This window comes from Vicia villosa, linkage group LG1 (assembly GCF_029867415.1).
Source record: "Vicia villosa cultivar HV-30 ecotype Madison, WI linkage group LG1, Vvil1.0, whole genome shotgun sequence".
NCBI lineage: Eukaryota > Viridiplantae > Streptophyta > Magnoliopsida > Fabales > Fabaceae > Vicia > Vicia villosa.
The window spans coordinates 185,276,374-185,348,462 of NC_081180.1; the positions used below are offsets into that span (position 1 = coordinate 185,276,374).

The 72,089-nt window shown below is 37.7% G+C and overlaps 3 protein-coding genes across 6 annotated transcripts; all 3 read right to left on the reverse strand.

Annotated features, from left to right (window-relative positions):
• Positions 1–20,145: 20,145 nt before the first annotated feature.
• On the reverse strand, positions 20,146–24,214 carry LOC131644730 (APO protein 3, mitochondrial-like). Of its 4 annotated transcripts, none has more exons than XR_009296620.1 (4): positions 23,713–24,213; positions 21,981–22,411; positions 20,976–21,871; positions 20,147–20,802 (listed from the first exon to the last, which is right to left on the reverse strand). XR_009296620.1 is itself a non-coding variant. In XM_058915304.1 (3 exons), the coding sequence occupies exons 1-3, from the start codon at positions 24,051–24,053 to the stop codon at positions 21,462–21,464; spliced, it is 1,182 nt and encodes a 393-aa protein (XP_058771287.1). In that variant the 5' UTR covers positions 24,054–24,213; the 3' UTR covers positions 20,146–21,461. The 4 variants fall into 4 exon arrangements, 1 of the variants encoding a protein (XP_058771287.1); XR_009296622.1 differs by having other exon boundaries at positions 20,148–20,768; positions 21,387–21,871; positions 23,713–24,214; XR_009296621.1 differs by having other exon boundaries at positions 20,148–20,802; positions 21,387–21,871; positions 23,713–24,214.
• A 3,074-nt stretch (positions 24,215–27,288) lies between these two features.
• LOC131644731 (calcium-dependent protein kinase 20-like) lies at positions 27,289–33,165 on the reverse strand. Its single transcript, XM_058915305.1, has 8 exons — positions 32,357–33,165; positions 31,721–32,305; positions 30,279–30,422; positions 30,013–30,165; positions 29,072–29,187; positions 28,657–28,824; positions 28,125–28,349; positions 27,289–27,955 (listed from the first exon to the last, which is right to left on the reverse strand). Exons 1-8 carry the CDS (start codon positions 32,706–32,708, stop codon positions 27,875–27,877), a joined length of 1,824 nt encoding a protein of 607 aa, XP_058771288.1. The 5' UTR covers positions 32,709–33,165; the 3' UTR covers positions 27,289–27,874.
• Positions 33,166–52,455: 19,290 nt separating this feature from the next.
• On the reverse strand, positions 52,456–56,429 carry LOC131644732 (myosin-binding protein 7-like). Its single transcript, XM_058915306.1, has 4 exons — positions 56,074–56,429; positions 54,389–55,883; positions 53,862–53,908; positions 52,456–52,904 (listed from the first exon to the last, which is right to left on the reverse strand). Exons 2-4 carry the CDS (start codon positions 55,682–55,684, stop codon positions 52,796–52,798), a joined length of 1,452 nt encoding a protein of 483 aa, XP_058771289.1. The 5' UTR covers positions 55,685–55,883; positions 56,074–56,429; the 3' UTR covers positions 52,456–52,795.
• Between the last annotated feature and the right edge of the window lie 15,660 nt (positions 56,430–72,089).

Sequence of the window (72,089 nt, forward strand, 5' to 3'; positions counted from 1 at the left end):
AAATATATTATGTAAACAAATGCGCGTAACAGACCAGAACTCGTGCATATGCACGAGTTTGTTACTAGTTTATTAAGAGTGTGAATGCTCTCATCTAACTCTTTTCGAAGTGCCCAGATTAACGACATAGATTAAAAAAAAACCAAAACCCAAGAATAATTGTCAATATGCAGACCCGGCCTTTTACCGGTGCAGGAAGCACTGTGGCACTGGACCTCATCCTTCTTTCTGAAACGTTCTTCTCCTTCTTTCTTTGTCCGCTGCTACAGTACATCTACGTTAAAAACAAAACCAAAATCCCCAAATGCTACTTCGATTGCTATTTAATCTCCATACAAAAAAGAAGCTTTTTGCCTCTATCAACATTATTTTTATCGCACTGCCAGAACCATAGGTTTAGAATGACGTCGACGTCCACACGATAAAACAAAGACGACGATGTTGTGTAGTAGTGACTCAATGGTAAGTTTATTAGTATATTTTCCTTTTATTTAGTAGAAAATTTCAGTAATCTATTGATGTTCTTGTTTGTTGATATTGAAATTAGCATATGTGTTTCTTAAATCTTATAAGTTGTAATTTGTAAGATGTAAAGTTGCAAGATTTATGTGTTCTTCTCTTCTCATTAGTTAGACTTGTATTGTTGATTTGTTCTTGTTAATTGTTTGTTTGTGGTTTTTATTTCTAATTAATTTTTATGTATCATTTGATATTTGAATTGGTGGTGGTGGATGAAAGTGACTGAAAAAGAAAATATGTTTGCAGACTACAGTTTAATGTGTGACTGGGTTACTAGTTTCTTCAAGTCTTCAATGTGTCAAAATTAGGATAATTAATACTTATTTCATTTCCATACGAAGGATCGTCCTATTGTCATAGTTATATAGACTTGTGTAAATATTGGTAGATGTTACATAAACTTATTTTGTTTAGTTTAATAGTTTTGCTAGTTAATTTCTAATTTCAATTGACACATAAATTTAAAATTTGTTTTGTTTTTCTAATTAGTGTTTAATTCTTAATTTTGATTACGAACTGTTATTTTGATTACTAATTCTTAATTTCCTCTACTTAAAGAAATTGATTTTTCTTGCTTCTAATATAATAATTTATTATAGGAACACAATTTTGCTTCTTGGTAAATATTACGGAATTAATCATCAGTAACTTAGTAGACATAGTGAGATATTCTAAGTTTGTTTTACTATGCCTCCTAAGATACCTCCTAAGACATAGTAGACATATTGTTGATATATATATATGATCGTACCTGATCAGAAGAATCGTCGTAGGCTGCTCGGACTGGATCTTCTAGGAAGGAGGAGGGGGGGTGTACCTGCAAGGTACTCCAATGCCAAAGTAAGTTGACGAGCAAAGGAGCGCAAGTACTAGCTAAGAGTGAGTAAGAATTGAATACCTGACCCTCTAGTCAAAGAGGGTATTTATAGCCCCCAGCGCTGGGCCATGATCTCGCTACTGGGTTGGATTCCCAAGCCCAACTAGGAGACTGCCAGGTTTCCTGAGCGGAAATATCGGAGGTGCGTGTATGCCCTCTGTCCTGGTTAACCGCTCCGAAGTTCAAGGGAGACGCGGTCTTTTAGGAGCCACGTGGGATCCGTGCTGTTCGGAGGGTTGGATATGAAGGAGCCCTGCGCGGAGCAGGGTCCTCGGCAGTGAGCGACGCTCGGGACCAACGCCGTATCCGAGCGTCTACTTGTACGGGGAACGTGTGATCTTGCTGGATGCCATGTGACCTAACCGAGGATGACATCTTGCCGAGCGTGCCTTAGACGGGCATCTCGGGCATGAGATTGGGCCATGGATGGTTATTGGACTCTTGGGGTTTCGCTGGGCCGAAACCATGTTGGGCCCAACCTTTGGGCCAGTCCAGAACAGGAGCCCCCCAAGTCGGAGCTTTCTGGTCAAGAAGCTGTGACTTTGATGGTGTTCGGATTTCGCGACCTAGGTGGTGCTCGGCTGCTCAATGTTCCCCGAGGATCCTTCCCTAGCTTGAGGCGTCGCGCGTGGGATACACGCGCTGACGTGGCATAGGCAATGATGGCCTAGGGTATAGGAAACGGCGCTTGTCAGAAGGTGCGACGTTTCGCCTTCCGAGCTTCTTCCCTATAAAAGGGGGTGAAAACGTTCATTTGGGAATTTTCCTCTGTCTGTTTATTTGCTCGGCTTTAGGTGGACGATCAAGGGAACAATTTCTCGGTTGCCTAGCATTCTTGTTCGTCGCTCCGACCGTCACTCCGCCGAAGGGATCTTCCCAGTTGCTGTCACCATGTCTGCAAGTAAGTTCACGTTTCCCTCCTAGCTTATTGTCTTCTTGTAGTGTTCGATGGGATTACTCTTGCGGTTCCCGTTACTGATAGCTATCCGTGTCGGTTGGGCCGGGCGCGCGGTCGGCGCTTCCCTCGGGTTATCTAGGCGATGCCCGGGGGACGCGACGGCCGGCGGGTTAGCTATCGTCTGTGTCGGATCATTGCGTTCGTCTGAAATTTATACATCGTGCTTTTTACTGCTGTCGAGAGTCCTCGGCTGACGAACGTATTTCCTCGATGGGGGTTTAGCCGGGGGCTCTGCTGCTCCTGCTCTACCCTTTCGCTTGCCTTGCGGTGGAAGGGTGGATTTGATGGACTATCGAATTCACTTCTCCCTTCTGCGTGCAGGTGAATCAGATTCGAGTGCTACCTCGAGATCCGGCTCGGACACCGACTCGACGACCAGTGACTCCGACAGCTCGACGGCAACTAGTTCCGACGTCGAAATTATTGAGGGAGATGGCACTCCCTCGGCCGAAGGTGCTCATACGGGATCCCCTGGTTCGGATGCCGAGGGAGGGGTTCCCCCTATGCCGTTATTCAGTTATGAACATATCGTTGCGCCTGATTGGATAGCCGAGGAGGCTCTATCCGTTGTTTCCCGGTACACTGCGTCTCTGGATGGGGCGTTTACCGAAATTGAGGTTCTGGGGGAAGGAGATCCGCCCAATTATCAAATAGGTTGCCCGTCTCCGGACGAACGCATATGCTCTCGGTTTGCCGGGGACGGATTTGCGATGTACGATTACGTGTTTAGGGAGCTCGGCTTCCGGTTGCCTTTCTCTGATTTTCAGGTTTCAGTTATGGCGTTTCTATCTCTGGCGCCGTCCCAAATTCATCCGAATGCTTTTGCTTTTATGCGGGCGTTCGAGATTGTTTGTGATTATTTGGGTATAGGCGCAACGTCTGCGTTGTTCGGAAGATGTTTTCGTGTTCAACGGCAGGCGTCAAACGGGCGGTACAGCTGGGTTTCGTTCAGGAACGCCGAGCGTAAACTCTTCGGAATGTATACTGATTCCGTGAAGGGTTTTAAGGATCGATACTTCGTTGTCCGCCCCCTAAGTCCAACGGCTTACTCTTCGGTGTCGGATATGGTGGTCGAGCGGGATGCCGAGGGGGAGATAGTGAGGGATGAATATGGGCAGGAAGTAAGGGAGTTCTGCACGACGTTTCCGTTTTTCTGGTGGAAGGGTCATTTTGCGTCTCCTCCGAAATACTACGCTTGGGAGGACGATGATTTGGATGATCAAGACCGGGAGTCATACTCGGTCCTCTGCAAATACGTAGATAGCTTTACCCTGTCTCGTTGGGTGACGAGGAATGGAGATCCCATATTGAACGAGGACGGGGTGCCGATCACGGAGCAGCGGCCTATTAATACCAAGGCTTTGCTAGCTTGTCGGACTCCCGAGGAGACCTGGACGTTGTTAGGTTGTGTCCATTTCCCTTGCTTTGTGATCTCTGTCCGGTATTTTGCTAACTTGTTTATTTTTTCTTTGCAGAGGCTATGCCGGAGAAGGAGGATAATATCCTGAAACAGGCATTGGATGCGAGGAAGAATCAGAAGAAGAAGAACCAGGGAGCCGGAGCTGGAGAGAACTCAGGCTCGGCAGGCTCTCCTCACAAGATTCACGTCGACGAGAGGTTACCCAAGAGACCTCGTCCTTCCGAGGGGGGACGCCCAGATCAGTCGAACCTAGGTCCCGGGCGTGCCTTCGTGTTGCCCTCTTGCTACAAGGATGGAGGCTATTTCGAGAAGTTCCCCTTGGCTACCTCACCGGATGAAGCTCGTCGGATCAGTGATATGGACCCCCCGTCCCTTCAGAAACAGTTGGCGTGCGACAGTGCCGCCGTGGTGAGGGTCTTGGAGATGGCCCAAGTGTTGGCCAGTGGAGGTTCGGGCTCGACCGAGGCCCTGAAGGAGGCCGAGGCGGCTAAGAAGGTGGCCGAGGACAAGGTGAAGACCATGGAGACCGAGCGCAAGGAGTTGAGGAAGAAGGTCGACGCGGCCCTGAAGCAGAAAGACGCGGAGGTTGCGGCTGAGAAGAAGAAGCTGGCTGACCTTCGACTCGAATGGGCTCCCTCGGCTGACGAGTCGCCGGATGTGGCAGCTCTAAAGTCTAGGGCTGAGTTTGTGGAGAAGATAGAAAGCCTGAAGATAAGCCTGGCCGACATGGCCGACGTCGGTTTCGAGCGTGCTCTTAACCAGCTGAGGCTTCTGAACCCTGGTTTGAAGGAGGATAATGTCGGGCTCTCTTCGAGGATCGTGGATGGCGTGTTGGTGCCTGAGTCCCCGGGGAGCGAAGAGTAGAAAGTGTAGTTCCGGGCCTGCGCGTCCGTCTTTCTCGGCCTGCGTGCCATTCTTTTTGTTGGGCTATGCCCGGATAATTTTTGGGGCCTGCGTGCCCGGCAATGATTGTAACTTTTGACATCGCCGGCCAAGTTGGTCGGCAATTTTAATGTTTTACAATTCTGCTTGCTTATATCTGTTTGTTTTCACTTTCGGCGTTATCATTGTATGCTTGTTCTTTTTGATAACTTTCCTGCTGTGCTTGTATGACGAGGTATTTCCTCTATACTTAGAGTATTTTTCGATTGTTCTAGGTAACTGATGACTTATGCTCGGACATGCCGGAGAGTCACCGGTATACTTGTGATATTATTGGTTTTGTGGACTATGCTCGGCCTAGATTGATTGCCCGGGCGTGTTGAGTACGGGCCGGGTGCGCAGAGCAGGTATGCGCTTTAAGCGAGCGCGAGACCGCGGTTGTGGCCAAGCGTTCGCGGCGTGAACGATCCCATCGCGAGCTGGGGTTCTGCCATGCAGGTACTTCCTCGGAGGGTCTAGGTGTAGAGTCCGCCGAGGGATCGGTCCATCTATCTGACGAGAGGAATCGATCGTTGCTGTCGTGGAATACTCACGTCCGTACCGACGACGTGGATCCGTGCCCGTCTGTCACCTGAGTTTGGTTTGGAGGCCGGGCGTTTTAGCTTATGTTTAACTGTAATAACGTCTGAGTTTTTCAGCGTTCCAGGGTCGAGCAAGTTTTTCACCGAGAAGATTCTCGAGGTAGTAGGCGCCGTTCTCGGTTTTGTCGTAAACTCGGTACGGGCCTTCCCAGTTTGGGGCTAGTTTGCCCTCGCGCGAGTCTTTCATGTTTCTGCGGAGCACTAGGGCGCCGATTTCAAATTCGCGCTTTATGACTTTGGCGTTATGGCGAAGAGCTATTTGCTGTTTTAGTTTAGCTTCTCGGAGGGCTGATCCTGCTCGGATCTCTTCTACCATGTCGAGTTCTTCCCTCATGGCCTCGTCGTTAAGTTCTTCCTCGAGGGGGGATTCGGTGCGCCGAGAAGGTTCTCGGATTTCTACGGGAATTACGGCCTCGGTGCCGTAGGTTAATCTGAAAGGAGTCTCGCCTGTGCTCGAATGGGGTGTCGTCCGATACGCCCAAAGTACACTATGTAGTTCTTCGACCCAAGCTTTTTTGGCTTCGCCGAGCCTTCTCTTTAGTCCTCGGAGGATGACTCGGTTGGCTGCCTCGGCCTGCCCGTTCGTCTGAGGGTGCTCGACTGAGGTGAAGTGTTGTTTCGTACCGAGCTTGGCCACAAACTCTTGGAATTTCTTGTCAGTGAACTGGGTGCCATTGTCGGTGATTATAGCCTGAGGAACCCCGAACCGGGCGAGTATGTTTCGTTTGTAGAAACGGAGCACGTTTTGAGATGTGATCTTGGCAAGGGCCTCGGCCTCTATCCACTTCGTGAAGTAATCGACGGCGACCACGAGATATTTATTTTGGTACGAGCCGACCGGGAACGGTCCGAGGAGGTCCATTCCCCAGGTTGAAAAAGGCCAAGGAGAGGAGAGGGATTTGAGCTCGTTGGGGGGAGCTAGGTGCATGTCGGCATGTCGCTGACATTTGTCGCATTTCTGAACATGCTCTTTGGCGTCCTGCTGCATAGTCGGCCAATAGTAGCCGGCTCTGAGGGCTTTCCTTGCCAGCGACCGGCCGCCGAGATGCTGGCCATTAATCCCCTCGTGAAGCTCCTGCAATACTTCCATTGCCTGTGAGTCGTCGATGCATTTAAGAAGGGGAATGGAGAAGCCGCGCCGATAGAGTTTATTTTCGATGACTGTGTACGTGCAGGCTCTCCTTTTAATGGCTGAAGCTTCCTTTGGATCATCGGGGAGCTCGTCGTTCATGAGGTAATTGTATACCGGAGTCATCCAGCAATGGTCGTCTCCGATGGCAAACACTTGTATGGCCTGCGCGTTTTTGCCTACGCTCGGGTCGGACAAGATTTCTTGAATCACCGATTTGTTCCCTCCCTTCTTTCTCGTGCTTGCGAGCTTGGATAAGAGGTCGGCCCTCGAGTTGTGTTCCCGAGGGATGTGCGCGACGTCTGCCTTTGCGAATCCTTTCATCTTTTCTTTGACGAGCGATAGATACTCGGCTAGTGTGTCGTTTTTGGCCTGGTAATCGCCGCTAACTTGTGACGCGACCAGTTGTGAATCGGTATAAATCATGACTTCCCGAGCGCCTACGTCCTCGGCAAGGCGTAGGCCCGCTAGGAGGGCTTCGTACTCGGCCTGGTTGTTCGATGTGGTGAAGGAGAGGACTAAAGATACTTCGATGACGAGTCCCTCGTCGTTCTCCAAGATGATACCGGCTCCGCTGCCCGCGTGGCTTGAGGCGCCATCAACGTAGATGGTCCACTTATTCTCGGTGGGTGTTGGGGAGTTGGAGATCGTCGTCATCTCGGCCACGAAGTCGGCGAGTGCTTGGGCTTTTAGCGCTTTCCTGCCCTCGTATTGTATGTCGAACTCGGACAGTTCGAGGGACCATCTCAGCATTCTTCCGGCCATGTCTGGTCGGCTGAGAAGCTGTTTGATCGGTTGGTCTGTCCGGACGATAATAGTGTGGGCGAGGAAGTAGTACCTCAGTCTTCTGGCGGCCGTTATTAGGGCCAGCGCGATTTTTTCTATCTGTTGATAGCGGACCTCGGGCCCTTGTAGGGCTATGCTAGTGAAGTACACTGGCTTCTGCCCGTCTTCCGTTTCTCGGATCAGGGCCGCGCTGGCCGCCTCGCCAGATACGGCCAAGTAGAGATAGAGAACCTCGTTGCTGTCTGGTCGGGATAGCACCGGGGGTTTGGAGAGCACTTGTTTGAGGTGGGATAATGCTTGTTCGCATTCCTCGGACCACTCGAAAGCTGCTTCCTTCCGAAGAAGCTTAAAGAATGGGAGTGCATGCTGGGCGGATTTCGCGACGAAGCGGGATAATGCCGTGAGCATTCCGTTTAGTACCTGGATGGATTTTTTGTTGGTGGGAGTAGGGAGGTCTGAGAATGCTCGGCATTTATCAGGGTTGGCTTCTATTCCTCGTTCTGTTAAGTAGAAACCGAGGAATTTGCCCGCCCGCACTCCGAAGGTGCATTTCTCTGGATTGAAGCGCATCTTGCAGGACCTGGCCTGCTCGAAGACCCGCTCGAGATGTAGCGTGTGGTCGGAGTCTTCTCGAGATTTGACGATCATGTCGTCCATATACACCTCGAGTGTGTCGCCGATTTCTCCTCGGAAGACCTTGTTCATCATCCGCTGGTAAGTGGCTCCGGCGTTTTTGAGTCCGAAGGGCATTACGTTGTAGTAATAATTGCCCGATTCGGTCATGAAAGCCGTGCATTGCTTGTCGCATTTCGCCATGGGAATCTGGTTGTACCCAGAATAAGCGTCCATGAAGGACAACAGTTTATAGCCGGCCGAGTTGTCGACCAGTCTATCAATATTAGGTAAAGGGTAGGCGTCCTTTGGACATGCCTGGTTAACATCAGTATAATCAACGCACATTCTCCATTTTCCATTAGATTTTTTAACAAGTACAACATTTGAGAGCCAAGTTGAATACTTGGCCTCGGAAATAAAATTTGCCTCTAGGAGGTCTTTTACAGCTTTCTCGGCAGCCTCCGCTTTCTCGGGAGACTGCCGACGCCTACGTTGTACTACGGCCTTGGCGGTTGGATTGATGGAGAGGTGGTGACAGGCGACCTCAGGGTCGAGTCCGGGCATCTCTGCGGCGCTCCAGGCGAACAGGTCGGCATTGGCTCGAAGGCAGGCTACGAGTTGCTTCCTCGGCAGGTCAGGGATGCCTTTGCCGATCTTCACTGCTCTGTCGGGGTTGTTCCCCAGGGGGATCAGCTCGAAGTCTCCGTCGGGGACAGGCCGGACGGGATGAGGGGTCTTTGATTGTGTCTCGTCCCCGGTCTTCAGTTCTTCCTGCGTAAACCTCGCATCGAGGTCGACTGAGCTGACGTTGGCCGTTGGAACCTGATCTTCCCGAGGATGCTTGTCTTCGGCTCTTGGTTTTTTGTTGGAGCTGGTCGGAGGAGCGATCAGCTCTAGTCCTTTGACGGACGCATCGAAGATCCTTCTCGCAGCTTCAATGTCGGCGTTGATGGTGGCCACTTTCCCTGTCCTCGTGTAGAACTTCATCTTCAGATGGACCGTGGAGGGTACGGCGGTTAGCTCGGCCAGTGTGGGGCGCCCGATGATGCAGTTGTACAATGTCTTGCAGTCGATTACCAAAAACCTGGTTTTGACTTGCCTTGACGCTTCCCCTTCCCCGAAGGTGACAATCAGCTCGACGTAGCCCCATGGTTTGGTGGTGGCTCCGTTAAAACCTTGGAGGTCGGAACCCACATAGGGAGTGAGGTGTGAGTCGTCCAGCTGAAGTGTTTGGAAGAGGTGGGAGTACATAATGTCGACTGAACTGCCTTCATCTACCAGGACCCGTCGGACATCGAAGTTTGCCATTCTGGCTCGGACGAGAAGGGGAATGGTGGCGTTTGGAGCTCCGCCGGGCAGTTCTTCGAGGTAGAAAGTGATTGGTTCTGACTTTCCTCGGAATTTCCGAAGAGTAGGGCCGAGATCGGCATTGGCGCTGAGTAGCTCGTCGAACTTTCTCTTGACTGAACTGACAGTGAGAGAGCCGGGGTCCCCGCCGTTGGAGATGACCATAGCGGTGGGGAAATGTTCCCAGGTGCTGAGGGCGGTCGTCACGCTGAGCGAAGGGATGAAGTCTTCCGGTCGGGTTACGGACAGTGCGACTTGAAGTGGTCTGCTGTCTGGTGAGTTCCCCTCGTCGGAGTTTCGAGGGATGCCTCTTCTGGGGGGTTCTCCCTTCTTGGTGTATCTCGCCAGGTGACCCTCTTTGATCAGGGTCTCTATGGCATCTTTGAGATTTATGCATTCGTCAGTCATATGCCCGTGGCTTTTGTGGTACTTGCAGTACTTGGACTTGTCTGTCCCCGGTCTTGTAGGATTTGACTTCGGGGGCCTGATGTTGGATTTCTTGAACTCGGCGTTCTGGCAGTCGGCCAGGATTTTCTCCCGGGAGGTGTTCAAAGGAGTGTAGTCGTTGAAACGCCCTGCTGGTCCTCGCCGTTCTTTGACATCTCGGGATCGGTCGTCCCTTCTTTTGTCTTGTCCTCGGCGCGACCCCGGGTCTTCGAGGTTTGAGTTGCGAGAGGCACCACTGCCCCTCGGGGCTCTGATTGCGGCTGCCTCGCCTTCCTCAAAATCGATGAATGCCTTTGCTTTGTTGAGGAGGTCGTTCATCGAGTGCACCTTCTCAATCTTAATAGCTTTTTTGAAGTCACTGCCGGGGAGAAGTCCTCGCTCCAAGATGTACCTCTTCATGTAGTCTTCTGTCTGTACTTGGACGGCCTCCTTGTTGAATCTTTCAAGGTAATCTCGAAGAGGTTCGTTGGGTCCTTGTACTACGGCCTCGAGATTGGCTTCCGATTTCGGTTGCCGTCGGGAGGCTGTGAAGTGGCTCAAGAAGAGTTCTTTGAGCTCGGTCCAAGAATGGATGGAGTTCGAAGGGAGGTTCCTGTACCAATTCATCGCTCCCTTCCTGAGGGTGGTCGGGAAAATGCGGCACTTGATCGAGCCTATGACGACGTGATAGTCCATGACCGCTTCGATGCTCCGGATATGGTCGTCGGGGTCAGTGGTTCCGTCGTATTGGTCCAACACTGGCGGTTTTTCCATCCCCCGAGGGAGGCGGGCTCTCCGGATACTGGCGGACAAGGGGCTGCGGAAGTCCTCCTCGTCGCTCGGTCCTGGTGAATTGTAGTGCCTGTTTCGTCGGGGATCCTCTTGGTTGTTACCCGTCGCAGCTTTGGAGGGGCCCCGACGGCCCTGTTCGGGGGAGGGGCTTCTTTGTTCAGCGGTTTCAGGTTTCTGGTTCTTCCTGTTCTTTCTGTGTGGAGAACGGGAACGAGTCCTCCGGCGGCGATGTCTTCTCGGGGGAGACCTTGAAGAGGACGGGGAACGCCGACGGTATCTTCTCGGCGGTGAGCGCGAGGAGGAATAGGAGCGTGACCTGTAGCGCCTCCGTGGAGAATGGCGACGTCGCCGCTGTCTTTCCAGTTCGTGAATTCGGTCATCCTGAATTCTGAGGAGGCTGTTCGTCAATTGTATTTCTTTGAGCAAGCGGACGGTGATGGGGTCAGCATCCTCGGGAATGTTGAGCGGTTCCTCTTCTTCCCCATGACGGGCTCTCCGCCTCTCGGAGGTGTGGGTGAATGACGAAGCATGTTGTCCGTCTCGGGGGTCGGTCTCATTCACATTCTGGGCATGTTCCGGCACGTTGGTCGTTCTGATCTGCTCGCCGTTCTGAACGTGCCCTTCTGGAGGAATATGGTCAACATTCTGGACCTGTTGTAGGACCTGCAACAGCTGGGTGTCCCGGGTTTCATGCCCGGACCTTTGTCGCCGGCGATCCCCCCGACGATGATTGGCTAGCTCGCGGGAGGATTCCTCGATCAGCTCGTGAAGGAGGAAAGGGTCAGCGCTTGGGATCGTCGTAGGCTGCTCGGACTGGATCTTCTAGGAAGGAGGAGGGGGGGTGTACCTGCAAGGTACTCCAATGCCAAAGTAAGTTGACGAGCAAAGGAGCGCAAGTACTAGCTAAGAGTGAGTAAGAATTGAATACCTGACCCTCTAGTCAAAGAGGGTATTTATAGCCCCCAGCGCTGGGCCATGATCTCGCTACTGGGTTGGATTCCCAAGCCCAACTAGGAGACTGCCAGGTTTCCTGAGCGGAAATATCGGAGGTGCGTGTATGCCCTCTGTCCTGGTTAACCGCTCCGAAGTTCAAGGGAGACGCGGTCTTTTAGGAGCCACGTGGGATCCGTGCTGTTCGGAGGGTTGGATATGAAGGAGCCCTGCGCGGAGCAGGGTCCTCGGCAGTGAGCGACGCTCGGGACCAACGCCGTATCCGAGCGTCTACTTGTACGGGGAACGTGTGATCTTGCTGGATGCCATGTGACCTAACCGAGGATGACATCTTGCCGAGCGTGCCTTAGACGGGCATCTCGGGCATGAGATTGGGCCATGGATGGTTATTGGACTCTTGGGGTTTCGCTGGGCCGAAACCATGTTGGGCCCAACCTTTGGGCCAGTCCAGAACAATATATATATATATATATATATATATATATATATATATATATATATATATATATATATATATATATATTTTGTTATTAAAATTGCAATTTTTTTAAATTTAGGCCCATTATTTAAATTATAACAGGGCCCCAAACTTTATTGGGCCGACCCTGTTAATATGAAACCTAGATCTCATAATGAAACTTTAGTGCATCATTCTTCTACCTATGCACGCGAAGGCACATAGTAGTAGCCTTCCCAAATCAACATTTCTATGACGCGATGAACATTAGATACGCATATTCTCAACGCCACTAACTCACACTCAGCTTCTCAACATATCTTTACCTCTCCCAGAAGCAACTTCCTAGCAAAGGCACTTACTCAATGGAGCACCCAAATAGACTGATCTCAGTGATCCATGCCAATGTTTCTCACTTCAGGATTGACGACAAAGACTCATGGATAACTGTTCCGAGTTGGCTAAATACCCAATAAGACTAGCACAATCTAAAGGCCTAATCCAACCAAATACGCTAATTTAGTTGGTGATCAGGTAAACCTCCATATCAAAATGCCACACAAAAATTAGGCATCATCTTCATCTTAACTGTTGATACTTCTCCAGCGATCTTCCACATCTCATGTCTGACCAATCGCTGACAATTTGTAATTTTTTATCACACTTTGGTATTCATTCACACTTACAAGTTTCACCTCTCTCATTTATTAACTAGAGCGGTAGACTGATAACATTAGAGGTACCTCTCTTTGATTACCAATCTACCACCGTATTAGAAGCTTTTCTATGCTAGTCACTATCAATTTATCATTCAACTTTTGTTCCATACGGAATAATAACATTTGAGAGAAAAAATCTTAGCATATATACAGAGCCGTCTTTGAGAGCGTGCAACGAGGGCTACCGCACAAGGCCTCAAATTTCTCGAGTTAAACTATAGGTAAATAAGGCCTACAAAATTATTTGTCAAGTTAAATCGTGATTAAATATGGCCTCTACTTGTTTTCCCATAGATAAACTATAGCTAACCTATACAGGATCTCCAAAAACTTGAAACGACTCTGCATATATATATATATATATATATATATATATATATATATATATATATATATATATATATATATATATATATATATATATATATATATATATATATATATATATATATATATATATATAAATATATATAACCAAAATAATCAACAATGTAGTAGTGTCGACCTAAGTAAGAGTTTAAGATCTAAAAGATTTAATATTATAAATATATAGAATGATATAAATTAAATAGATTTTTATAAAGGACATGGTAAAAAGTTTTTTTTTTCTTTGATTTGATTTTTTCACAAATCACTAAACTTAATTTTTTTAAATATATTTTAAATTTCTCATTTTAAAAGTAATTTTAAACCTTTAAAGAGGTCAAAACACATGATAAGAGATTTATATTTGCTTCAACTAATCCAACAAATGTGGTAAGGTGCTTTGGGGAAAAAAATGAAAAAATATTTACTCTTAGAAAGAAAAAGTTAAAATATACACCTTTTGATGTTCTTAGAATTTTGCCATTAATTAGACTTCTATTTATTAAAAGTGTGAATATTGTCATCTAACTTTTAACGAATTTGAGTAAATGTGCATATAAAATTAGAGCCGTCAATTGTTAGTTGATTTAATAATGATGCCGCTAAATTTAGTTAGGAGAATGTTTTAATTCTCTGCAATTGTAATTGAAAGGTGACTGAAATCACTTATAAAGTGAATTTCTTCTACATTACCTTGTTATTCTTTCAAGATTTTTTGTTGTTGTTGTTGTAATGACTAGGTAAAGGTACAATCAAATGCTTAATTTCGGCACCACCATTTGACTTCAAGAGAGTGATTACATGTTGGTATGTCTCAAATCTAAATTGGTTTTGTAAGTTTCCAATAATAGAGCCAACAACTTTTGTCAATACCCAAATAAGGTGCGACAAGAATAGAGATATCCTTACCTAAAAGAAGAACTGCATTGAAAACGGCAAATACCAAAATGTTGAAAAAAATCTGACGACAATGTATGGACCATTTCTGCCTATGGTAAGAAAGTAGCGATGATTGTTCTGTCATGAGATAATCCGGGATAATCCCATTTAAATAAGAGGATAATATAGCAAATGAATTTAAATAATCCCATTTAAATAAGAGCATAACATTAGATATACAATCAAATTTTTAAACACTCACTTGTGAGTGAGATTTCATACTCATATTTCACCCAACAATCTCACAGTGACTTTTAAACACTCCATTATTTAAACCAAAAGCTTTGATAGTGTTGAAATTTCCGAGAGAGCCTTACATGGGTCTCAAATATTATTTTTTTCATTACTAAACATAAGAAAAATATACTAAAAAATTTAATAAAAAAAAAACATGTTCACGTTCACAATGAGTATAGTGAAAATTGGAGATCAGAAAAGTGAACCTTAAATCTTACGTGTGTTGATTTTATAAGTTGGATAATCTTGATTGAACTTATGTGTGATTGAATTTTGGTATTAGACTTTCGATCGACCTAGAACATAATCCACAGGTTTTGGTCGTTCTGCATTTGATTAGCATGCAACACTAATCTACTAGACTTGGCAAATACGAAAACATATTAGCCCTATTCATAGCCTAGTCAATTAAAAAGATTTCTTATCAATTAAGTGGAAAGTTCGCTTCTTAATCAATTCGATACGAGTTCTAATCTATTAGAGCGAATTTTGTCATTCCTAATTGGTTAGGACATTTCCAAATTGATTAGTTAGTGGCCAACAACAACTTTTAGAAAGGTTTTAAAATATTTGAAATTTTGTAAAATCATTTAGAGTGTGTGCACTATCTTAGTATCTTGAGTTACTATTATTGAATTTACACATTATTTGATCCAAAACGCATAAATATAAACTAAAGTAAAGGATCGGGCGAACTTTCACAAATTTAATTTCTTTTGATATTGATCTTTGTATTTGACTATCTTTGCTCAAACATCAAAACATTCTTTAACTTTTCTTTTTAATAACTTAAATTATTTTCTACGCTGATGGTATGTGTGATTAATTTAGAAAATTTCTTTACCCACCTCTCTATGGGGGTCACCCCCAGCGAAATCCCAAAACTACCCCTGCTTCGAAGATACATCTCCGAAGTTATTTTTTTTTGAGTTTTTTTTTACTTCGGAAATGCATCTCCGAAAACACCAAAAAAGTGGTGTTTTCGGAGATGCATTTCCGAAGTAAAAAAAATTCAAAACCGTGAATATTTCGGAAGTTCATTTCCGAAAATATTTCTGCATATACAATTTTCCCTCCTTCACTATTTCATCATTTTTCTCCAAAACTTCTCTAACCCCTCTCCAAAACCCAATCAATCTCCATCCATTTTTCGTCCTAAAATCAAGTTTCGAACCGTTGATCACGTTAAAGGGAGCATAGAAAGCTACAATTTCAGGTAAACATCTCTCATTTCATCCCCTATTACACTACATTGATTGATGAATTTTATGCTGAAACCTGCGATGGTTTGGAAGTTCATTTCCGAAATATATTACCTAACAAATTTCGGAAATGAACTTCCGAAATATGCCCTGGCAGTTAAAAAAAACAATTTCGGGCAATTTTGATAATTTTTGCATATTTTAGCTATGGTGCATCCGGACAACAATGTGCAAGACAATGACGCAGTAGTTCCGGCAGTTGTCAACGTTAATAACGATCTGGTTATCGACGTTAATCCTATGATCAATGCGGTCGATGTTCGGCAACAATTTACAAATGATCGGAGCTTCGGTAGTCACGAACAATTGATTGATTGGGTTCGGAACGAAGCTAGTAAACTTGGATTTGGTATTGTTATTTTAAGGTCCAACAATGGAAATAGTAGGCGGAAAGCTTTCGTTGTTTTGAATTGTGAACGGGGTGGGAGTTATGCACAATCAAACCAGGTTCTAAAACATGAAGACACGGGATCGAGAAAGCGTGGGTGTCCGTTTAAGTTGCGCGCGACTCGGAGGTTCGATGATTTGTGGCGTTTAACTGTAATTTGTGGAATTCATAATCATGCCTTGGAGGCCAAGTTACACGGACATCCAATGGCGTGTCGTTTGTCCCGCGAAGAGAAGAATGTGATTTCGGATTTAACGATAGTCAAAGTGGCGCCTCGCAACATACTTGCCGATTTGAAGCGTAAAAAACTGGATAGCGTTTCAAATATCAAGCAAGTTTACAATGAACAGCACAATCTCAAAGTTTTGAAAATGGGCCCTCGGTCGGAAATGCAACAACTTTTGAAACTATTGGGTGATAACAAATATGTGTCAAGCTTCCGAACGTCCGAGGACAAAGTTACGGTGCGTGATATTTTTTGGACTCATCCCGAAAGTATCAAATTATTCAACACATTTCCAACCGTTCTTATCATGGATTCGACGTACAAGACAAACAAATATAGGCTTCCTCTTCTAGAGATACTGGGTGTGACCTCGACAGACAAGACTTATTCGGTCGGGTTTGCTTTTTTGGAGTGTGAAAAAGAAGAAAACTTTACATGGGCTTTAGGCATATGCAAGTCTTTGTTAGTTGATCAAAAGTGTATGCCAAACGTCATTGTCACCGACCGGGACAATGCTTTGATGAATGCGGTCGATACTGTCATCCCGACATCGACCGCGTTACTTTGCCGGTATCACATAACTTGCAACGTGAGAAGTAAGTTGAAACCCGCGGTTGGGACAAAAGATAGGCCAGATGAAAATGGTAAAGTAATCAAAGCCGGTGTTGTGGTTGATAGGATAATGGCGGCATGGAGGGAAATTTTGGATGCATACTCCGAAGAGGTGTATACCGAGAAATTGGTACACTTTAGACCTTTGTGTGGTTCCATTAAGACTTTTTGTCATTACGTCGAATCCACCATTCTTGACAAAGTTAGAGAAAAAGTCGTGTGCGCTTGGACAAATCGAGTTAGACATCTTGGTTGCACCACGACTAACCGATTTGAATCCGCACATGCGGTCTTCAAGAGGTGGTTGTGTGATAGCAAGGGAGATTTGTGTCGGGGATGGGACACCGTGAACCAAATGCTTGAAAATCAATACAATGAAATTCAAACATCGTTCGGTCGGAGCAAGACGGTTATGGAACACCGGTATAAGGGCCAAATTTTTTTCTCCCAATTGATTTACAACATATCCCGATCGGGTTTGAATTTTTTGTTTCATGAAGCGAAGCGGTCGGAGACCACGGGGCCGGATAGTTCTTTATGTGGGTGTACCATTAGAAATACATACGGCCTTCCATGTGCTTGTATACTTGCAAAAAAGAAGAAGTTGAATTCACCAATACGCATGGATGAGGTAGCCGACCATTGGAAGAAGCTTCGTTTTGATGATTTGACCCGCCGAAAGAAAATGACTCCAAAATCACCATCTCCAACGATTTGGAAGTGATAATGGAGAAGTTTGCTAATGTGGATGAAACAACGAAAATGCACATTAAAGAACAATTACGAAAAATTGCATTTCCGGAGACCACCGACTTGAAACCGCCATCTCAACCGGTTAAAACAAAAGGTGCACCGAAAAAGTCCAAAATTACACAAGATGACACGTCAACAAAACGATCTCCTTCCTACTTTGAACATGTTGATGCATCGTTCCCGGATTCACCGACGCCGAAGTCCAAGTGTAGTGGTAACAAAGGAGCCCGTATTTCGAAGCCACCTCGCACACCACCGATCAAAAAATCACCCATTGTCTACATTGATGAAATGCCACTTTTTATGCACAAATATATCGATAAAATCGTTGATGTTGTAGGCGACGATAATTGTGGATATCGGGCCGTTGCGGGTTTGCTCGGTAAAGGGGAAAATAATCACACTTTAGTCCGACGGGAACTTATTGCGGAGTTGACTTCGTATCGGGACATCTACGGCCGACTATATGAAAATCAAGAAAAGTTTGCGAAAATTCATGATTCACTTGTTCCATCACTTACCGGTATCGCTCCGGTTTCGAAGTGGATGTCATTCCCTGATATGGGTCATCTAATAGCAAGTGCATATGATATGGTGTGTGTCGATTTGACGAGGTTTGGACTAAGTGAGACTTTCTTTCCACTTCATAGTCGACCGCCGTTGGACGCGTTGAGTCGGATCATATGCATCGGGTATCTACGATCGCGGCACTTCGTCCAAGTGTTTTTGAAATCGGGGTGTCCTATACCGACTACTTCTTGTCAATGGACGGCGCATCGTTCAAATGAGGCGGAGACTTGGCCGGATCCTTTCGTTTCAAGAATGGCGGAGTTTGAAGAAATGATGCGCCAAGAGCGCGAGCAAAATAGAGAGCGGTCGAAGAACGTACCTATTTTGGACTTAGGATCCACCGATTGGTTCGGTGAATTTTAGTTTGTTCCGGATTGTTTTTTGTTTGTAATGACCATTTTTGTATGTATTGTTGATTATCATGTAAAATCGGACCGATTCAATACATATATAATATAAGTATGTTTTATGTCATCATTGGCTAATTTATGTGTATTTTGAATTCCTTTTGTATTTTTTACACAAAACACTAAGCAATCAACAAAATGCAAAATTTAGTTCTGTTTTCTGCATAATTCGGAAATGAACTTCCGAAATATGCTAGTCTGCCTCCAATTTTCGGAAGTTCATTTCCGAAAAGTCCACTGAGGCAGGATAAGGTTTGTTGGGACATCATTGCTCCAATAAGTCTATAAATACAACACACTCTTCTTCATCCTCTTCACACCACAAAACACAAATGACACAAACCTACCCCCATCTAGCATTCGTCTACTTTGAAACCGGCTACCCGATGCCGTTCCAATTTCGCTTCTCGCGCGACACGCCGTTTGCGGGGTTGATAACGTCGCTCAACACGCTTTTGCACTATCCCGAGAATCAAAAGGTTGTCAAGCTCGAGTACCGCTCGCCATCGCTTAACGACGAGGGAGACATTAAGTTCACACCTTTTGAGATCAAGAACGACGAAGATTTAGCGGTTTTGTGGACAACGTTCGACCGATTTTCTTCGAAGGGCCCGATCGAGTTGGACGCGAAACTTCAAAGATCGGCGGACGACATTATCAAAATGTTGACTCATCCCCACCTACCCGTGTTTAATAATATGTAACTTTAATCTTATGTAATGTGATCGATGTAATCTTCATCCGATTAAATAAAGCGAATCGTTATTGTTTGTTATTTTTCTTCTGTCCAGACCTTATTTCGGAAGTACATTTCCGAATTTCTCCAAGGGGGTGAATTCAGAGATGAACTTCCGAATACACCAGTTTTCTGAAAAACATCTTTATTTCGGAGATGCATCTCCGAAATCAATATTTTATAATAAAAAAAACACCTTTTCGGAGATACATTTCCGAAAACACATTTTTTTTCAAAAAAAAAGTACGTTTTCGGAAATAAACTTCCAAAACTAGGAGTATTTTGGTAAATTCACCAGAGGTGGCCAAGAAGATTAGGAGGTGGGTGAAGAAATTTCCTTAATTTAACTTTATTTTTTTGTCATCATTAAAATCACATTCAATAATATCATAACTTGCATAACACCTAGAACTGCATACTCGACAAGTCATTCTTATCTATGATAACAAAATATGTATAATATCTTTTGAAAGATACAGGCAAACTTGGATTCAAACCTACAAGTAACTTCATTGAACAAAATCAAGATCTATAGGAAGAAAATTGTCAAAGTTGACAAATGATAATATCAAAGATCGTAGGAAAGTTGATTTGACACACTTGATACACTATCAATTCATACATGACCAAAGGGCGTGACATTTACAAACTCTAGAACAAATTCTACAATATCTTAAAATCACTTGATGAATAAGACTCGTCTTTAAATGAGATGGATGTCTGACTATTGAGAGATATATTGACACATTAATTATGCAAGCTCTATAAGTAATCAAAGATCTACTTCAAGCCATTGTAATTTCTTGTGTATGAACCTTAAGAATCAAAAAGCAAGGTGAAGAATTTATAGTTATGGCACAGGAAATTTGTGAACTACTGTGGATGAAGCAAGTGTTAAATGATTTGAATATACAATATCGAAGCTCAACAAAACACATTGAAATTAATAGACATTTTATTAAAGAGAAACTGGATAGTAGATTAATCATTTTTCTGGGCATTAGTTAACTTGGGTTAACAAAATGATATTTCAACCAACTAACTTGCAACTTTAGAATGATTGATATTCACTCACAAACTTAAAAAAAGAATGTTATAAATAATAAATTGTAAATAGTAAAATTGATAATTACTTTTATATCGTAGAATGTAGCCCTTCAAACCAAATTAATCCATATAATTAACATATAAATTCATAATACAGAAATCAATGCGAGCAAAAGAGATAAAAAGAGATAGACGCTCTTGCCCAAGCATGAACACTATCTTTCGCTTAGTATGTGGCTCGTTAAGCAAAACTCTTAGGTTTAAAATTTGTTCTATTTAGACAGATTAACTATTATATTGCAACATAACTTCTAAACACATTAGAATCACTTTTCGACAATAAAACATGATGCCAAAGTAATGCATTCCATCAGTGTTGTCAAGCAAAAACAAATTGATCGCATTTACTTAGGCATTCATTAACATTTTCATCAATTAATCTTGGGAATTATACATTTGATATCCTAAAAGAAAATGAAGAGTTTATGAAGTACCAAGAGTGAAAGGACCTTGCTGGTTCAGTTTCCTACATTGGTAATGAACCCACAAGATTCTGAAAATCCTCTATTATTTCCTTGCCCAAACAACAATGTCAAAAACATATCCTGTAACCGAGCTATAGATCTTTTGATCAAACAACTTAATTGAATCATTACTCTTCTTGGTGATAGCTTCTTCCATCTCCTCTCAAATGACAGTTTGATGCCTTGCGGAATCCACCATCAACAGAACAAATCAAGCTCCATTGGGCCAATGAATAAGGATAGAGAAGATATCGATGAACAAAAAAAAAGTAGAAAATAAGCAATTCAGAGTTTCAGATAGAGAATGTATAACAATCACTCACTCAACATAACCAAGGTGCATTTGAGAAAATAAGCAAAAAATCTTTACGAAAAAATAGAGAACATACCATTCTAAGAAACTGGTGGAGCTGGAACTAGAAACTAATTACTGTTGATGCTAATCTCCGTGTATTTTGTACACCAGAAAAATACTAAACTAATCCAGTAGTCTAAGGTTTTCTTTGGTTTTAGTAGACAAGAAACTAAATAAAGTAACCACTAACCAATGAGATTTGTAGAGGGATAAAGACCTATTCTCAAAAGAATCCAAACAAGAAATCCAAGTTTATAACCTTCAATTGGTGTCAAAAGCAAACGTGTTCCATATTATCAAGACTGCAGAATTTAGTTGCCAGCAGAATCCAAGATAACTTAGTCCAATGTACTTATTATCAAACTATCCGTTCCTGATCACCCACTATATACATCATCTATCTTTGCCCACATTCAAAATCTTTGCAATTTGAAATAAATTATACCTTAATTTTTAAATTAGACTCTTCCAATGCCCAAACGGTTCCTCCATGCACAGGAAGTCATTCGACAGATTTGCTCTAAACAACCCACTTTTCCTCATCCATATCAGGTACTACAACATCTACCCTCATTGAATGTGCATAATTCTTTTCAACTGGCGCTCCAGCCTGTGAAAATAGCTCGACAGCTGCGGGTAACATACCATAGTATCTTTTCAACTCATTTACCAAAGGCTTATTAGGTTGCTGATCTTGAATGTGATAGACATATACAGGAGGCACAAAATCGTTTATTGTAGCCTCCTGCCATGCATGCTGCCCATCCCTCATTTGGTGTTTGTAAGCTTGACAATTCCGCACTCTATGACCTTTAGGTCCCACTTGTACCTCTGGACAGTATCCACAAGTTTGTACTGCATATTTCTCCATAAGTTTTGAAGCTCCGGAGCACATTTTCTTCCAGGCTTTCATGCCTCGGATAGCAACAGCTGCAAAGAAGCACACACACAGTGAGCCGAGTTGACAGAGAACAAAATGCATGTTGTGCATAAAAGAGAGTGGCGAGCCAGAGAAGAAAAATGATGTGTGTTCGTTAACCTTGGATGTCATCACAATGCATTTCCCTAGAACTTGAGTCTTCATCCAATCTCTTTTTCTTATATGGAAATCCATATTCGTCTATATCTTTGTCAAGAGAAATTTCTTTAGGAAATCTTTTCTCAAAGTCGATTATCCGACCAGCAACACAGTAAACAGGAAAGGTCCTTCTCCTGGTAAGGTACTCAGGTATGTCAACACCTGCCTGGATACACAATTCAACAATTGCTGGAATTCGGTCCACTTGAAGCATTTCATTATGTGAAACAGCCCTCCCAATTCTATCATACAGATGAAATGACTCAACAAGAGGCAGAATATGTTCAATACCACCTTTGACCCAACTGTGTTCTTTGCTTGACAAGCTTCCTCTAACATTACATGTTCTAATTTGATGTGGTGGATCACCAACATGAACTTCTCCACATATGCTGCAAGGAATCCAAAATATCAACTAGGTATGTATATAAAAAAAAATCCCCAATAAGTTCAAACATCTAAAGGCTGAAAGTGACTAAAAGTAAAGTTCAACATTTTTATATCCCTATATTAGAAGGAAATACCTGAAATATCCCTAATGTAACATTAAAATCCTATCTATGTTAGCTTTGCTATGCATAGCCGGTCCTAGGCCCGGATAATAGGTGAGGGTTGTGTTATGAAGTCGACAGCCAACGTAAAACTTTGTTGAATCTCTTTTACATGTATCAACTACGAAATAAAATGTAGTCGCTCCACTTTGAGAGATAAGGCTTTGTTGATGTAACATTAACAACATATTTTCTAGAGAGTGAATAAACAACGTGACCTTCGAAACTGTAAACGTCTATCAAAACAATCCTTCATTTTTGCAAATTAGAAAATACATCCCTGAAATTGTAAAGCATCATTCGAAATAGTCAATCTCCTAACTTCCATCCTTAAAGGCAATGATGTGGCACGTTAACTGAACATAACACATTGTATGTTGATCACATATCAGGGCTAGTTTACTAGAGACTACTCAGCCTAAGAAATTTCGGACATCTCCTAGACAATTTTGCCAGTAATTGCAATTGTGCAGAGACTAGTCATTGACAAATGACTCATTCAAAAACTTCACCTTCATAGGAAATTAGTCTTTGGTGTGGTGGCATTGATGTGGGATCAACAAGGACGAGCGGCATATTCAGTTAATGTGTCAAATCAGAGTCTCTAACTTTTATTTCTCTACCTTTCTCTAACCTTCTCTCTATCTCTCTCTTAATTCACTTTCTCTCACATCGTTTTCCCTCCAAAATCAACATCATTATCTCATTTATTTCACCACATGTTGCCTAAATTCACTCTAACTTTCCCTCCCAGAAGTTAGAGAATCCTTACCCAAAAGTTAACATAGGGTCTATTTCAACAGGCACTATATAATTTCAATCAAAGGGTTCGTCAATTTGCAAAAATCTGAGACACCTTATAATTCCGAAGATCAGTTTGCCTATTCACTCATTTCCAGAAGCATTAATCAAACAATTTTGTTACAAAGTAATCATACTCGATTAGAAACTCCACTTGCGACAACCAAGACTGTCTTTGAGGGCATGCAAAATACAGGGTTCAAAATTTGTCATGGTTAAACTATAGTTAATTAGGACGTCTATTTGTATTGTCATGGTTTTAAACTGCAATGGCAACAACATACTAAAGGCACACACAACTGACACAAGAACAATGAAGAAAACAAAAATTCTGAAATTACCTGCATGAATAAATAGCAATAAACTTCACAAGTATAGAAACACAGGACAACAATTCAGATCTAGCAGTATAAACTTCCTTAGCGATAGGAACTAATCTCTGAACCAACAAGCCATTTTCCGGAGACTGTAAAACTATCTCATCAACCTTTTGTCTCTCCTTTCTCTTCTCCCTACCTCGTCGTTTGAGTTCGTTAATACTCGTTACCAATGGTTTCCTCTCAAACTTCTTGAGCTTCTTTGGAAGATCGTCGCAGATAGAGAAAGTCGAGCATAGAACACGGAAAGTTGTGGTTCTTTGGAGGAGATGATGACTGATTGGTTGAACTAGTCTTGAAAGCATTTGGCGGGATTCGGAGGATGGTGTGCGGTGGCGGAAGCGAGCTCTATGGAGCTATCGCGGCGGTTGATGGATTGGAGGGAGGTTGGGGGAGAGTAAGGGCGCCGTATCGAGTTTCAGTATTTTATTGAGACCCGTTTCGGTACTTCAAAAATGAGAGACACATTTAAGAGTTCGATTAAAAAAATTGTATTTTTTGAAATAATTTTTTGAGAAAAGGGGGTAATGCACGGTAAGTTAAATAGTTTTACAGTTTAACAAATCACACCTATACCATGTGTCGCATTAAGTTACACTTGTAATTTTTAAATTTTTAATACTATGATATGGCTTAATCATATATTGCTATTGATTAACAGTTACATTAATCATATAAGTTTATAAGTTTAATGGTTATGCATTGACAATATAAAATAGTTTTATACTCTCAACCAATAGCAATAGATTATAATAGATTATTCAGTCATGTTATAACAGGAATTTAAAATTTACAGGATAATGTGGTGGTGATTTGTAATTTTACACTATTAGTGTATATACCATTTTCTTTTTTAATATTTATTATTAAAAAATTAAATAGCTAATTACATGATTTTTAAAAAAATTATCTCACAAATGAGTTTATAAAAAATTGTTTAAAATAGTTTTAAATTTAATTGATTTTTTTTAAATTTTGATATTCATTAAATCATAATAAAATGATAAAGTTTTTAAAATAATATTTTATAAAAATTTATTTAAACTAATTCTTTATTTATAAATTTTCAAAAAAATTCTTGTTTTTTTTACAAAAATAATTAATTTAAAAAAAAAACAATGTTGTTAAAAGACTTGAAACAATCGCTTTTTTTTATGATAAAGAGAGTATAGCCTAAAAGAAAGAAAAACTTCATAATAACATTACTATGGATAATAATCTCATCAGAATTAACGTCAGAGTGGACTTCAAGAAACTCGGAGCTTCTTCATAAAAGTGTAAATTCTTCTCAATGCAACCAAGATTAGCTAGCATGTCTAAATTAATGAAAAAATATCTAACTATTTCTTTAAAAAATTAATTATGCGGCATAAGCTCAACATTTGTTTTATAATGTTCCTTCACACACTATTTTTGTTGTAATTAAACTCAAATATTTGAGTAATTCTTTATCGCGACACAATGACAATGAAAGAAATTTGTTCTATAATGTCCCTTCACACACTATTTTTGTATTAATTAAACTCAAATATTTGAGTAATTCCTTATCACTGCACAATGACAATGAAAGAAATAAGAAAGAAAAATTGGGAAGAAAGATGATTCAGGGTTTGAAAAAAAAAATAAGAGGAGGAAGAAGAATATTTTCTGCAAAGTTTCTCTCTGCCCACAAACTGTAGAAAATCTTATTTACTTTGCAACTGCAAAATTCTGTGAATGTAAGTTCATACAAAATAGGAGTTACTCCCTCTATTTATAGTTTCAGGTTGCTTTCTCCCTGAGATAGAACTCAAAACATAAAAGCTCAAAATACCTATTTTGACCTAAGTCGAAATTTTGTGTGAAGCAATTGCTTCGACACTCCGACATCTAATACAAAGCTAGACTTCTTGTGGAGTGGTGATGTTGAAAAGAGAAAGTTAATCATTGTGGCTTGGCACAAGTGTTGCGGACATTTAAATGAGGAAGGTATTGACTTGAGATCATTAATCATCCTTAACAAGGCTACTAATTTGAAGAATTGTTGGGATTTCCTAAATGCTAATAGTTGTTGGTCTACTCTCTTAAAGGCTAGAGTGTTAAGGAATGAGAGGCCAATCAAGAACAACATTCTCTCTTCAATTTGGATTGGTATGAAAGGTCAATTCACAACCATCCATGATAATAATCCATCATGGCTCATTGATTGGCAACTTGTATGGAAGCTAATTTCTGACTAGATAATTGGTGTGACTCATAGCTTGTAACAAGGTACAACATTCCATTCACTTATCTTAATCATCTCAAAGCTAAGGTTGGTAGCTTCATTATTGATAATTGTTGGTCCTTACCTCAAAATATGTTGATGGTTTACCCTGACATGATGGATAACATAAAGCACTGCATTACTCCATTGGAGGGTAGAGATGATGTTAGGACTTGGAATCACACTACTAATGGTGTTCTCACTCTGAAGTTGGCCTATGAGTTTTCAATGGGAATTCCAATTCTGTCTTGTGGAGCAAGTTACTCTGGCATTCATGCATCCCCCCTTCCAAGTCTCTGCTACTTTGGAGACATATTAATAAAGTCATTCCCATTGAGGAGAACTTGTACATCAGAGGGTTTCAATTTCCTTCTAAATACAGTCTTTGACTTCTGCATGCAGAAACAAGTAACAACTGAGCACAAGTTTGCTTACTGTATCTGGAGCTGGTTCTCTAACATCATCAATTTGCCTTTCAAAATAACTAGCCTCCTTAGAATGAAAAACTTAGATTTAATGATCACACACATTTATAGAGAAGACAACATGTGTGCGGATATCCCTGCTTAGAAGTTCAACTTGGTATCATCACTTGATTGTTGATATTAGAAATGTTTTCTTGTGTAACAAGATTGGTTTTCCCAAACTTAAATGCTTTCTTGGCTGTAGTTAAATATCAATGTTTGTTTAGCAAAGCCATTTGGAAATGTGAAAACAAGAACTAACCAGTTATTTCCATTCTGTAAAATCCCTTGTGTTACAAATATTTCTCTCAGGCTTAATATTAAAAAGTATCTAATTATCCACTGAATTCCATTGGTCATTTATACCACCCTTTTGCTTGTCTCGGCCCTCTTTTTCACCTTTAGTTTATGGTTTTTATTCATTACTAGCAACACTTTAGAATAATCCCATATTGATAATGATAAACTGAAATGATAGAAATACTGATCGAGAATCAAGCCATAATACAAGAATATTTTGAACATGTGTAAGAACAAAATGAAACGGGCAAATGCAGAGGCTATTTTACTCAAGAGGCTCAAGTTTCTTACTAGTTGAGATTTAGAAGGAGATAATATGTAAAGACATCCAAGAAAACCTGCTTCAGTCAAGTCTAATTAGCTAGATGATCCTGCTTCTTGAGAATAAAACAGTTTATAGCTAAACAAAGCAGGACAAAGCGAAGGAAGGGAATGGGGCAAAAAAACTTGATTTCACAAAGATATTCATATGATTGCATCTATCAAACACATCACATTGTTTCATTGGCAAAAATAATACATTATCACGTTACAAAAAATATTGATTGGAGTGCATACACTTAAAATGAAAGAATACTAATCAAAAAGTACAAAGGGCTTAGCTCTATACATGAATGCAAACAGGGTACATGAGTTGATACAATATGATATTCGCCATGAACACGTGGTTTGAGTCTGACTGTCAAATGACATGGGAAGGCATCAAAGAATGACATGACGCCTGCGCGGCTGAAAGAGCATTTGTACTGCATAACTGCCTGTCCTTCAACATATCTCTTAGAAATTTGTTCTCAATTTGATGCTCAACACTCGATAAAACAGTGCTAGATCACATGCTGAGAAATCATTCTACCATCCATTTACCCCAAAAGAGGGTAAAAGAATCAAAAGGAAAAACTCTACTTATATTTTTAAAAGTTGTAAATACTAAATACATAAACACTATAATTAGCAGGCCATTCATGCTTCCTCTCCCTGAAGCTCAAACAGTTTCTAATCGCGCTCACTTCTACAACTTATCCTCTAGAAGAGAAGAAACTCGCTCAAGGTTATCTGTAAAATCCTCATTTGGCAAGATCAATAGTTTACTAATGCCTGAAGGCATCCAAAATTGTTCTCATGATGTATGTATCCCCTTTTTGCCAAAATCAGTGTCTTGCATCATTGCAACAAATTCACTATAGTCAATGCGCCCATCCTGAAAACAGTGCAAAAAGCAAGTCAAATAAAGAAGGGAAAAAAATGGAAAATGTGATTCTCTCACACTCAATGGAAGTATGACAGATAAAAAGGAAGGGAGAAAAATATGAGAGATGTAATGGATGATGTGACGGGGGAGGAGGTGTTGAAATATTAAGATCCATTACATTATCCTTATCAGCTTCACGTATTATATCATCTAGATGGTCTTCTTGTAGGCCAAACTGTTGACAGGCTTGTTGAAGTTCATCCTTCGTAATGTATCCACTACCATCTTTGTCAAAGTAGTTAAAGGCTGCAAATAGATGATCCTCCTTCTGGACCTTGTTTAGATGAAGCATAGCTGCTATGAATTCACCATAGTCTATGGTACCACTATTATCAATGTCTGCCTGAATTTTAAACAAGAAAGGAAAAAGATTGATCAGATGAAATACAAAATAAAATCATTCGTTTCGTTAAACACAAATTAAATAGCCCAATGCCAATTTTCCTATCTAAATGCGGAAAATGAAGGACATTCTTGTTTTTCAAGAATGAGATATGTCCATTCATTCTTTTATAATTTTGAACTGTAATGAGCTATATTCAGTAATTCTTTTCGAATTTTGAATTTTGAATCATAATGAGTTATATCTAGTCATTCTTTTTGAATTTTGAACATCGAACTGTCAATTTGGATAGCAGGCAAGCACTCACCGCTTGCATTAACCAGGTAATTTCAGAATCCTTCAGAACGGATCCCACTCTCTCTAAACCATTTTTCAGTTCCTCGAGAGTGATCTGTCCACTATTATCTGTGTCTATCATCTTGAACATTTCTTTCAGTCCTGCAATTTCCTCCTCAGACAGATTTTCAGCAATTACCTGCCAAAGGATGCAATACAGACAGTATAACATGTTTTATCATGAAAAAATAATTGCTTCCCATTGGAAAAAATTTCAATTTTATTTAAAAAATAGCATCTTTGTTTCTGATTTATTCTTCCATTGATTGCACTTCCAATAAATTAGACAAGTTTTCTCAATTCAAGGATAAAACCGGATTGAAAAATCATATTTTATCATTAAAGTACGATGATTCTTGAGCATGATGAAGATGTGCTATACTCACTCGAATGGCTATTTTCTTGAGCTTGTTCATAGCAGAGAACTGCTTCAAGCGAGATAAAACAGCGGAATCAAGTGGTTTATCAGGAGCAACACCTCCAACCTGAACCCAAGGATGGCCTGCACTTCATCAAACATAACTCAATGTAATTCTATATTTAAAATGAAGAAGATTACATTTTAATTTTGAAATAGAACACAAATTATGCTTATCATTGATGAGACCAAAGTCATGATTATGCAGACTGAAAATCATTATGCCACTTCTGAGAATCCTATATCAATCTCTTCAGCATTAAAGTATACTAAACGAATAACAAACAACTAACTCTTAAGAAAAATAGTAGTAAGAAATGACAGAGAACCAGGAGGAAAATTAGCTGTTCAACCATTATTAAACTTCTGGTTTCAAATTTATAGTTCATATGGATATGCAGAGTTTACATGTCTGTTACGTGAAAATGATGAGAGCTCAGTATCACCAAATGTGAAATGGGACACCATTTCATCTGAGCCATCAAATGAGAATGTCCATAGATATGACAAAGATTCAAGTTTTGGTTTGTCCAGCATAGAGCACCTGTATTAGTCGCCAGTACATTTCATATTCCTTTTAGCTGTAAACTCAAGTTGTCAATTTTTTATTGAGAATCATGCTTGACTCACCTTTCACGGGGTAATAAAAGCAAACAGGTCATAAATTTATTGTATTTAAATGAAAAGGATCTCAGTTTGTAATATGAAAGAAGAGCAGCTATTAGTTTTGAGTATTAAGCTGCAACTGACCAAAGTAATCTGTCCTCATGAATTTAACATTGTTAAAATGAAAATGAAAATCCTGCTAAATTTGACTTATTAAATCTATGGTAACAATAAAAAGTGCAAACTAATACAAGATGCATTTGAGATCAAGCTATATAGCATCAAAGAGGCACGCATACTCACAAAGAACTTCATGTGCCGTCAACCGCTTCTTAGGGTCCCTTGCAAGCATTCTTCGAACAAGATCCTTTGCACTGGCAGATATGCTGGGCCATGGTTCAGATTGAAAATCAAGCTCGCCTTTCAATACTTGCTCAAATATTCCTTGTTCCGTTTCTGATGCAAACACCAAACACATCAGGCACATAATACACATCACAATTCACAGACACAATTATACTGCTAAGGAGTAAGGACAAACAACAAAACAAGTGGCACAACATTCTCACCATCCCAAAATGGGGGAACGCCACTGAGTAAAATATAAATGATCACCCCCGCGCTCCAAACATCACATTCTTGACCATAGTTCTTCCGCAAAACTTCAGGGGCCACATAGTATGGGCTTCCAACCACATCAGTAAATAATTCACCTGTGGTAATCGATATTTTTCTCAATCTGAACTAGAAAAAGATAAATCCAAAATAAAGGAAAAGCAAAAGTTTTGAACACAGTTAAACAAAATAGCTAAGTTCACAGTAGTTAATCAACAGAATGTGTCTTTGATATAAAATAGCATGATGTTTTATGTATATGACTAAAAGTTTTAAACAACTAAAATGCACTCACCCTGCAGGCCCTGCAATACAATAGCATGCATATTCAATACTTAGGAGTAGCGAACTCGGTCTGCCAGTCCGTTTTTCTCTCTTCACCATTCAATTTTATTAACAAAAGCCCTATACACTACTATATGTTATAATATTCAGCTTCTTTCACATGATTCTTAGTAGACAACCCACTGATTTGATTAAATGCTTAGCTATACATCTGTAGAGTAGTCATTCAAGTTCTTATCTTTACAAAATTTGATATTAGCTTTCATTCTGAACATTTTAAGGGATGAAACTTTGATCAATATAAGTATTCAGAATATTGCCTTGAATTTTAGCTAACTGAAAATTATAAATGTAATTCTTACTTCACCTGAAGCATTAATTTTGGAAACATGAATAAAAATAATTACAGGGGATCCATATAGTGAAGAAAAAACGTGGCAGCCTCTTTTTCTGAAACATTAAAATACTTGCTATGATAAACATTTAAGCCTCAAATACAACAAGTTTGTAACTTTGCCATATCATAATACACAAGCATGTTGACTAAGACAACTTATTCCAAATTCCAAATCAATACATAAGTTATGATTTTTCATGTCTCATTTCTTTAACAACAACTTTATATATTATCTTATTTCTATCTCACATTCTACTTCCTAGCACAATCAAATCTCTCGCTCTATTGCCATTCCATTTTTATGTCTCTCTTCCATACACCATCCTAACACTTGTTTAATATAATTAGCACTATAAACAGGAAATAGTCCATTTTCAACTGACAGAAATAACCACGGATCATACAAAGTAAAACTACAAAAAGATGAGCAAAGGGTATGTGTAACTGAATATTTTGATAATTTCAAAACTAGACAATATGTTGTTTCTCCCAATCACATAGTTAAAATTCCAAATCAAAGCCTTGTGTTTGCTATTATGTTAATAGTGAGGGTAGAATAGGAGCACACTTATTAACAATAAATAGATCATAATGATTCATAATGTCTCTCCTAGCATTTAATGATCATATTCAACTTAAATACAAATCCCTCATGTCAACTATATCAACATTGCCATTCAATTAATTAACCAGAACAAAATAAAATGAATATACCTGGTCTAAAAAACACAGAAAGTCCAAAATCTATTGTCTTAAGCGGCGATTCCTCTTCATGGTTAACAAATAGAAAATTCTCCGGCTTCAAATCCCTATGCATGACACCTAAAGCATGACAAGCCTGAACAACAGCTAAAATCAACCTGGCAAGTTCAGCTGCTTTTCTCTCAGTATAATGTCCTCTCTGTATAATCCTATCAAAAAGTTCACCACCAGCACATAACTCCATAACAACATGAACAGCAACAGCATCTTCATAAGCACCAACTATTTGTATCACATTCGGGTGACCTGCTAAGTGATGCATTATCTGAATCTCCCTCCTAACATCCTCAACATCCTCTTGTGTTGTTAATTTCCTCTTCGCAATCGATTTGCATGCAAACTCCTTGTTAGTCCCTTTCTCCATACATAGAAACGTCGTCCCGAATTGTCCTTGCCCTAGTTTTCTCCCCAAACTATAAAAATCCTTTATGTTTTCTGTTTTCCTACCCAATACAGACTCTACCTGAAGTCCAACACTTGATACCCTTTTCACATGTGTAGGTTTCTTAGCTTTCCCTGCATCACCCTCACCACCACCTCCTCCATCACCACCACCACCACCTCCTCCTCCATCACCACCACCACCACCCCCAGCAGTACTAGCTGCCGGGGTCGCATTATTTACATCTAGTCTAACCGGCTTCTCATGTTCAACTGGAAGCGGTTTTGGTTCTTGTGCAGCAATTTTCACCGGTTCAGGCGGTGTGTTCTGAACCGGCATTGGAGGATTATCAACATGTTCCAAACCTTTTCCGGAGGAACTCGACTCTGTTTTAGAGGAATCCTTCGCAGCATTTGCCGGCGGTGGAGCTTTTTCCTTCTCCTCGGTGTTAGGTGGAGGAAGCCTCGGCTCCGGAGGACGCGTTTTCCAAACGGCCGCCGAAACGGATTGAAGGAAGCCATTGCCACCAAGGTTTGGTCCGACACAGTTGTTGCCCATGAAAATATAAAAACGACGTCGTTTCAGAACCACCACTCTCTCCACGACACCATTGACGGTGAGTATTGAGAGCTATGAGAAACCCTAATTTGTTAGAAAAACAACAAGATCTTGGAAATTGAAACGCGTTCGGATTTAGAAACTTGAGGCTGAACGGAAAACAAACAATTGGAAATTCGAAATTCGAAATTGATTGGATTTTGATTTTTCGAGTTGATTTGAATTGTTGAAGAGAAATCAATGAAATGAAGAGGTTAACAAAGAAAAGAAGAGGACGAAATTGAGGATATGGTATTGTGAAGAGAAAAGAGGTTAATCGGAAAACGTTGTTAGGGTGGAGAAAAATTAATGATTATTTGGGAAAAGTTGATGAAAAAGAGAAAGGATTGTTATTATGATTATTATACAGAAGTGAGGAAATGGAGAAGACGATGGCCATGATCGTCTACATACAGCTCGTAAGGCATGACGAGAAAAGCCATGTTGCATGCATGCAATGAAAATATGAAAATATGAAATAATAATAATAATAATAATAATAATAATAATAATAATAATAATAATAATAATAATAATAATAATAATAATAATAATAATAATAATAATAATAATAATAATAATAATAATAATAATAATAATGATAATAAAGGATAATAATAATAATAATAATAATAATAATAATAATGATAATAATAATAATAATAATAATAATAAGGATAATAAGGATAATAATAATAATAATAATAATAATAATAATAATAATAATAATAATAATAATAATAATAAGGATAATAAGGATAATAATAATTAAAATAATAATATTAATAATAATAATAATTAAAATAATAATAATAATAAGGATAATAAGGATAATAATAATACTAATAATAATAATAATTAAAGAAAAAAAGATGAAGGCAACTCATCAACAAAATTTAAATAAAAATTAAGAAAAACAAAATATTAGTTAAGCAAAGTCTATCTTTTATGAAGTCGTCCTTTGCATAAATTAGGATGAAGTTCCACTAAATCTCATCATTAATGTAAAAACATGTATTTGTTATAATATTAGCATAAATATTGCATACGTTGTAAATGTAAAACACCTTGAAGTTGAAGGACCTTATGGTATGAAGACAATTTTTTTTGTTTGGATATAAGTTTTTAAGGAATAATGGTAGTAGTAATGAATGCTCGTATGAATCACTTTCAAGTCAAAGTTGATATCATCCTCTTCTAGAAGCATGTTCTATAGCTAGAATGTTACTTGTAAATTTTGCTTGAAATGATGTCCCAATATCCAAATTTGCTGAAAATGCACCTATAGGCGCCTAAAGAATTTCGAAAACTCAATAGGTTGCAAGTTCTTATTCCCTCGAGACGCCCCATTTATGTTGCATTTAATCTAACGAAGTTATGGAAATTTCCAATTGATTTTCTTATTGCATAAAACAATGGGATGGACATGCCCCTCCGGGCGATTTTACCGCGCAGAAAGTGACCCCCGCTTCCCCCACCTTCGAACGGGCGGGAAATGAACGAATGAAGGTTGATCGCTTTAGGAACGCGTTTACATCTGAACTTTTAATCTATCCTAGAGAGGAATGGCAAAAATCAAAATAAACCCTAATGATGTGTAGGTGCAGAGCACCTGAGAGATCCAAGGATCGGAAGGTTGGTTATACATAGGGAAAGTATTAGCACCCTAAGTATCCATAGTATTCTACGGGAGCCATTTGTTTATGCTTGTGCTATGAGTTGTATTGCCTGTTTGTTACTGGGAAAATTTCTTCTTTGTGTAAGGCAAAGAGTGAGGATTGTTAAAAAAAAGTGAGGGACCTGAATAGGTTTTTGTTTAGTGTGCTCGCAAAGATTCTCTAAAATATCATGCCTACATATCCCTAGAGGAAGTCAGAGCATCTGTAGTTCGGGGAACTATAGGTAATTATGGTTGTGTGCTCGTTGAGGATAAACCTCGTACCTACATATTCTCAAAAGGAATTTGAGAAATCAGAGCAGTCGTAGTTCTGTGGTGATGTTTTGTTTGTGTCTTGTTCAAAGCTCAAGATTGAAGCTAAAAATTATTTCTGGTAAGAGAAAGAGACAAGTTGCCATCTTAACGGGGAGATATCTCGCCTATTTTACCACAAACATTTGAAAGTAAAAAATAAGTGTTCTTTGCATAATAAGAGAGGGACCTTAACTTGAGTGTACAAGTGTGCCACTTACATCGCTTAAATGAAAGAAGTATTTTTTTTTCAACCATAAGGGAGGGACTCCAGCTTGGATTTTGAATCAACAAGTGTGCCACTTACATCACCTAAATGGGAAATGTTTGATAATGTATTTTTAAATGTGATGTAATAAAAGAGATATTTCTTCCATAAAGATGGATCATGTCTTATCTCTAGGGAAAGAGTTTGAATTTAAGTGTCTTATACAAAGCCCAAGATTGAGGCTAAAAGGAGAATAGAAAACTGACTCTGTTGAGAATTACTCCACTGAGGTTTATTTGAGTGGGGTTTTTATCTGTTTTGTATTAAGCCTAAAATTGAGGTTGACTCTAGAGGGAATTATATTTTCGTCTCATGCAAATCCTGAGATTGGGGCTGACTCTAGCTGAGGATGGATTTGGTATGGGTAATTGAGACTTTCCATATCGCTTATTCCTGGGGAAATTGACTCAATGTTGGGGATTGGGAGAATAGGGATTGTGTATTCTAAATATTTGGATTCTCCCAGGGACTGGATAAAGGTGACTAAGACATGTCATATGCTTTTAAGAAGTTTAAGGGTCCTTGTACTAAGCCCTAGAGGAGGCTAGGGAACTTCTAAGAAGCATGTGGGTCCTTGCATTCTGAGCCCAAGAGGAGGGTCATCGAGGGTCCTTGTTTTAGTACAAGAGAAAGCCATGTGGGGTTCCCTAATTTGGCTCTAAGTAAAAGGGTAAGAGGTTTCATCAGGAATAATCCTCTTTAGGTGGGTGTGTCCTATTGATTGATCTATGGGTTTAAGAGATTTCACCGATAATAATTCCTCTTTTTAGGGATGTAGTACTATGATTGACTAAAGTATAGGAGAGGCTTCACCATGAAGTAATCCTCATCCCGGTCATAGTCCTATATATATATATATATATATATATATATATATATATATATATATATATATATATATATATATATATATATATATATATATATATATATATATATATATATATATATATATATATATATATATATATATATGGGGTTTATCTTAGGATTTCCTCAGAGGAAAGATCTAAGCAGTATATAAAAGAATACAGTTTATATATATATTAGTCAAGTGTATAACAAGTATAACAAATATAATAGGCATAACAAGTATAACAAGTATAATAGGTATAACAAGTATAATAAATATAACAAATATGACAGGTATAAAGTAAACTCATGTGAACAAATATTTAATCAGGGATGAGTAAAAATAGGGTTGGGGCTTATACCAAGTGGAGGCCCAAGATTGATCGAATCGCGGGTTTGAAAGTTGAATGTGTTCGTAAGTGAAGAAGGAGAAGGGTATGAGGCTTACAACTCAAGAGAGGCCCAAGGATGTATTTACAAAAAGAAAAAAAAGGTTGGAACAAATGCTTAGGGTAAACATGTTATGTACATTTAATCAAGACCTAAGACATGATATTTTATTTACATGAATGTTTGAAATTGGTTATGTTAAGAAAAGAATCAAGAAGAAAAATCATTTTAAAAGTATTAAAAAATTGGTTATGTTCCAAAGTAATAAAAATATATCAAATAAATATTATTTTTGTGATTTTTTTGTATATTCATAAAATATGTATGATACATGAGAAGTGTGTAAAAAATTAGCTTAAAATGATTATTTATTGGGGGAAGTTTGTAAAAAAATGAAAGAAATTAGTGTTTAAAAAATTGTTTTGGCCTCCAAAAGGGTTGAATCCATGCCCTTCATGTTACTACACAAAACACTCACCATCTGGACCACGTGTTTGGTTTGTCAAAGTAATGCGCTCAATTAACTAAATATAAATACTCGTCCCCAGAATTCAAACTTCACGCCACCATGTTCATTGTCATCTTCAACATTAAAAAATTTGAATTCCTAACTTCCTTGTTTCTTAATGAAATGCGATGATGTAAACATGAAATTTTTCTTGTTTTTTAACAAGGAATCAAATGGTGGCATTGAATTTTATTTATTTTGAGTGTAACTCAAGATTAATCGCATGAACCTCAAGAACCCTAAAAACGACATTTCAATATGAAATCCTGTGTGTGCATGATATGATGCAATTGATTGAGAGTAAACACTCTATATATGTGTATAAACATGATGGTAACTCATTTGAACATTCAGAATGCATGAATCATAAAGTTCAAAGTTTGAGGCTTACCTTCAAAGTGAGAAATCGGATTCTGAGTTTGAGGTGTTACAGATGCAATATTATGATCTGGATAACTTCCATGATGATTATAGAAGGTGTTTGAAAGCTTGAATTGGTTTGGAATCTCTTGAATATCTCTGCCTGACCCCAACTGCAAATGATCCAAGTTGAATATGGAGATGATGATCCTGGTGTTACAGAACTGGAATGAAGGTTTGGATCACTTCTACATGATGTATGTGAAGTGTTTGGATGCTTGGTTTGGAAGGAATTACTCAGAATTGAGGAATTCAATTCTTCACTCCATGAAACTTTAAAATTTTGAGAAAGATATTTTGGAGAAAACAAGGGTTCAAGTTGTTTTAGTGTGTTTTCTGAATGAGGATGGGGTCTCTATTTATAGGCCAAGCTCATAGTTTAGTTTGAGAGCAAGTGAAGTTTGGGAGCCAAGTACTTAGTGAGTAAGAAAGGGAATATTCCAATTTTGCAATGATGACTTCTTAGCTTAACTAGGCTTCAAACTTCTAGCTCTTCACTATCCAAATTGCAAGTTGATTTCAGATTGAATGAGTCACAATTTTTGCATTTGGAGATATATGTTGATGATTCACCAATTTCACATAAATTTCCATTTTGTAATGATTACTTTTTCTCATGCAAATGAAAATATCATGTACTTGATGTCCTCTTGAAATGATTCACAAATATTATCATTGATCTTGGTTTATGACAAGGTTTAAACATGTGCCAATTTTGAAGAGAAAATTGTGCAAAGTGGTGAGAATGCACAAAGTTATGTTTTGAGGACTAGTTTTATGAAGCCTTATTCATAAATTCATAACTTCTTGCTCAAGTAAAATCAATGGATGTTCTAGTACTTTTTGGAAGGCCCCAAATATTCTCTACAACTTTCATGTTTGGTGTTTCTTCAAATTCATCTTGCATCTTGAAGGAAAGTGGGGTCAAAGATTGTGACTTTCAAGGGAACAGTCTCTCTTTTCATGAATTTTTTCTAAGTGTTGAAAAAGTAGTCAACTTCCAAGCTTCATAACTTAAAAATCATTCATCTTTTGAGAATTTGTTCACAGTGACAAAATTGTAGATCTTAGTTTTTTATTCAAAATGAGATTTGGAACAAAAAAATTGGTCAAGGGGTGAGAAAGTTATGGCCCTTCAAATTTGGGTAAAAACATGTGTTTTTTCATCAAAAAGTCAAAACCCTAATTGTTGACTTTTTTATTCTTGATTTATTTTCTTGATTTTTCTTTATTTTTCTTGATAAAATGACTTCAATAATCATATGTTTATGATTTTGATCTTCAAAAGTCCATGGTTGACCAAATTCCTCAAAAGTCAAAGGTGATCTTGAACAGTTGACTTTTTCCAAATGAATTGCATTCTTGTAAGTACCAATTGAATCAGAATCCTCCAACCAAATGAATAATGTGAGTGGATTATAATGAGGAATTAGAGATCCTTGAATCATGATTTGAGCCATGGAATTATGTTTTGACTAAAAGTCAACTTTCCAGATGAATTAGGTCAAAAACCTAATTGTGGTTCACATGGAATTGAAAGTTATTGATCTTGAATTGAACCACACTTGGACTTAGATATTGCTGAGGGGAATTACTTGAGCATAAAACTTGAGCTCCTTGAATCATGTTTTGATGTTTTGGATCCTTCTCAAATGAAAATTTCAACTATAAACCCTAATGAATCAAAAACTCTAAAATAAATTCCGCTGTGTTGTCGATGTAAATTCACATAAATGTAAATTCTCGCCCCATTTATTCTTGCCTCTTTATTTTGTCTATTTTGTCGTGTTCCTTGAATCATTGTCGATGTAAATTCTCGCCCCTCTACCTGAGTATCTGCATCATCATCACAATGAGCAACACGACAAAATAAAAGGGGCGAGAATAAATTCACAGATGTTACCGATGTATAAAACAACAACGATAATTTCCAATATTAAAATAAATTACACATGTTAATTCACACCCACAAATTACAATGCAAATATGAAATGCTATGTAATTCTCCTCCAAATGCATGTGGTACCAAGTTTTTGGATGTCAGAGTTATGTTACTGAATTATCCATGTCACAGGTTCCTCTTTGAACCTAGTTTTTCTTTAAACTTGAGACCGTCGTTAGTTCCTCTCTGAATTGTGACCTTGTTGGAACGAATTCCTACCTATCTCCAATATACATGAATGCATGAATCACAACAATAACATTCACAACTCATATTCAACAACAAATAACTTTCACATCTCATACTCAACAAGGTTCCTCTCTAAACCCACAATTTTATCAATGTAAGGCCAACACTGTAGTTCCTCTTTGAACTACCCAACTCAACAGATTATATAAATATAAATCAATCACATAATCATATAATATTAAAAAATACTCGTCAAGAGAGCAAAATTATTAACATATAAACTCAATAATACTCATCAACAGCGTAAACACATTATTACTTGTGTAAATCCATCAACAAAGTAATAATACAATTACTCACAGACATATCAACACAACTCTGAACATGTCAGAGTTTCTCAATTTTGACTCTAACAACTCAAAAACCTCACTCTAAAATTCCTAACAACTCAAAATTCAACTCTTTTGGCTTGACGACCTTAAACAAATAATAATATTTTTCAAACAAATCTAAAGAGTCAAATACCTTCAACTCCAACTCTAAACAACTCTCACAACTCAATAATAACTTTAACAATGCTATAACAACTCTAACAACTCTTAACATAATAAATCTGACTCTTAAACTTATCAAAAAGGTAACGAAAGGTCATTGAACTCAAAATTGCTCAAACCTCACCGAACTGGACAGCAAATGCGAAAATTTGACTCGTCGCCCTCCGCGACCCGCCGCCTAAATCACCGATCGTTGGCCCTCCCAACGCCCGCGCAGGTGCAACTTCGAATTTGGCCTCCTGGAAATCCTGGCACCTTTCTCATACAGGTTAGGTAACTCTCTAAAGTTGTTATCGAAACTTTTCCTATCTATACTATGATGACTATTAGTATTTTGAAGGCTTGTTTGCATGAGATTTAAAAGTTACAATGTTCTTTTATCTGGGGTGATATCGAAGAGCAAAAAAGATTTTATTCGGTGAAGCGAGATGTGATGACGCTTCCGAAGTTCTTAGGAGAATTGGGTATTAGACGGTTGGATGTTATGAATAATTCTTGTCTTTTGAATCTTGGTAATGTTGGTTATGTGAATATAATTGTTAAGAAAAATGATTTCAATTTGCGGAAGAATCCAGGTAACTTGTAGCCTTATTTTGCTCAGGTTATGTATTGGTCTATAAGATATAGTACATATATAGATGTTTAGTCTCATTGTTAGGTTGAACCAGGTATGAAGTTGATGGATATTATTATAGATGGTGTTAATACGACTTCTTATCAACATTTAGCGAACTTCTTGGATTAACATGGTTAATGGAACATGGATCTTTTAAAGAATTTATTTTCTCAAAATGTGGTGACTAAAATGCTAGCTATTCTCCCTCCTCGCGTTAATAGTCGAAGAGATATTTGTTGTTGGTCAAGTGATAAAAAAAGTGAGTATACAGTTTCATCAAGTTAAAAATTAATGTGCAATTTTAGTAGTCAAAATGGCGAGGATAGTTGGAGGTTGATATGGAAGTTTAAACCCATGAAGGAATAAGGTCTCTTTATTTTGGTTAGTGTATCATGGTAGGATAATGATCAATGAGAGGAAAAATAAATGTAACTAAGAGGGCCTTTTGTAATCATTATAGAATAGAGGTGCAATATATTATACATGTCTCACGTGATTGTCCTTTGACATTTACTATTTAGACTAATGTGATTAAGTTGAATATGATGGGCTCTTTTTTCACCAATAATATTAAAGATTTGGTGGATAATAATTTGCGTTTGGATTTTAGCATTAGTGGTGATCAGTCGTGGTCGGAACTTTGGGCAACCTTTTGCCATGTACTTTGGATGTGGAGGAATAAGGAACAACATGTGAGAATTTTGTGTCGGCGTGTTACTAGAGTTTCTCGTAAGTTTTTTTTTTTTTTTTTGCAGCGGGGCTCCATGGTAGTAAGATGGATTTGCCCCGAGAGACTAAGCAAATAAGATGGTCTCCTCCTCCTTCAGGTTGAGTGAGATTGAACACGGAGCTAGTAAGAATGGCCTGATAGCTAAATCTGGTGGTCTTTTAAGAGGTTATATGGGTGAGTGAGTGACTTGAAGGTTTCGCAAGATATTTGGATTCTTGTAGTGCATATATATATATATATATATATATATATATATATATATATATATATATATATATATATATATATATATATATATATATATATGCTGAACTCTGGATGTGCTAGACGGATTAAGATTAGCAAAAGAGTTTGAGTTTCGAGTTGTTGAGCTTCATATAGATTTCAAAGTGGTTGTTCAAAACATTTTGGATTATGGACAGGTTAGTATAATTTAAATGCGGGTTGTATAACAAATTTAATAGTTGTTCAAACTGGATGAATTGAAAAGTACGCATTTGTCAATTTATCATGAGTCAAACACTTGTCCAGATGTACTTGTCAACATGGAATGTGATCTATATCCTAATTTGATGTTTTATGAACGAAATTTTACTCAAATTTCTCTTCTTTTATTGGCTAATTGTATCGGGATCGTTGATCCTAATTTGATTGCTATTAAAAAAAAAATGAGCTTTGACCCTCTTTTTTTGAAGAAAAAAATTATTGAAAGTAAAAAATAAAAGAAAAAAACATTTTAATTCTTGTAAAAGAATTTATTTAGTAATCAACTCTCTTAAATATAAAATCATTGAACTAATACATTTATAAAAAAGAAAATTCAACTACTTCTTTGTTTTTTTGTCATGTGCTGGGCATTGTAAATATTTTTTATAAACATTATGAAAAAAAATTGATATTAAATCATTAATACATTTTTTTATAAAAGTACAATTTTGTTTTGTTACTTGCAGTTTGATGTATATTTATTTATAAACATTATAAAAAAATGGCAGATAGAAAATTCAGGAAGTTTTAAACTTAGGTAGAGAATCTAATTTAACCATGGTAAAATGTGTAGAAAACTTATTTACTCACAAATGTGTATCCCACTATAAATTAATTATTTACCTTAAAGAATAATTTAAAAAACAATAATAGATAATATGCAATATTATCAATTTTGCTCTGAAGATGTGGAAGCTATGGTCCATTTGAATGTTAAACACTCAACACATAAACTGCATTGCACTTATAGAGGATGCTCATATGACATGTAAAATCCAAGTTTAAATCAACGAACAAATTAATTTCAACTTCAAATGAAAAGGAATAAAAGAACACTGCACAATACACACCCTTTTTTCAGCAAGAAAGATATGGGGAGAAAAAACAGTTAAAAGAAGAGAATTTCTTTACCCACCTCCTAACCTTCTTAGTTACTTTTGGCGAATTTATCAAAATACCCCTTATTTCGGAAATACATTTCCGAAAACGTACTTTTATTGGAAAAAAAAAATGTGTTTTCGGAAATGCACTTCCGAAAACACGAAAAAAAGGTGTTTTCGGAGATGCATTTCCGAAAACACCCCCTTTTTTAGTTTTCGGAGATGCATTTCCGAAAACACTCTTTTTGAGAGAGGGGGTGTTTTCGGAGATGCATATCTGAACTATTCCAAGACCAAATCGGTCTTGGAATGTTTCGGTTATACACTTAATAGGTATAAAATGAAAGTGAATGAATAAAATGAAGGTGAATCAATAAAATCAAGGTGAATCAAAATTTTCTAAACAATTTTAAAGTTAAAAATTATTTTACTAACTTATATAAATCAAAAACATCTTAATTTCATAAGTAAATTTTGAATTATATAAAATTAAATATAAAATTTATTCATTAAATAAAATAAAGACAAAATCTTTTTTTAATTTTTTTAAACTAAATAAAAAACTATAACTCATTTTTAATTATGAATCAAAATAGAAATATATAAATATATAATCATAATTATTAATTTTGTAAATGAAATATATAAATATATAATATATAAATATATAATAATTATTATATAAATATATAAATATATAATAATTATTATAAATTAAAACACTCATTTTTTTAATTTTTATAATTATTATATAAATATATAAATATATAAATATATAATAATTTTTAAAAATATATAATAATTATTATAATTATTACATAAATATATAAATTAAAACACTCATTTTTTTTAATTTATTTATAAATATATAATAATTATTATAAATATATAAATAAAAAATTTTAACTTATTTTGTAAGTGAAATATATAATTATTATTATTCATTACTTATAAATTATATATATGTGAATTAATTAATATCCTAAAATTAATTTTTGGGATTTTTTTTGTTTCGGAGATGCATCTCCGAATTAGTCAAAATCCCAATTTTTGGGATTTTTTCAGAAATGTATTTCCTAAGTCTGGAAAAATTTAGAAAAAAAATTGTATTTTAGTGTTAACTATAAAATTCAGTTGGTGCTCCCAAATTTGAAAATGGAGAGCTAATCTCCCACTTGTGTACTTGAAATACATCTCCATGATTAGGGATGGCAAGAAGACCCAAACCCACGGGGCCCACCCGCACTAGAACCCGAGTCAACGGGTGAAAACCCGAGTTGACTGGATTTGGGTTCGAGTTCGGGTGCCACCCGATATTTCGGGTGCGGGTTTGGGTAGTGTGAAACCCACACCCGAAACCCGAAATCACACTCGTTTATATATATATATATATATATATATATATATATATATATATATATATATATATATATATATATATATATATATATATATATATATATATATATATATATATATATATATATATATATATATATATATATTATATATATTATATATTATATATTATATATTTTATATATATATATTATATATATTATATATATAAATATTTTATGCAAAGTTGTAGAAAAAAAATGTATTTTATGTATTTTATTGCGAGTTCGGGTTTGGGTGAAAAAACCCGAACCCAACGGGTGTGGGCGTGGGTGTTATTTTTTCACCCGAATACCTTTTGGGTTCGGGTTCGGGTGTCGATTTCGGGTGCGGGTTTGGGTAGTGCGAAACCCGCACCCGACCCGTTGCCATCCCTATCCATGATCTTGCATGTGTTCTTTTGTCAAGGAGTAGCAGCAAGCCCATGCTGTCAGCTTTAAAAAAAATTTATATAAAGAAATTATTAAATGGAGTAATGGGGCTGTTTGTTTCAGCTTTAAAAAAATAGATTTTTTCTTTGTATTTTTGAAAATAGATTTTTCAAAATCGTTTTTCAAAATATTACAAGTTTTTTTATATTAATTTTTTCTAAAATGAAACACTAATTTTGACATCCTATAACATAAACATAGATTAGTGGAGACCAAAACTTAGTCAAAATCGTAATATTTTCAAAAAGTTGTATTTCAAAAATGACTTTTATGAAAATCTATTCGAAATAGCTTCAAAATTAAGTGAATTTTTGAAATTTTGATATCTAAATTTTTTCCCCATAAATAGTTGAAATACCTAAAATCACATTTTAAGAATAATTATTCAAACAAATTTTTCATTTAAAGCTTTAATAAAAAAGTTTCTTTGTAAATACATTAAAAATGAAAGATAATGTATTATAAATAAAAATTGGTAAGAGTATAAAGTATAGTATTGTGATGTAGAATAAATACATAAGTAATGTATGTATTAAATAGTATTAAAATTGTATGATAAGTAATCTCTTTGTTGTGAATTTATGCGCAGAAAATGTATGAGGAATAGTGTTGGTTAGGTGAATGTAATTGTTAAGGAAAATGATTCCAATTTGTGGAAGAATCTCGGTAACTTGTAGCCTTATTTTGCTCAGGTTATGTATTGGTCTATAAGAGATAGTACATATATAGATGTTTGGTCTCATTGTTGGGTTGAACCATGTATGGAGTTGATGGATATTATTATAGATGGTGTTAATACGACTTCTTATAAATATTTAGCGAACTTCTTGGATTAACGTGGTTAATGGAACATGGATCTTTTAAAGAATCTATTTTCTCAAAATGCAATGACTAAAATGCTAGCTATTCTCCCTCCCCACGGTAATAGTCGAAGAGATATTTGTTGTTGGTCAAGCGATAAAAAAAGTGAGCATACTACTTTATCAAGTTAGAAATTAATGTGAAATTTTAGTAGTCAAAATGGAAAGGATAGTTGGAAGTTGATATGGAAGTTTAAACCCATGAAGGAATAAGGTCCTTTATTTTGGTTATTGTATCATGGTAGAATAATGATCAATGAGAGAAAAAATAAATGTAACTAAGACGGTCTTTTGTAGTCATTATAGAACAGAGGTGGAATATATTATACAGGTCTCACATGATTGTCCTTTGACATTTGCTAATTAGACTAATGTGATTAAGTTGAATATTGATCGTACCAGATCAGATGGATCTTCAAGGCCTGCAAGAATCTGGGTCTTATGTGAATTTAGGGGGGGTGTACCTACAAGGTACTCCGATGCCAAAGTGAGAAGAGAGAGCAATCAGAGCGCAAGTACAAGGTAGAGAGAGTATGAATGAAGATACCAGACCCTCTAGTGAAAGAGGGTATTTATAGCCCCCAGCGTTGGGCCAATATCTCGCTACTGGACTGGATGCCCAGGCCCAGTTAGGAGACTTCCAGGATTCCAGGCGGAAATATCGGAGACCAGTGTGTGGTCTCCGTCTTGGTCAACCACTCCGAAGAATAAGGGAGACGCGGTTTTTCATGGACTACGTGGACTCCTTATTATTTGGAGGGTTGGATGTGAAGTGGCCCTACGAGGATGAGGGTCCTCGGCATAAGGCCACGAGGAAGAGAGCCCTTGGCTGAAGGGACGCTCGCGGGGGGTGCGCCTGGTAAGCCTGAGTCTGAACGAGGAGGGAAGTCCTTGTCAAATGGTATGCTCGCGGGGAGTTATATATTCCGAGCAAGTGCTGCAGTGCTCCAACGCTATTGGGTTTCCGAGGAGCCGAGCACGTGTTCGCTCCTCCAGGGCTTAGAGACGTTTTGGGCTTCCAAGTCCAATTGGGCCGAAAGTAGACTGGGCTGACTCTTGGCCCAGTCCCGAACAGGAGCCCCCCAAGTCGGGGTTTCAAAGCAGGAAGATGTGACTTTGCGAATGCTCGGCCCATGTTTCGTTGGTCTTTGCTCGCATGTTGTGCCTGGGTGAAGTCGTTCTTGACGGGAAGGCATTAAGTCGCGCGTGTAAGGCATTCGCTGACGTGGCAGCTAGTAAATGAGGTAATGATTACCTAAGAGTAGACGACGACGCCTAGGGGGCGCCTAATAACCGATGTGACGCTTCGTATTCCGGGCATTTCTCTATAAAAGTGGCTTAACCCCTTCATTTGTGGTTTTACTCTTTCGCCCCCTAGTCCGATAATCTGCAATCGCTCTCTTCGCTCCTTTGATCTTTCGCGAAGAACCGAATTCCAGCTGCTGGAACATGTCAAACTCAAGTACGATTCTGGAGTTCTTTAAAGGTTTTGAGTGCTTTAGTGCTTTTTGGGAGGCTGGGGGAATGTGTCCCCGACTCCTTCAAATGAATTAGGCATCTAGAGCGGCAATTTATCTTAGAGAAGTTGAGGGAAATTTCCCACTCCCCGGGTTATTCAAGCGATCCCCTGAGGATTCTCCATTTTGTTAGTTATTATCCTGGAATTCGTCCGGTAAATTCATGACTTTGGTCGGCGTCTTCATGATTTTGCTCGAGAGATTCATGTTTTTTCCAGGCTCCTTTATATCGAGTTCGGAGAATATATAATTTTTTCGTTAAGTTTTTTGGGAAAGATTTCCTGGTTGCTAGGCACAAGTGTCCTCGACAAGGGTTCGGTCGGGGGCACCATTGCCCACCGCTCTACCCTTTCACTTGTGTTGCAGTGGAAGGGTGGATTTGATACATCGTTGAATTCACTTTTTTCCTTCTGCATGCAGGTGAATTGAGTTCGGAAGTTATGGTTATGCGCTACTTGGATATCAAGGTAGAAAGTCTGCACATGTCTGATGTCGAGGAGGAAGAAAGTCCGCTCGTGTCTGATACCGGGGAGGAAGGCACCCCGATCTTCGACTATGAAGTCGAAACCGATATAAGTTGGGTTGCCGAGGAACCTAGGGAAGTGGTCTCTCGATACACGGAATTCTTGACTGGTGCTTTCAGGGCGGTCGAGGATAGAGGGCCCAGTGATCCTCGAAACTTCAGTGTTGGTTGTCCATTCAAATACGATCAAATTTGTTCTCAGTTCGACGGAGACAGTTTTTCTATGTATGAATATGTCTTCAAGGAGGTTGGCTTCCGACTGCCCTTCTCCAGCTTTCAGATCACTCTGCTCGCTAACCTCAACCTGGCGCCTTCTCAGTTGCATCTGAATGCCTTTGCTTTCATGCGGGCCTTCGAGATGGTTTGTGATTATCTGAAGGTCGGCGCTACAACAGCCTTGTTCTATCGTTGCTTTCGCGTCCAGCGACAAGCGGTCGGAGGGCGATATGGCTGGGTTTCCTTCAAAAATGCCGACTGGAGGCTTTTCAAAATGTTTACTGATTCCGTCAAGGATTTTAAGGACCGGTACTTTGTAATCCGCCTGGAGAGTAAGATGTCGTATACTTCACTAGCCAGGATGGTGACGGTTCGTGGTGAAGATGGTAACCCGGAATATGATGAGATCGGGCAGATAAAGACGAAGTTATGCAGTATGTTCCCATTCTTTTGTTCGAAGGGTCACTTCAATGTCCCTCCTAAACACTGTGCTTGGGAAGACGAGGACCTAGACGAGCAGGACGTGGCGTCCTACGCGACTTTGTGCAAATATGTTGGTAGCTTTGGCTTGGCCCAGTGGGTGACAAGGAGCGAGGAACCGGTCCTTGACGAGAAGGGTGAGGCAGTCTTTGAGTCCCGAGCGATAAACACGAAGGCCCTCCTTTCGTGCAAGACACCTGAGGAGGCTAGAGCCCTGCTAGGTTGTACTTAGATTACTTTTTTTGATATTTGTTTTATGTTTCCCACTAACTCGTTTGTTTTATCTTTCAGACGCCATGCCGACGAGCAATGATAAACTCACCAAGCTGGCCCAGGATGCCAGGAAGCTCCGCAACAAAAAGTTAACTCGGCTTGGAAACCAGGGTGACAACTCTGGGTCGTCTGGTTCTCTTGTGATTAACCTTGACCAAGAAGCCCTGACTACCGAGAAGGTTGATGTGAGGAAAAGGCAACGCCAAGGTGACGGAGTCGTGAGGAACCCTCAGATTTGGGGCCTGACCGAGCATTTATGCTGCCTCCCTGCCTCACAGACGGGCATTACCTCGAGCGGTTCCCTCTGGCTGTTTCTCTTGCTGATGCTCAGAGGATCGAGGAGATGGACACCCCTGCCCGTTTCAAGCAGCTGGCCGATAATAGCGCCTCTGTCATAAGGGTGCTAGAGATGGCCTAAGTGCTTGCGAAGGGAGATACCGTGTCTGTTGCTGCCCTGAAAAAGGCTGAGTCGGACAAAAAGGCTGCCGAGGAGAAGCTGGTCAAGGTGGAGGCCGCTCTCGCGGCTTCTAAGAAAAAGGTGAAGAAGAAAGTCGAGGAGCTGGTGAAGAAAAATGAGGAGCTGGACGCGGAGAAGAAGAAGCTGGCGGATCTGAAGCCAGATTGGGAGCCGACCACTGAGGAATCCGAGGACACTTTTGGGTTAAAGACAAGGGCTGAGATGGTCGACAAGATGGAGTCCCTCAAGCTTGATTTCCTCGAAATGGCGGAGGCGGGTTTTAAGCGGGCGGTCGATAAGCTGAAGCATCTGAATCCGGATCTGAAGACGAACAACATCGGACTGTCGTCCAAAATTGTGGATGGTAATGAGGTGCCCGGCACTCCGACTGAAGAAGATGGTGAATGATTTTGTTGGTTTTGGGTTTGCGTGCCTGTGTTTGTTTAGCCTGCTTGCCGTTTATGCTTTTTATTTTTTGAACAGGGGGCTCTGCCTGTTTGATTGTTGGGGCCTGCGTGCCCACAATTTTTGTAACACTCAGATATTGCCGGCATTTTTGGTCGGTATTTTAAATGCATTTCTCTTTAAAATTTTGCTAAGTGTTTATGTTCGATTTTTATATACCCGTCATGTGTTTTCGAACCTTGTATGACTGGATACTTATACATGCTCGGATGATTATACTTAGAAATATTTTTCGTTATTTGGTTATGCTCGACTTCCGATGGTTGTCCGGCCGTGTGGGGAACGAGCCGGGCACATAGAGGTTCATACTTATAAATATTTTTCGTTATTTGATTATGCTCGACTTTGGATGGTCGTCTGGTCGTGTGGGGAATGATCCAGGAACACAGAGGAGGTCTGTGTAATCAACGAACATGAGAGTCGGAGCCAAGTGTTCGTGGTGTGAACGGTCCCATCGCGAGCTGGGGTTCTGCCGCGCAGGTACTACCACAGTGGAGTTAGGTGTAGACCTCCCCGCGTGGTCGAGCCTCTGCTTTGGTAGGAAGTTTCGACCTTCGTTGTCATGGGGCATACGCGTCTGTACCACGACGTGCGTCCCTATCCGGTCATCCCTTGTCGTCGGAGGTTAGTGATCGGATGGCTGTTAGCTGTTTTAGCTGTAATATCGTATGAGTTTTTCAGCATTCCATGGTCGAGCAAGTTTTTCCCCGAGTAAATTCTCGAGGTAGTAGGCGTCGTTATCGGTTTTGTGGTAGACTCGGTACGGGCCTTCCCAATTGGGGGCGAGTTTGCCTTCGCGTGAGTCTTTCATGTTTCTGCGTAAGACTAAGGCTCCGATTTTGAACTCGCGTTTGATGACTTTGGCGTTGTGACACAAAGCTATCTATTATTTTAATTTTTTTTCTCGGAGGGAGGCTCCTGCTTGGATTTCCTCGACCATAACGAGCTCCTCCCTCATAGCGCCGTCGTTGAGCTCTTCCTCGAGTGGTGATTCGGTACGACGAGATGGTTCCCTGATTTCCACGGGAATGACGGCCTCAGTCTCGTAGGTTAATCTAAATGGAGTTTCTCTTGCGCTCGAGTGTGGCGTTGTTCTGTACGCCCATAGCACGCTGTGCAACTCCTCAACCCAACCTCTTTTACATTCACCGAGTCGCCGTTTCAGCCTTCGGAGGATGCTCGGTTCGCGGCTTCGGCTTGCCCGTTGGTCTGGGGGTGTTCGACCGAGTTGAAATGTTGCTTGATGCCGAGTTTGGCCACGAATTCTTGGAATTTCCCATAAACAGCGCCACTGATCGTACCTGATCAAATGATCTTTAAGGCCTGCCAAGATCTAGGTCTTCTGTGAACTGAGGGGGTGTACCTGCAAGGTACTCCGATGCCAAAATGAGAAGAGAGAGCAATCAGAGCGCAAGTACAAGGTAGAGAGAGTATGAATGAAGTTACCTGACCCTCTAGTGAAAGAGGGTATTTATAGCCCCCAGCGCTGGGCCAAGATCTCGCTACTGGACTGGATTCCCAAACCCAGTTAGGAGACTACCAGGATTCTAGGCGGAAATATCGGAGACCAGTGCGTGGTCTCCGTCCTAGTCAACCACTCAGAAGTTTAAGGGAGACGCGGTCTTTCAGGGACTACGTGGACTTCATATTATTCGGGGGGTTGGATGTGAAGTGGCGCTACGAGGAGAAGGGTCCTCGGCATAAGGCCACGAGGAAGAGAGCCCTCAGCGAAAGGGATGCTCGCGGGGGGCGCGCCTGGTAAGCCTGAGTCTAGACGAGGAGGGAAGTCCTCGTCAAATGGGATGCTCGCAGGGAGCATTATATACCGAGCACGTGCTGCAGTGCTCCAACGCTATTGGGTTTTCGAGGAGCCGAGCACGTGTTCGCTCCTCCAGGGCTTAGAGACGTTTTGGGCTTCCAAGTCCAATTGGGCCGAAAGTAGACTGGGCTGACTCTTGGCGCAGTCCAGAACAAATATGATGGGCTCTTTTTTCACCAGTAATATTAAAGAGTTGGTGGATAATAATTTGCGTTTGGGTTTTGGTATTAGTGGTGATCGGTCGTGATTGGAACTTTGGGCAACCTTTTGCCATGTATTTTGGATGTGGAGGAATAAGGAACAACATGATGAGAATTTTGTGAGACTTAGAATTTTGTGTTAGCGTAAAGTTTCTCATAATTTTTTTTTCCAACGGGGCTGCATGGTAGTAAGATGGATTTGGCCTGAGAGACTAAGCAAATAATATGGTCTCCTCCTCCTTCAAGTTGAGTGAGATTGAACATAGAACTAGTAAGAATGGCCTGACAGCTAAATCCGGTGGTCTCTTAAGAGGTTATATGGGTGAGTGTGGCTTGAAGGTTTCGCAAGATAATTGGATTCGTGTGGTGCATATATTGTTGAACTCCGGGTGTGCTAGACGGATTAAGATTAGCAAAAGTGTGTGGGTTTCGTGTTGTTGAGCTTCATATGAATTTCAAAGTGGCTGTTCAAATATTTTAGACTCTGGACTGGTTAGTATAATTGGAATGCAGTTGGTATAACTAATTCAACAGTTGCTCAAACTGGATGGATTGAAAAGTGCGCATTTATCCATTTATCATGAGTCAAACACTTGTACGGAACTTGTCAACATGGGATGTGATCTAGATCCTAATTTGATGTTTTATGAACGATATCCTACTCAAATTTCTCATCTTTTGTTAGCTAATTGTATTGGGATCGTTGATCATAATTTGATTGCTATTAATCTTTTTTTCTTTGAGCTTTGACCCTCTTTTCTTCCAAAAAAAAAAAAGAAAATATTGAAATTAAAAAATAAAAGAAAAAAAACATTTTAGTCCTTGCAAAAGAATTTCTTCAGTAATCAACTCTCTTAAATATGTGCAGTGTATTGTAAATAACTTTTATAAACATTATGAAAAAAATGGAATGATATTAAATCATTTACATTTTTTATACTAATACAATTTTGTTTTGCTACTTGCAGTTTGATGTATATTTATTTATAAATATTATAAAAAATGGCAAGGATAGAAAATTCATGAAGTTTTAAACTTAGGTAGAGAATCTAATTTAACCATGGTAAAATGTGTAGAAAACTTATTTACTCACAATTTAATCATAACAAATGTGTATAAAAATCCTATTTAAATACAGATTAACTAAAACAAATTGTTAAACTCTTTGTTGTATCCCACAATAAATTAATTATCTACCTTAAAGAATAATAGATAATAAGCAAGATTATCAGTTTTGCTCTGAATATGTGGAAGCTATGGTCCATTTGAATGTTTAACACTCAACACATAAAGCTGCATTGCACTTATAGAAGAGTCAAGATTGAGAATAGGCATTGCGAGAAGCACAAGAGAGCTTCCAACAGTTATGTACAAGATTGTCCAACCACCAACCATATGAGAGGATGCACATATGACATGTGAAATCCAAGCTTAAATCAACCAACAATTAATTTCAATTTCAAATGAAAAGGAATAAAAGAACACTGCACAATACACACCCCTTTTTCAGCAAGATATGGGGAGAAAAAACAGTTAAAAAAATCATTGTATTTTAGTGTTAACTATAAAATTCAGTTGGTGCTCCCAAATTTGAAAATGGAGAACTAATCTCCCACTTGTGTACTTGAAATACATCTCCATGGCCTTGCATGTGTTCTTTTGTCAAGGAGCAGCAGCAAGCCCATACTGTCGGCCGGTAGCCCGAACATATACCTGCAGCAGTCACAAACATTTCAGATGATGGACAATTTGCACAACAAAACACGATAAATAGTTTCTTCTCAAGCATTGTCATTTAAGGAAATATACATGACAAACATTTCATTTTGGTAGAATTTCATACAAGATATTGTCCAACAATCTCTTTATAACACATTGTTCTATTGGTTGAAAATCCTGAGTCTTGCAAAATTTATATGAGACCTGCAGCATGATTAAGTGGGGCTAATTTCCAAAATAGTGAGACTCATTTGAACTTCAATTGATAAAAATGTGTTGCAGAATGTTTTGTTAGAAATTTTCTAAGAAATATTATAGCATAACTATCAGACATCATCAAACTGAACGTAGGTGATATTTTTATAGGGTAGTTTCACAGGGCATCTGTTTTGTTTTAAATTTAAACCAGGAAAGCATAGTTAACAGGCAACCTCACAGTGAACTTGCTATTTAAATATAATGCCAATGCTTTGATGGAATTGTATCATTATGGAATCGCCAATTATCAAAAACGATCAATGAAGTTCCATAACAAGGAAGTATAGTAAGAGTATTTCGTCACTAACAGACTTGATATCAATAGTGTTAGAAAGCGGAAACTAATTACAGAGAAGAGAATATGAATTTGTGAAGGCTGCGAAGTTTAGAAGGCAAATGGTGAGTGAACCTTCAAAGATAACCTTCGATGACATGGCTGAATGTTTAATATTTTATTGTAGGACTAGGAGTTATGCATTCTCTTTGAAATAACTTATAAGCATAGGCCACTAGAGTTCAAAAGAACTACCTTATCTATAAAAAGATTTCAATGGTAAATTCGTCATGAGAAGGACACATTATTTTTCCCTCACTTCACTAGACTACACAGTTATTAATAATGACAAAACTACAAACAATTTTGTGATAAAGTATGTTCTAAGTTATCAGAGAATAAATGTTACGGTCACTTACTTGCTTTCATGAGCTTTCTTTCTCCAAAAAACAATTGATGTGATCCACTGAACACAAAAAAGATGAAAACGTGTGAGTTCCAATTCAAAATCTTTCAAGAAATGTAATTACTTTTTCAGCAATTGAATCAGTAGAAAACTGCATGCATTGCCAGATGAGACACAAACAGTAGATCAGAGTACTTTTCGTATACAAAGGTAAAGTACATTAACCAACAAAATGTTACATGCAGAGAAATTGAGCCCTCAGAGAGATCAAAGGGAGAAACAGTCAAAATCAATTATTTCTGATATTAAATAACATTATTTTTTTTGTTCATTCCCTTCATAATTTATCCTGCAATTAAGGCATATGTTTGTAAAATTAGAAACAAAATGTTAGTTTGCTAAAAGGCAAGCAATGATAAGAATGATGAAAAAGATCATCTCAAAGTAAACTTAAGATACAACCTAAAAGATAGATAAAGTAAATAAATGGCAGAGACATGTGCATCGCATTGATAGTAACTAGTTTGATTTATTGAATACCTTAAAAATTGACATTAATGGATATCTTGCAGTTATATGTGGTTTGCTCGTATTCCTTTTTCTTTGAGGTGTCATCTCTTTGCACAAATGCTGAGCTATTTCCTTCAGTAACACAACCTGTGCTTTATCTGTGCTCATTGAAATGATTGCCTGCCTCATTGATTCCCTGTCAGCCTCAAGCGCCTGAAGCCTCAGGTAAAGCTTCCTTATATAGGGATCCTCAAAATCAGCATCATGATGAATGCCTGATTCCTTTGGAGTGGTTGTGTAATCTTCGAAAGCTTCAGCTTTGGAACCTGTAAAGCCATTATTTTGTGCCCCAGAATGAACAGAGTCAATTGTATAAATTCGGTCACTCGTATCATCACCTTCTGAAGCATTATCTACCTTCTTCAAATTGGAATGGTCTTCTGGCTGAAAGAAATAATCTTTCTTAGAGTTGTTATTGTTCTTCGGAGACTCCGTAGGGAACTCAAGACCTACTTCAGAGGAAACTTTCCTTGAATGCCTTCTCGTCAAACTTGGAGCTGGTCCAACAACTACTTTCTCTAGAACATTTTTTCCCGTAAAATCCCCATCCGCCTGGCTGTGAGTGGGAATTTTCTCCATTTTAGAAATTCTATTCTCCAAGTTCCTCAAACGGTCATTAGGAGTATCACCGAATACATATTTCTCAACATCAGTATCGTCATTATCACCATCCATGGCATTATGCATGACATTACATTTTAAAGGAGGGTATTCATAGGGAGGAATGTCATCATATTGATCATTCTCAACCTCATCCTCAGAGTACCCGAAACTCATCATCCTATGCTTGTAAGCCTGAACCTCACACGTAAGCGACTGAATTATCTGCTCTCTCTTATACAACAAATCCTCCAACGACATAAGTTCCTCCTGATCATGCGTCATTTTCTCCTCCGCAAAACGCTTGAACTGCCGAGCTTCCATTTGAATCTCCGCCTTTTCCCTCTGCAACCTCAAGATCATCGACATCGCCTCATTCGCAGCCGTGGACGAAGAATTCCTCTCCTCCTCCAACTCCTCATTCATCTCTTGAATAGTTTTCTGCTGCACGCTAACCATCTCACGCAAAGCTATACATTCATTCCCAATCTCAACCCGCGCAACCGACGGCACCATTAACTGACAATCCATCTTAAACTCATCATGCTTCCGTTTAACCGAACGTATCCAAGTCCCCGAATACTGACCCCCCATAGAACAACAACTACACGCACAATCGCAACATTTCAACAAATCCCTAGACGACGGAACCCCATCCGAATCCATTGATCAAACACTCAAAACCTTTCAACAATCCAAAAACTACCAATAGTTTCCAACAAATGAAAAATGACAAATCAGGTAACAAAAAAAAACCCTTCAGAATTATGATTATTCTAATTTTCTTTCCAAACATCAACCATTTTCACTCCCTGCGTTCATATCGCCACCTTCTCCAACAAATCACATAAAAAAAAAATTATACCTAAAACCAAAAAAAAAATAAAAATCAACAAAATATATTTACAATAATGCAAAAAGAAAATAAAAAAAAATACAAAATAAACTTAAACCTCAAAAAAAAAAATCGATTCTCTTAAATTTTACCTCATACGAAAAACCTAAAAACCTAATTCTACAAACAAAAATTGAAATTACAAAATAGAGAAACTCACCGTGAACGAGAAGCAGACGTCAAATCAAAAGCAGCCGGCGGCGAAGGAGTCGCCGGGAGTGGAAAACGGTGAACAATTTTCCCCCAAAAAGTTCAGCTACGCCAGAATAAAAATACCAAATAAAAAAATACAAAATAAAAAAGCAGTAGCTACGAATCGAAGAAAACTCGAAAACTGTGAAATCAACGTTTCCTTGGAAAGAAAGTTTATGAATGAAGGAGCGGGAACGTTGTTTGGTGGGAACGAACGAACAATGGAAAGAAAAGAAAAAATGAAGGAAGAAAATAACTAAGGAATTTTTATTATTTGAAAGCCCTAATTATTTTTTTCCTCGGGAATTGTTGTTTTTAGATTTTTGTTTTTTATCAAGAATTTTCGTGTGATGTTTTTTATTGGGTAAAGATGAAGGGTGGAGAATTGATGATTGAAGGAGTGATCTGTTTTCTATAGAGAGAAAAAATTTGTTGGAATTATTAAGATTTTTTTAACTATTTTTTGACTATTTAGATTTTCTTTTTTTAAATATATCCTATTTTTTATTCTTTTATTACTAAAATTATAATTTTTTTATTGTTTTTGAAATTATCATATTCTATCTGATTTTGAAATTTAAAGTTTATGATTGGTGTTTTCTGCATAAAGTTAGGCGTGAAAATCATTGTAAACTCAATTGTATAATCATGAGTAATTCTAATAATAATAATTTTAAAATATTAATTAATTTTTGTCAATTGAATTAAAATTTGCGGAAAAATAAAAATTGTGTTTTGTTCTGGATAAAGTTTTTGCTTTTCTTTTGTTATGAAATAAAAGTAAATGAATTATTATTTTTGTGAATTAAAGTTTAGTCAAACTTCTTTTTGGTACTGAAAAAGTTTATTCAAAGTTAAGTTTATAAACCATGGGGCTTTTGAATACTTCAATTTAAAACGATGGGATTCATGATTACAGTGAGCCCTATGTGCAGTGTATGGGGCTTTTAATTCAATGATAAATTTATTTCTTTTCAATACTTCAAAATTGAAAATATATAAAAGTTTTAAAAAATTCTAAAAATAAGATTTAAAAAATTTAAATCTCATTTTCTAATAAAATAAAAAACATATAATTAAATGTTGTGTCAAAGTAAATATTTCACTCATGTTTACATTGAATAATGTAAAATATAATAATATAGTGAATTTTTTATTAGATTTTAGTGAATTATTATAAAGTGTTATATACTTTTCCATAAATTTATTTTTTTATCTCCACAAAAAATAATCTTTTTAATCTTTTAAAATATTTTTTCATTTTTTAAAATATTCGTGTTTACACAAACGGTCAATAAAAATATCAAGTTAATGTTGCTTTAATTTTAAGTTTTTAAATAATTTTTGTATTCAAATTTTAATATAAAAATTGAATAATAAATTTTTACCCACAAAAAAGGTTAAAGATTAATGCAGGGTTTCATAAGATAAAATATATTAAATTCTATTATAAATATATAAAAATATTAAATATATTTAATTTTATTATATATTTAAATTATTAGTTTTACAACAATTCTATTTTATTAAGTTTATTAGAAATTTGAATAATTGTATGCCTAAAATGATTTGCACTTTTTCTAACAAATATTATAGTGGAAAATATAATAAGACATAAATGTTAATTTTCCTATAAAAACTTTTTTTTCTTCTGTAAGTATATCAATTTGTTATAAATTAGATCAAATAAGTTATGTTGACTTTTGACTTTTGTGTAAGATTTCGTTTGTTTTTTCCTTTTCTTAAAAAAGATTTTTATAGTGTTATATAGGACCTGTTTGTTTTAGCTTTAGAATTATGTAACGATAAAAATTATTTTTAAAAAAATCAAAACAACCGAGCCCATAAAAGTTTCAAATAAATTTTTTTTTATAAAAGTTTCAAATAAAAATTTGATTTGAATATTTATTCTTAAAATGTGATTTTAGGTATTTTATTTATTTATGGAAAAAATTGAATGTTAAAATTTTAAAATTACTTAATTTTGAAGCTATTTCAAATAGATTTTAATAAAAATTATTTTTTAAATACAATTTTTTGAAAAAATTACAATTTTGACTAAATTTTAGTCTTCAATAATGTATGTTTATGTTATAGGATGTCAAAGTTAGTGTTTTATTTTAGAAAAAACAAAAAATAAATATTTTTGTAATATTTTTAAAAACAATTTTATAAAATTTATTTTCGAAAATACTAAAAAAAAAATCTATTTTTTTTAAGCTGAAACAAACATGTTCATATCTCGTGATCTGATATTTATCTATTATTTTTATTTTTCAGAAGGAGGGCTAAGCTCAAAAGAAAAAAAAGAAAAACTAATCAACTGAGATTCCTCTTGCGTCTTTGGCTATATCATTTAGAAGGAACTTTGGACACTTAGTGAATTCCATATTGTTTCCTCTTCGCAGCTTCAATCCATGTTTTGCCAGCATATCAGCGATTTTATTCATCTCCGGTGAATTTTCAACACTGTGAACGCCGTAAAAGAGTTCACAATGGTTTTGATCTGATAAATTAATATATTGTCACGTAAAGTGTTTTTGGTTTCTCTGTTTTCTGACTATCCACTTGAATCTTGACCCAATTGTAGCCTTTTGCCTGAACCAATTTCAAATTTTCATAGATACCCCATAACTCTGCAGTGACCACGATGCACTTCCCAACATATTTAGAGTTGGAGTAGAATAAGAATAATGACCAGTAGTAGTAAATTTGTGTAAATATTATTCTACCAAAAACAGAGAGAAGTATTTATTTATTTTCAATATTTAATTAACTTCTAGTTTATACTGTTTTTGAAAATAAGTGGATACAATATATGATTCCTTATTCTATAAAAAAATTTATTCTATTTTATAATGATAAAATTCTGCAATTTTGTGTTGAATTTGAAAGAGCTATAAAGCTGTGTTGTGTTTTATCGTTTTTAAACATACATAAAGAAAAAAAACTATTAATGAAAAAAAAGAAGCTATAAAGTGCACCAGGACAGCAAAGAAAAAGAAAAGACAAAAGAATTAACCTTTAGCTATTTTAGCTAAAATTTTAAGGGAAAAGCTAACATGTGCCCCAAGGGCACAAGATAATTAGATATTTATAGAAAAAATTTATTGGAACGCGTGCATTCAATGTATCGGAATTTTAAATATACATTTATTACATTTAATTACATTTAGTTTTTTCTAATTATAGTATCCTTAACATGTACCCCAAGGGCACATGTTAGCATGACCCAAATTTTAAACGTGGTCGTGACATACCACAACTTCTTGACTATATTAATTAGAGCGGTTAAAACGGGCTACTCGGCCCTAAACAGACCGGCACATGTAGGTCTTGGATTTTTCAGGGTCGGATCCAAAAAACTCATATTTAAATGGACTCTATTTCTATTACCGAGGTCCAACCATGTCTGGGCTGCGGGTTATCCGGCCCTAAACGGACCTATTTCTAAAAAAATAAAATTTTCTCCTTATTTTTCTAAATATCCATGAAATTGCATGCATTAATATATATATATATATATATATATATATATATATATATATATATATATATATTAATTAAATTTTATATCTAAAATTAGGTTTTCTAAATAATCCACATAAGTTACAATTAAAATTAAAATGTAAAGCAACACATTAATTTTATAGCAAATTGTTATATATATATATATATATATATATATATATATATATATATATATATATATATATATATATATATATATATATATATATATATATATATATATATATATATATATATATATATATATATATATATATATATATATAATTTGTACTAACTCTATCCTTTCATAAAATTACATCAGAATTTTTTAAATCTCATTTCAACCTTATTTTTAATTAGAATACATCATGGTGTTTTTTTTATACTATCTACATAATTATATTAGGATTAAACCTTTTAATTTGAAATTAAATTAAACCATCAACTTTTATTTGATATTTATACCTTTATAATACCAAAAAAAATTAAAATACATAATACGCAAATTATTTATAGCATACCTTTATGAATTAGGAAAGGATAATTTCTAATTAAACTAAAAAATTTAATTTTTTTCGGGCTGACGGACTAATTTTATTTTTTAGGGCTTTTTCGGGTCGGGCTTAAAAAGGCCCAGATGTAAATGAGCTCGAAAAATAAAGCCCAAGCCCTAATTTTTTTTGGGCCTGATGGGCCGGCCCATGGGCTTCGGCCCATTTTGACAGCTCTGATATTAATATTTAGCTTATTTTCTTCAAATTTGATCCGTCCATTTTTAGTTATATGACATTAAATATTTATTTTATTTTTAATTATTGATTAATATTGTTTTGCTAATAAAATAGTGTTATTGGGATATTGTGAATATGTGAAGTATCAATTTGAATAAATAATTAGAGAATTGTTGTCGAAGTCAATTATTTTAGTTATCTCGTCAATTTCATGCAAGTACTTTAATAAATGAGACTCATTTATATTGAACTCGCTTTTAATTTTGTTGACGATTAGTTAGGAGTCGTTTCTTGCATAGAGGTTGTTCGAATTTGCTTCCATTTCTTTTGCCAATTATATTCCTGCAATCATTGCCTCGTACTTTATTTGATTGTTATTGGTCTTAAACTCGAAGCATAATGAATTGTTCAATTAGTATGTAACTCAATCATTTAGTATTACTTCTGCTCCTACTTCCTTTAAACTTGAGGATCCATCCACTGACACAACCCAAATGTGGGAGGCTCATTCTTCCCTATTGAGTTGAACTCCATCACAAAATCGACTATGACTTGACATTTGATATTGCTCATAGGTGCAACAAATATGTCATTTTCAGAAAGCTCGACGACCCATGACACCATCCCTCCCGCCAAGTCTGGCTTCTTTAGCATCTGACGAACGGGATAATTGGTTTTCACTATGATAGGATACCCTTGGAAGTAAGATCGTAATTTCTTGTGAAAACAATGATTGTTAGGACGAGGCGTTCTATCTTCTGGTAACGTAATTTGGGGCCCTTAAGGACCTTGTTGATGAAGTTGATCGACTTATTTCCATTACCTTCTTCTTGCACCATATTAAGTTTACTGTGGTAGATAAGTACAAACATATGGGAGTTCCTTTCTTTGGGCGGGTCAGCGCTAGGCGGGGCTCCAAAAATTTCTTTAATTCTCTAAAAAAAATTGCACTCTTCTGTCCACTAGAATTTCTCTGACATTCTCAAGGTTGTAAATAAATTAATAGATTTATCACTCGAAGTCAACCATCTTGTCGGTTAATTGTTGATCCTCTTTTACGAAAGTCAGATTTCTCATGTTGATGATCGTATGGCATTTGCCAGGGTTTTCCTCGACTCCTCTCCTGGTTAACATGAACCCTAAGAACTTTTCGTCATGTACTACAAAAGAGAAGTTGTTAGCGTTCAAGCGCGAATTTTACCTTCTTACAAACTACTAATGTAACACCCTAATTCTCCAATGGTAATTTAATAAAATCAGAGAAAATTATTTTTCAAAATAAAATATAACAATTAGGATGCTACACTTCACCAACGATAAAAATCTGCTCGAACATAGATACATAACACATCATGTGGATGAACCTACAACTAAATCAACATATGTTCTTAACTTTCACTTCATTAATGCTGCGGAATAAACATATTATTCTCTTCAAAAATTCTCAACAAAGTAATAGCAACATTTATTCAATCAAAAAGGAGTTCTTATTACTCCAACAAATCAGCAAATTAAAAAGTCAACATAATAGAGCAGACAAGCATTCATCTCCCCTGGTGTTTCATATCAGAGCATAGATGCCGACTCATAAAAAAAGAAGAGCAATCTCTTCAGGACGTTGTTACCTCGAACTACTCCAAATTATATGCATATTACCCACGTAGAGGCAACATTCAAACATAAGGGGTGAGATATCATAACAATATAATAAGTTATATAATAGTAACTATGCAACAGATATTTCATCCATGTTATCACAGTTCAGGCTTCACTAATTTACACCATCGTCAACAATTTAAATACACAGTAATATACACAAGCGCACACAACTCATCATTCAGATCAGCATATAAGCCATGCATCAACCATACGACTTAATCATCATGCAAATCTTGCACCTTCATGTATGGGACTGACTCGACTTCATGCATGTCGTACCAACAGGGCATAAGCCCTATCCAAAGTGCCAGATAATGGGCAATAACACGACATGAGCCCTCAACAACAGGGCATGAGCCCTCAATAGTTTATCAATCCAGGTCATCAACAAGGCATGAGCCTTCAAGCATGAATGCATGCACATCTATATGCAACAACATAATTATGCAATTCCAGAGCATGAGCTCTCAACATTCTGCCATTCCGTGCCAACAAACAGCGACATCATTATGCATTTTATTCAATCATCATTCCTTCAGCATCATCGTTAAAACACAACAAATACATCGCACTTTGTACGACATCGACACGCGAGGCATAAGTCTCCAACATAAAAACATCATTTTCTGTACACATTTAGAATGTTTAGGCCGATCGGGCAAGTCGGACCAAATTAAAGGAATACGGTCGATCTAGAAAGGCATTAGTTCGGTAATAACCATTAGTGTAACGCCGCAGACTACTTTCGGGATGATCGATTGACCCCACAAACCAACACGGATCTTTTCAGCATGCTTTGACCTCAATCACACGCTTTCTGGGAAACTTCCCAGAAGGTCACCCATCCCAGAATTGCTTCAAGTCAAGCACGCTTAACTGTGGAGTTCTTATGGAACGAGCTACCTAAAAGAAGATGCATCTTGTTGAAATAGGTAGTACCCATCAATCCTTATAAGCTTTCCTTCAACCATGCAGTTCCATACTTGCACAGCATCATAATCCTTCTCATTCCGATGTGGCGACCAACCCTGTCCTCTTCAGCCTTAGTTGTTACATGCAGTGAAACCACCCTTCACCTTCTTTGGCCTCGGGTGTTACATGCCCACTAGCTTCCACATGGTTTTTCCTCGAACCACATCGTACCAGGAGAGATCTAGCTCTGATACCATTTGTAACACTGCAGACTGCTCTCGGGATGATCGAATGACCCTCAAACCAACACGGGTCTTTTCAGCATGCTTTGACCTTGCTCACATGCTTTCCAGGAAACTTCTCAGAAGGTCACCCATCCCAGAATTGCTCCAAGTCAAGCACGCTTAACTGTGGAGTTCTTATGGAACGACCTACCTAAAAGAATATGCATCTTGTTGGTATTTGTAGTATCCATCAATCCTTATAAGCTTTCCTTCAACCATGCAATCTCATTGTCATACCCCAAAATTTGCCCAACGTATTCATTCATATTTCAATCCATCTGACTTTCAAATGCTCAAAAACGCACAAGAAAGAAGCATGCAGTCTCTCTCCTAAACAACAGCCTCTGAATTAGGGTTTCTAATTTAATCAAGGAATCTGAACTTCTGACACCTCAAGCGGACTACATGGCCTCTCATATGATTCAAAGTACCCTCATGCCAAGTTTCAAGCCTGATTCGAAAGATTGCTCACTCAATGGCCCAAACGATCAATAATCGACTGGTTGACCTAAAAATCAACTATGGTCAAAGTACAGTCAAAACTCCTGATTTTTTTGTCAACATCCTCAATTTGAAGTATTATTCACCATTTGATCAAGAATTGATCGTGGTTCATCAAGAAAAGATCATAAATCAACAAAGTCAAGAGTTTCTAAATTAGGGTTTTTAAGGAGAAAGTCAACCCAACTTTGACCAGCCATAACTTTCACATGGAACATCAGAAATTTCCCATCCAAAGCTCAATTTGAAGGAAATTGAATTATCTACAACTTTGTCTCTAACAAGCCAAGGCCAAAAATTTTTCATTTGAGAGATATGGTCAAAGAGATTATAGGTCTTCCAAAAAGTCAAACAAAAACACCTTTTGGGTCAAAGCTCATAACTTGAGCATGGAATATTTAATTGAGATGAAACCAAAAGCATCATTTATAGGACACTCTAAGCTTTCTAGAAAGCTCAAGAACACTTCCATACTATAAGAATTGAGGGAGTTATGCATTGATGAAGTTGATCAATTTTTAAGAGATGCATGAAAGACAATATGGATAGATTGGCATTTTTTGACTTATGGGACTATGTTTTGGATTTTGAACGTGATTATAAGCTTGCACAAATCCCATGTTTCCACTCCCTTATTTTTATTATTTTTTATTACATTTATTTTGGATATTATTCGTTAAAATTCAAATTAAATCTAAAAAATGATGGAAAATATTAAAGGGATGGATGAGGTTATTTTTGCATCAAATATTGAGTCTCCAAATCATCATAAATCATGGGAAATTCGTGAAAGTTTGATTGAGCAAGAATGGATCCAAAAATAGCAAGATTTACATGATTGAAAAATCAAATCTCACTTATTCCAATCACTTGGATTTGTTTCATATTTGTTGCCCTAATCCTCCCTCTATATAAAAACAAGCTTTTCTGAGGCAGGGGGACAAATCTTGGCCTCAAGAAACCCTTATTCAAAGTTCAAAAATAAGCAAGAAGCTTGGAATTTCGTATTCTGACTTGCAACCCTTTTCAACGCCAACCATCCATCCTAAGTTTCTCAAGAGAAATCGCAGCAATGTCGAAGCTACGTTCGTAGCTATTTTTGTGTTCTTTTCATGAAGGAGACAAGGAAGAAGACGGCCTGGGTGGAGCAATTTCATTCGTCAGTCAACCAGATCCCTTTCTCTCTCAGCCTCTGATTGGATGCGCGTGACAACTGGGGCCCATGCCTTGACTATTTCAAAATTCAATTTAATTTACTTGTTTTATATGAATATGTTTCTGATTATTTATTAACAAACATTGTAAATAGTGCACTTGGCTGGAGCGCTTATTGGTGAAGGGAGGGACCTGTGTTCGAACCTGGCCAGAGACACACTAATTTTTACAATTCGTTTGTCCCCTTTTCTCTTCCAGATCCAGCGCGCACACCCACGCTAAGCCTATGGTGCATCCTCACACATCCACCATCAGATCTCTCCAGCGCCAGATCGGACGTCTCCAAGGAAGCTTCTCCACCATGGACCTTCAGGGACCTCACCCATTGAATCCAACACCCAGCTAAGTTGCCAATTAATTCCTTTTTTTCCTTCTTTTCTTTTTTAGATTTTATTTTAAATTGATTTCTTTCTTTAATCTAGTTTTTTTTTTAAAATTTGTTCTCACTAATAAAATAACATTATCTTTTGTAAATTATTTAATCGAAAATACGATTTCTCTCTTAACATTAAAAATAATTGTTTTTTTAGGTTTCTTTAAAAGTAATGATTATTTTAGATGACAATTTATTTTTGGGCTAAGTAAATGTTTTTACGCCTTAAAACCCTTACTTTGTCGTGATTGGTAGGTGTTATCCACTAATGCATCTTTTAGCCTTATAAACCTTGTAGGTCACAATGAGTTTTCTTAACAAACCCTTTGGGGTTTGTAAACTTTTAGGGTTTGTAATCAATTAGGGTTTAGATCAGTCAATGCACTAACCTTTTTCTTTCTTTGTTCAAATTTTCAGGATTAATCAAGATTCCCCGATTACTCGCCTTCAATCAAACAGCTAAGTTTCTGGCTCATTTTTTTTTTAAATATTATTTTTATTTTTATTTGTTATTTTGCCTTGCAATATAAGTTAGGATTTATTTTCAAATGTCGATGAATCTCTCCTACACTCACTGCTATTTATTTTCTATTATTTTCTCTGATGATCAGAGTCAATCAAAGATTTAGAGAAGATCAAGGCAAAGAAGATGTGGAAATTAATTTTTCCCTTTTTATTTTCTGCTGTGACCCTATAAGGGTTTTCTGTTGTCTTTTAATTTCCCCCATCCCGCAGGTGTTTATTGTAATAGCATAGGACATTTATTTTCTGCCTTTAATTTCTGCCATTTTAACTGCGTGGTTAGTAATCTTAGGGAGTGCAAGCCTTTAACAGAATTAGGATAACTAATTACAAGATTAAATATTCGAACTGAACCACGTGATTGTGCCACACACACACCTTTAGGGTAATCCCTCTGGTTGCCTTGTTGCCTTATATCGTTGCCTTGTTGCCTTGATTTTGTTGCTTAAAAATAGTCAAGTCCCTCGATTCCGAGGATACCTAAAGCAATGTTGCCTTCAAAGTTATTGAAACTCCCTCGAGGTTGCCTTATAAAGAATAATTGTCCCAATTGCTAAGGTATCCTCGCATGATGCCTAAACAGATAAAATGACTATTATATCCTTCCCTTAGACTACCTGCCCTCTTTATGGCAAGTGACAGTCTTACGGCGAATGATTTCTCGATGACCCTTCACATCCAATTAAAAGACTTCCTGCCCTCTCATGGTATGGATAGACCCTTTCCCCCTGAAAAGCTAAAAGAACAAATTTCTAAACTTAGGGTAGTTGCTATTAATTGGTTGCTCTTTTTTTCAAATTCAATTCAAAATACTTTTCCACTTCTTTTCAAAATCAAATTCAAAAAGACTACGCTTATTTACAAGCTAAAGTTCTTATGCAAAATTTCTATTCACACCCTACTTTTCAAACAATTCAAATATTTTGAAAACAAAGTGAGCTACGCAATTAAGAGCCCATGGAAAACCATGGATACAAAGGGTGCCTTACACCTTCCCTTTGTATAACTTACCCCCCGAACTCAAAATCTTTTCAAAAGGTCTTTCCTGTTCTTTTAGCCTTTCCTAATTGGATAAAATAAAAGTCGGTGGCGACTCATGCTATCCGCACATTTCAAATAAAGTCAGTTCACCGTATTACACTCATACCTGCACAGCATCAGGATCCCTCTCATTCTGATGTGGCGACCAACCTTGCCCTCTTCGGCCTCAGTAACATGCGGTGCAACCACTCCTCGCCTTCTTTGGCCTCGGGTGTTACAACTAGCCCAGAGTAAAATCCTCAACCCGGTTTGAGACCCTTAGCCGGCCCAGATCGTCGCCACAGGTCGCCAGACACAAATCCAAACGAGTCTAGAGTTGTCCAACCCGGGGACATCCGTAACTGTCATTTGCACATCAATAGGCTCCGCTGTTATGGAAGTTACAGCTCTTTAAGACCCATACGGCAGAAGTTACGACATTTCATCTATTATGGATGGAATCCTAAGTTCCTCCATTAATGAGGTGATTATAGCTCCAACAGCTATAAATAGGGCTCCTAACCGAGGGATAAGCAAGACGCAATTTGTAACTTCTCTCCTTATTCATTTTGTAGTTGCATGTTATCTTAGGATGATGACTATATCGTAGTTAGGATGAGTTACATAGACTTTAGGTTGACATCCTTGACCTTAGGGCCACCATTGTATGATAATATTAGGATATAGATTTCCCTTTGTTATTCATTCCCCTTCTTCATCTCTTTTTCTTTTTCAACTTCAAAAACACTTAATAAATACCCAAATTAGTTCCCTTTAAAAAGCACCAACAAAAATACATAAAACACTTAATAATTATTTGTGAGAACCATGCTTTCATTTACACGATGGAGAGAAGCGAGTGTGTGTTTTCCATAATCTATTTCTCTTCCATTCACACACTCACATGGTTTAAATCTCAGAGTTAAAACAAAGTAGAGAAGTGGTGAGTGACTCGGTAGTGGGACTTGTTCATCACTCATCTACATCAAAAAAAACACACCAATTCATTTTCTTTTTTCTTTTAAGAACATGTTATTTCCTTTCCACAAATTAGGCGTATAAGTCTCCAAAGGTCGAGCATCGGTGGAATGTGAACTTAGTATCGTTCACCTAAAATACACAAAAAAAATGGAAAAAAGGAGCCGAACTACGACGCTCTGATTCCTGAAAGGGATACATAGGCATCGAGTCGTGGGGCTTGAACGAGCACAATTTTGTAAATATTCCTTCTTTTCCCCGTATTTTATTTTCTCTCTTTTTGCATGCATTTCCCTTAGCATCAGGCTTTAGACTCATAGATTACACCCTTTGATTAGAAAAAAACTTAGGTGGATCCCGTCGAGTACGACAGGCGTGAGGGGTGCTAATACACTCCCCTTGCGTAACTGACTCCCATACCCTATTCTCTGGTTGTAAGACCTTGTTCTTATTCTTGTTAGGTTTTTTGATATTCCTTTCCCGCGATGGGATAAATATATTAGTGGCCACTCTGGTTATTTTTCACGGTAGCGACAGCTACACTTTGCCAATGATAAAAACCTACTCGAACATTCACGCATATATACATAACAAAGCATGTGAATGAACCAACAAATAAATCAACACATGTTCTTAACTTTCACTTCATTAACGCCACAAGGAATGAGCTCTCAACAACAGAGCATGAGCCCTCAATAGTTTATCAATCGAGGTCATCAACAAGGCATAAGCCTTCAACCATGAATGCATGCGACATCGATATGCAACAACATAATTATGAAATTCTAGAGCATGAGCTCTCAACATTCTGCCATTCTAGGTAACAAATAGCGACATGGTTATGCATTATATCATGCATTTTATTCAATCATCATTCCTACAGCATCATCGTTAAAACACAACAAATATGTCGCACTTTGTACGACACCAACACGCGAGGCATAAATATCCAACATAAAAACATCATTTTCAAATATCAAAATTATTATCATGTTAAAGATAATATTTTTAGCTTTCTAACGCTTCAAACGGTGCGCTAAACAAGCACTCGAGTCAAAAGTTATGAATTTTATAAGTTTAAAAAAATGCTGTCAGTTTCAGGAAATCGATTACCCTAATACTTGAAATCGATTTTCTCACTTCCAGAGGCCAATTTTTGCAGTTTTGCACAGGAAATCGATTTCCCAAAAAGGGGTATCAATTTCCACTGCCCAGAAACAGTTTTTCTGTTGTTTTCAAGTTACGAACCCAATTTTTCTCAACCCAAAAACTCCCAAAATTTTATCAAAACAGGTTCTTACTTTTCAAAAATTATTCCCACACGTTATACAACATATTCAAAAATTCCATAACACCAAATACACATCAATTTCATCAATTATAAGTAATTATAGATATTAAATTATGAACAACATACACCACAAACCTAACATTCAACAATACCCACATACTCACAATTATTCCATCTATTATAGAGTCAGAACTCCACCATTACCTTGGATTATTGAGTTCTATTTCCTTCTCCAATGGAGTCTCCCCTTTAGCCTTAGATTTCTCTTTTTCTTTTGCTTCTCACTTTTACGATCGATTCTCCAAAACAAATAATTCTTCTCTTTCCTTATTTTGCATATCTAACCCTTAAACCCTTTCTAGGAATTTCCACCTAAGCCCTCACTTATTCATACTATTATTTCTATTATTATTATTATTATTATTATTATTATTATTATTATTATTAATCTCAACTAATTAAAACAATAATAATAATAATAATTCCAACACTTATTTAATTTAAATAATTCACACCCTATATTATTTAAATAAATAACTACTAACTAAATTTAATTAGTATTACTCACCACACCACAAAATTCTACACTTTTACTCCCACACCCTCAATACCTAAAATTATATTTTCTTAGGCTACTACCTTACACCAAAGGACTCTCTAATACACCAAAACACTAATCACAACAAGATCACCAAATATCAGATAATTAAATTACAAAAATAATTTAAATTAAATCAGGGTGTTACAACAAAGTCTCTCTTAGGTCACCAACATGCTTTCCTTTATCAGGGGTCTTAACCATAATAGCAATAATATATACTTCTAGATTTTTGTCGATATGCTTAGAGATAATAGTGTACATCAATATTTATATAGGTCACTCTAGTATTCTTCAAATTGAATGGCATGACCTCATAATAGTAGTTATTATAATTGTTTTTGAATGTGGTTTCTTAAGCATCGTTGGGGTTCATCCTTATTTGATTGTACCTTAAGTAGGCATCCATGAAACTGAAACCCATAAAATTGAAAGTGGGTATAGGTCCTTCAGGTAAATCACAACAAGATCACCAAATATCAGATAATTAAATTACAAAAATAATTTAAATTAAATCAGGGTGTTACAACAAAGTCTCTCTTAGGTCGCCAACATGTTTTCCTTTATCAGGGGTCTTAACCATAATAGCAATAATATATACTTCTAGATTTTTGTCGATATGCTTAGAGATAATAGTGTACATCAATATTCATATAGGTCACTCTAGTATTCTTCAAATTGAATGGCATGACCTCGTAATAGTAGTTATTATAATTGTTCTTGAATGTGGTTTCTTAAGCATCGTTGGGGTTCATCCTTATTTGATTGTACCTTAAGTAGGCATCCATGAAACTCAAACCCATACAATTGAAAGTGGGTATAGGTCCTTCAGGTATGCTTGATTGAGGTCGATAAAATCTACGTGCATCCGTCATTGTTCTAACGTCTTCTTCTCCATCAAATGTTACCCAACTAGGATGGGTATCTGATATCTCATATAAACACAACCTCTTTTAACTTATTCACCACTTCAAAAATAGTTGTTATATTGTCTTCATTTATGGCTAATCAATTTGAAATTCTGTCATTTTCTCATAATTCAGCTAACTTATGAAACTTTTGATTTATAGTGATAAGATAGAGTAGGAATCACGGAATTACAAGTATTATTTGAATTAGGACATAATTGAAATAAACTAAAATTAATAAAGAAAATGATAGAATAGGATAGCAATAGGGCGCCACATTCTTTCTATGAATAAGAAAGGATGTTCAGCTCTCCGCGAGCCATGACTCCTCAATAGCGACAAGTCTCCTCGCGGTCTCTCCTCGATTAACCCAAAAGATATCGCTTCTCACAAAAACGGGCTTCGTTCCTGCACATTCTTCCCCGAATTGGGGCCTGCTCCCCAGATAGGTCCTTCAGGTATGCTTGATTGATGTCGGTAAAATCTACGTGGCCCAATATACTTTTGAGATCGGTAAAGTCATCGCTCTCATGCTCAGAGCAACGACTTGGGAGGATCCTGTTCTAGACTGCCTGACGGCTAGGCGCGGCCCAATCTACTTCTGCGCCAAGAATGACCCAATAGCCTTGGCCCAATCACCTAAGGACAATGGGAACACCGTCTCTCCCGCCCCTCTGACGGGGACACTCCTCCACAAGTTCCAAGGATAATACATCATTGCTACACTCTACCTGGCTTGCTCCTACACCTACAGCAAGGCAGTTCCTCTGCTCCTTAGTTGAGGACATACGACCTCCTGCTAGTTGGACATCTTTGTTTGTAACACTCCAAAATAATTATATTATTATTTAATTGCTTTATGATGAGTATTTGTGAAGTTTTTGCGAATATATAACATTTTGGTGAAATATTGATGCTTTGAGATGTGATATGTAGGTTACGTTGTGGAGTAGGGCGTCATAAGAGAGCTATCAGGATTAATTATATTTTAGATAATTAGTTTGATTATTTAGAATTATAATTATTAGAATTTAAATAATAAGTTGGATTAATTAGATTTAATAATATTATTTAGAATTAGTATTATTATTATTATTATTTTATTCACAAAATAAATGTGAGTTGGTTTTGGAGATGATAAGGGCGAGATAGTCAATTTAAGAGGTTAAGTGAGAGTAAAAAAATAAAAGAGGGGAGAGAGATTCATTATGTATGATTGTAGAAATTAGAAGAAAAGAGAAGAGGCTAGCGCACAGAGGAAGAAAAAGAAGAGAAGCCCGAAAGATTTCGGTAGAACGCGAAGAGAAATCGAATCCAACCATGAATTAAAGTAAGGGGAGTTTTCTCATTGTTATTATGATTGATTTAAGGTTTAGATAGTTGTAGGATTATTGAGGTTTTGGGGTAGTCTTGATAATGAGATAAACATGATGAAATTGATGATGATTTGATGTGGTAATTGCTTCCAATTGATGCATA

Bases quoted from the DNA above. Each gene is read 5' to 3' on its own strand.
- LOC131644732 (XM_058915306.1), bottom strand. From the start codon at position 55,684: ATGGATTCGGATGGGGTTCCGTCGTCTAGGGATTTGTTGAAATGTTGC. The intron at 53,909-54,388 runs GTATTCAATAAA...TTTTGTGTTCAG, and splicing joins CATTAATGTCAATTTTTAAG to TGGATCACATCAATTGTTTT. The intron at 52,905-53,861 runs GTAAGTGACCGT...TGACTGCTGCAG, and splicing joins AAGAAAGCTCATGAAAGCAA to GTATATGTTCGGGCTACCGG.
- LOC131644730 (XM_058915304.1), bottom strand. From the start codon at position 24,053: ATGCTTTCAAGACTAGTTCAACCAATCAGTCATCATCTCCTCCAAAGA. The intron at 22,412-23,712 runs GTAATTTCAGAA...GATTCCTTGCAG, and splicing joins ATTGCTATTTATTCATGCAG to CATATGTGGAGAAGTTCATG. The intron at 21,872-21,980 runs GTTAACGAACAC...GCTTCTTTGCAG, and splicing joins GCATTGTGATGACATCCAAG to CTGTTGCTATCCGAGGCATG.
- LOC131644731 (XM_058915305.1), bottom strand. From the start codon at position 32,708: ATGGGCAACAACTGTGTCGGACCAAACCTTGGTGGCAATGGCTTCCTT. The intron at 29,188-30,012 runs GTGAGTATGCGT...GATGAAGTGCAG, and splicing joins GACGGCACATGAAGTTCTTT to GCCATCCTTGGGTTCAGGTT. The intron at 28,350-28,656 runs GTGAGTGCTTGC...TTTAAAATTCAG, and splicing joins TTACCTGGTTAATGCAAGCG to GCAGACATTGATAATAGTGG.